This window comes from Pholis gunnellus (genome assembly GCF_910591455.1).
Source record: "Pholis gunnellus genome assembly, chromosome: 21".
NCBI lineage: Eukaryota > Metazoa > Chordata > Actinopteri > Perciformes > Pholidae > Pholis > Pholis gunnellus.
The window spans coordinates 16,468,621-16,529,658 of NC_136548.1; the positions used below are offsets into that span (position 1 = coordinate 16,468,621).

The 61,038-nt window shown below is 43.3% G+C and overlaps 3 protein-coding genes across 3 annotated transcripts; 2 read left to right on the forward strand and 1 right to left on the reverse strand.

Annotated features, from left to right (window-relative positions):
- Positions 1–643: 643 nt before the first annotated feature.
- Positions 644–24,593, forward strand: sema4gb (sema domain, immunoglobulin domain (Ig), transmembrane domain (TM) and short cytoplasmic domain, (semaphorin) 4Gb; the record flags this gene model as incomplete). The annotated part of the gene is made up of 14 exons (XM_079182808.1): positions 644–788; positions 11,681–11,829; positions 12,209–12,271; positions 12,519–12,617; positions 12,708–12,801; positions 13,398–13,511; positions 13,912–14,066; positions 16,637–16,812; positions 18,843–18,981; positions 19,084–19,306; positions 19,989–20,104; positions 20,803–20,957; positions 23,059–23,120; positions 23,626–24,593. 14 exons carry the CDS (start codon positions 644–646, stop codon positions 24,591–24,593), a joined length of 2,658 nt encoding a protein of 885 aa, XP_079038934.1.
- Positions 24,594–30,774: 6,181 nt separating this feature from the next.
- Positions 30,775–33,264, reverse strand: mrpl43 (mitochondrial ribosomal protein L43). Its single transcript, XM_079183237.1, has 3 exons — positions 32,989–33,264; positions 32,175–32,281; positions 30,775–31,369 (listed from the first exon to the last, which is right to left on the reverse strand). Exons 1-3 carry the CDS (start codon positions 33,117–33,119, stop codon positions 31,152–31,154), a joined length of 456 nt encoding a protein of 151 aa, XP_079039363.1. The 5' UTR covers positions 33,120–33,264; the 3' UTR covers positions 30,775–31,151.
- Positions 33,265–33,507: 243 nt separating this feature from the next.
- twnk (twinkle mtDNA helicase) lies at positions 33,508–37,814 on the forward strand. Its single transcript, XM_079183116.1, has 7 exons — positions 33,508–33,564; positions 33,808–34,459; positions 34,783–35,485; positions 35,716–35,956; positions 36,099–36,206; positions 36,334–36,475; positions 37,111–37,814. Exons 2-7 carry the CDS (start codon positions 33,833–33,835, stop codon positions 37,438–37,440), a joined length of 2,151 nt encoding a protein of 716 aa, XP_079039242.1. The 5' UTR covers positions 33,508–33,564; positions 33,808–33,832; the 3' UTR covers positions 37,441–37,814.
- Positions 37,815–61,038: the final 23,224 nt, after the last annotated feature.

Genomic DNA, 61,038 nt, shown 5'->3' on the forward strand with positions numbered 1-61,038 from the left:
AACTTTTTAAATGGTCTTTAATGTAACAGCACGGTACTTTACTCGTTCACTTTGGCTAATTGGTTGTAATAAGAGAGTGATGGTGCATATCGGCAACTCATTATCTGCTCACGCTGTCAAGAAGGGAAGAAAGTTCATACGGCTCTTCAGCAAAGTTCAATATTATTTAATTTAAGTAACTTTTAGACTTTCAAATTCTGCAATATGTCACAAAAAAGCTAAACTAATCTAAAAAACCTTAAATGTCATATAATAGTATATCCATACATGTATCAGTCACAGGGGCCATTTTAGTACTTTAGTACACTTTTTGATAATGCTGCTGTACTTTTACCTAAGTAGGATTTTGAAGGAAGGACTATTAATTGTACTTAAGTAAAGGATCTGAGTACTTTTTCCACCACTGACTTTAACACAACACGTCTGTATATCACTAATAATAGCAGTATCCTGGTTTCCTCTGCTGGATCACTTCTCTTTCAGTTATACGCCTTGTTTTTCTCTTTCTCAGCTGGACGATAATTAAAGAGTCTGCATCTGCTCGCTGCTGGGCCTGAAGATACACGTTTTCTCAGATTTTGCGTGTCCCAACAAATTGAGCAGCAAGTGAGGCAGTGCTTGGACCCAGGTCTGTGTGTTAAACATGGGAGACCAGAGATCCGTTCAGCCCCTCCTGCCCCTGCTGCTGCTCCTGACGCTCCTTGCCAGGCTGTCACAGCTGTGGGCCTTCCCCTTCAGCCCGTCCCTGGACCTGGACGTCACTCCCAGGACGACTGTCTTCTCCAAAGGTGAGGTGCAAAAGATACTGTGTGTTCGGTGAAGGAGAAACGTGTTCTAAAAACGAGAAATTAGTTATTAGCAGTGGAGCTGCTAACATGTCTTAGATTACTCTTTCTGAGGATATCATTATCTCCGATGTCCAACGTGAATTAACATCTTTAAATCCCCTCAGAAATTATGGAAAAGAAGATGATCCTTTCAGTCCCAGATCTCACTTAAGAATTCTCACGTTTTTTAAGTTTTCTTCAGTATTCAAGTATTGCAGTAATAGTTATCCGCACATTAATTGTTACATTGCAAACTGAAGCTGCTAACAGATAGTTCGTCATACTTCTAATGGTAGCAATTTGTGAAAATATACAAAAATATAAACAAATATCGGCTAAAACTAACGGGGCTCAACTTGTAGCTCACAGTGTAACTCTTTGAATCCGTGCCAACATTACACTTCCTGTTTACATCCCCCAAAGCATTATGGGAACTGCAGTTCCAAAACATGGCATCATGATTATCCCCCAAATAGAATGAAGACAAAGAATAATACGACGGACGGAATGCACTGATATTATTGTGACAGACTTTAAATACATTGTTCTAGATGCATCCATGCAAACACACGTGCACACGCCAACGAAACACTCACCTCACTGTCCTTATTAGAAGCCCCTCCTTCCTCCTTCCTCCTTCCTCCCTCCCCTCCTCGTTAAAGAAGTGGCACAGTTTTCAAAGTTGGCCCCGAAGACAGCTCCTTCATGCTCAGAGTTATTAATCGCCTCTCTCAAGCCCTGTCCTAGATCACACGGCTCAGCAAACACTTCTAATGAAACAATAGACAGGGAGCCCTCATAGAGCCACACCTGAGCACAGTGGACCTGATTAGTGTCCGCGCAGAAAATACTGCTGATGGAGGTGTATTTTTGGCACGGAGGTGGTGTTTACACACATCATCAGCACCTTCCTCCTTCTACCTCACCCCATCTCTCGCTTGCTACCGGTTCACCTTCCACCCCCCCCCTCTCTCCTCGCCCCTCATCACTGCGGCAGAGGCTACCACTGCAGCTGCAGCGAGGAGGGAACTCCGGCGCTGGCAGGCTGGTCGGGCGGTTGTTCTCTTGCCTCCACCCCTCTCCTCTTCAGTCCTCTGGGGACGAGTATTATTAGAGGACGGGTGGAGTGAACGGGACCCGGCTCTATTGCCAGCCGAGCTCTCCGGTGCAATGTCATAAGAGCTGCTGAGAGTGTTGCAGTGCGAGATGATGCGTTGGAGACGGGGAGGATGTGCTGCTTGACGGTCTGAATCACAATCACTCAGAGATGAGAATATCAAGGAGGAGGATTATTTTGCTGCTGCTTTTCTGTGCAAAAAAAAAAGTAGTTTACTGGAGAGAGAGAGAGAGAGAGAGAGAGAGAGAGGGAGGAAATCATGTGAATATTCCTCCTTCGAGGTCCAGGTTTTGCTTCACATGAACTGATTTGTTGTGCTGCAGAGACTCTTCAGTATATAAGCACTAAGAAATACACAAACACTTAACATGGAACTACTTTAAAAAGTACTGTTGTTTACTGCAACCGATGGGAGCAGTGAACTGATTACTAATATAATATCAGTGATGTTATTTATCAACCAAATGAAAACGGACACACTCAATTAACTCTGAAGAGTTCATTAGATGGGGCGGCACGTTCGATCCATTAAGCCTCATTAAGTACGTTTCTAAGTGCATCTTGGACAGAACTCATTGTCTGCTCTAGAAGTTCCCTCCCAACCATCCAGCCCCCTGGCTATTTGTTTACACATCTCTGCCTCCTCGGATTATACGTCATACATACTCGAGGCACTGCTTCTGTGCTGCAGCCAGAGTCTCTCATCGCAGATTTAATTTTCTCTCATTGCCCTCGTAGAAAGTTGTCCTTGACCCACTTTCTAATCATCGGGGAGGGGAAGAGGGGGGGGGGGGGGCATGTGAGAGTGCAGGATGTGCAAGTGTGTCAGCATGCGTGTCGTCAGTCTCCATGTATGATTGCATGTGTGTGTATGTGTGTGTGTGTGTGAGGGGAGAGGGCTATGTGGGCATGCATTCGATCTCTTCATGTAAATTCTGACACTTACACATGTTACTTAGGGGGTGGGGGGGGCTCCGCCTCATTAAGAAAATGTGTCTGCCTTGATATGCAGGACTGCATATGGTAATGATAGAGATGTTGTATGTGGGTGTCTCTACCTATGGGAGGCTCCGTGGGAGGATTTATATGATGTTTCACGGCCGGGGTGAGGAGGCGCTCATTAATTTACAGTGCGCCTTACAGATGGCCTGCGTGAGTGGGAGTGCAAGGACAAGCTGCTTCAGAGTGAGCTCAGACAAAAAAAGACACAAGATGACTTTTTGACACGATAACAGAGACGAATAAGAAAGTAATCAACATAGTGTAAAGGCCTGGTGTCGTTTCATAGATAAATATACTACTTTTCCATAGAGGTGGCAGTAAAGTATCCATTACGTAAAGCTGGACTAATCAATAGTTTTATATAAATAAAGGATGAAGTGACTGTGTGTAATGTTTAAGGAGTAGAGGAAACACATATTAGTGGATTTGGAGCTTGTCGTGGTTAAACTTTGTGCAATAGTGATACTTGTTACCCGGAGAGGTTGGAAGCAAATATATACGTTTCTACAAATACGTCACTTTTCACCACTGCAGATGAAATGTGTGTGGGATCCTTTCAGTATAATAAAAAGATTGAATATACGTAGCTTTAATAGCGCAATGCGACAGCATCTTGGATTGTGTTTGTACATTTACGAGACAGTGTTGTTGTTCTTTCTCCCAGAAGAGAGATTAATGCTCGACTGTGTTCTGAACTCTGCTGGTTGCCCATCGGGGGTTCCTTTCTCTGCCACCAGACCTGAAGTAATGCGCTTGTGAAATATTGATGCACTGTAAGTTGTCTGCTGCTGCTATGACAAGCCGAGGAGGCAAATAAGGTCTTGATAGTAAGTTTCCTTAGAGTTAGCACCATCATTGCTGCGGTGGTATAATAATGAAGAGTTTTCATCATCCAGTGTTATAATTTGTGTTCAGACTTTGCAAACAGCTGCAGAGAACATTGATGTTTTACTCCCATTATCAGCCGCGGCTGCTTTGACTGAAGTTGTTTAATCTCCGCGGGACAGCGCTGTTACCCCATTTGTTTTGTTTTTTCTCTCTGTGGCGACATTTCATGCTTTGGACTCTTAAATCCACTGAGACCTCCATGATGCTTTGATCTCACTCCGCTCCGGTATCGTGCTGATGAGTGAATCCGACAAGATCTTATTGGTGATTCACTGATAGCATCCAGCGAGACCTGAGATAACACGGGGACTATTTGTGTGTTGTATGTGGGGTTGGCTCTTTTTTTCTGAGAGATGAAAGTCTTGGCTGTCTTTCATCTCATTCTGCCGTCTCCCCGGTTCAACAAAGACCGACGAGTACAAAAGTTTCGGATCCGACACAAGCTCTGAGAAAAGTGTTGCGTTTGTGTGATCGTGAGATGATGCGGTAAACAGAACGCTGCCACTTTGACGTGACTCTTAACAAGCAACAGTGGCTGACATCTTTATTCACGAAGAACTGAGTACACACAAGGAACATCCGTTTTTTCCTTATAACCATGAGCTCCCTGAAAAATATTTGTTGATTTTCATATTAAGGTGAACTTTGAAGGCACGAGTTGAAGATAAATATTCATTTTAAAGGTTTGCTCACCCAAAATTTAACATAAATATGTTTGCATTTACCTCTAGTTGTATCTCTACATGTCAAAAGTGGTTTTATTGCCAAGACTTTGAGGTATACAATAATAAATAATGGTTTTATTGATAAACTAGTGACCGTTTTTCGATGGGATCACACCACATGCAACAGCAAATCAGGCCAGGGGAGTAAAGTGTGTGTGGGGGCCATTCCCCACTTCCTACACTGCTACTTCCGGCCCCTTTGCTCGGACCTCACTCATCTTCATGCTTGGCCTTCATTTTGATCTAAACTAAACTCCTGCAAAAGTTTCGTGACTGCCTCTTGCACGGTTGCGACACTATTGCGGTGACAAAATCTGCAAACAGATGGACATAGAAACACATGTCAAAGCATTCAGAACCAGCTTTAGTTGCTAGATGTCTCCAGGACCACATTTAGCCATGAAGACAAAAACAGACTCACATGGTGAAAACAGATTTTTTAAAATCCATAGCAAATGAATAACGATTCTTAGTTGTTTGATAAGTTGCATTTTTAAACTTCACATGCAACACAAACATTATTGGCAACATTTTCTTTTTGAGATTTTCATGCCAATAAAGTTACATTGAATTAAATTGAATTATTACATCATTTCTCTACTAAACATAATGTCCCTTTCCTCTTTGCCGATTGCATACAAATATATTCTAATATGAATAGTTTTGACCTAAATCTATTTATTACGGGATTCTACTTTTCAATATATGTTTTCATGTTGTCTCTAATGTTTTATGTCTAAATATTGTTTTATTCTGCTTCGGTTATGTTGAACATACATTTTCCCTACGGTGGCCAATAATATTGTGTTGTGCTGCAGGACGCCGTGGCGAGAGTGTTTTTATTGTTAAACCGACAACGAGCAAATATGATATAATCATAATAATACACTTAGAAATAATAGATTGCATAACAATGGAGGGAATAACGGAGGAAACACTCTCTGCTTTGCTTTCTTTGTCTCTGTTTTTCGTATATCAGTGCACTCAGTTGTGCATTATTTCTTACATAACATGTCGTCGTGTTGATTGCCTCTGGAGGCTGGAAAAGAAGTGAAGATGTGCTTATATAATGTGGACAGAGTTGACAACAACTGACACTTCTGAAGCTGTCCAAAGAAGTTAAGTCGGTCTTTCCTTCCAGCATTTGTTCCCAAATCTTTTTCTGTAAGCACGTGTGTGTGTGTGTGTGTGTCACTATCGTGAGTCTAGTGATCAGTGAGTCACACAGGAAGTCACACACACACTGGATTTACTATCATCTCGGATCCCACATGGAGGATTACAAATATGTCTGAGCATGAGGGCGCACATTCTGGACGCGCCACCTGTGACGGCTCAATGTTGAGACCCACAACACACACACACACACACACACACACACACACTCCTCAGATCTTCTGAGTCACTGACTGAAATGTCTTCACTTGTTTTCAGGAGGCAGATGAAGGGTGAAATAAGTGTGAAGGTTGTGTGTGTGTGTGTCCTGGAAAAACTGACAGATGTTTCCGAGGGGCAGTTGTTTTGACCTCAGAACATTCACACAAACAGGTTTTGACACACACACACACACACACACACACACACACACACACAAACACACACACACAAACACAAACAAGTGCATACAGGATGACAACAGTAAATAGAAACCAGCCAGCAGGCTGAGAGGCTTCTGGCACGCCTGAGCGCTCTGTTGACTTTCCTCATTGATTTTGCAGCAAAGCACAAGGTACAGTGTGTGTGTGTGTATGTGTGTGTATATGGATACATAACAATGGCCCCAGGGAACAATAGGTCATAAATATGGTTCTGTTGCTAATTTTATGGCCACGCTAGAGCTGATAAAACTGTTTAAATGTTATGTTTCTATCTTTAAAGCACCAATCAATATTATTACAGTAACAAGGGATCTAGTGTCTGTGTGTAATGTGAAAGATGTCGCTCTTCGAGACGAATCCGCTATAACAGTTCCCCCCTTTTACCGTCTTTTAGCTCATTGTCACGCGGACTGTGACAACAGTCACAACAAACACCCGCTGATGTCGAAATTTACTTCACGCTGATCGAAGAGGGCCTTGTTGTACTTGCTGATGCTGAAGCTTTGTCTTCAACTTAACCAAGTTATTTTTTGGGGCGTAAACCTAACTCAAACTTTAAGTAACATCAGAAAAATGTTTTGTTTTTGAAGCGTCAAAGTCGTCCTGTCGATAGCGTCAGATTAGAGGATGCTTATATGTGGTTTTGGAGAACATACTGTAAAGCAATGATGCACTTCGTCGTTTAATTTGGACGAATTTTGTAAAATTGAATTGAAATAAGCGTTTTTTACACAAGCGGCACATGGTTCTGTTTGTACTTTCTGCATGTGTGTGTGTAGTGTGTGTGTGTAGTGTGTGAGCTCCCTCCATATATCTGAGAGATTGGTTTTAGAGCACAGCTGTGATTGCAGCCCATTGTGTTTGGCTTCTGTGCTTCAGACTAACGTGAAAATTGTTTTTTTCTCTTTCATGCATCTGTGTTATCCCCAAAGATTGAGGGACGTCAGGTGTTTAAAATTGTGCCAACAAGTGCATAAAAAAACACACTCAGCCCGGCCCCCCGGCGGGTGTAAAGACCAAGGTCGCTGGGCCTCTGCCGCCTTGAGGCCGGGGACGTTTTGTACGTCACCGTAGTCCTTCTCTTCGGCACTGTGCTCGTTATATCAGTATTTTTATAAGATAGAAACCAAGGCTTTCGCTCACTCAGCGATGACTCACCAGCAGTGGGCTCTTTACGTTGCCTTGGGCTGCCATTGTGTTTGCATAACTCTCGCTCTTTAAAACGTGACCTCTGAGAGTATGCAGTAGTGGTTGTGCGAGTGTGTCACTCTCTCGTCTTTGTTGCTTATCAATACATTTCCTCTGCATAGATTCAGGATATGTTTTTGTTTGTGCATGCCTTTTGTGTGTGTGTGTGTGTGTGTGTGTGTGTGTGTGTGTGTGTGTGTGTGTGTTTGGCGGCCTGCTGCGTGACTCCTGCCCCCTCCCTTCCAGAGCCCCCCACCCTTCAGATGAAACTCCCCCCCGCGGCGTGTCCTGACCTTTGGCTGTGTCGGAGGAGCTGCTCATTGCTCACTCAAATCTGACTGGCTATGTATGAGAAATAAAAAAAGAATGGGTGACAAGTCACACAGTCTTATTTGATTTCATTAAGAGTTACATAAGGTTTCGCTACATTTACAAGACTACAAACTGAAACTTATGTCGTGGGATTAATCTGCAGGCAGGAAAACAGAGTAGGGCACAAACTCAGGCACACATGGGAAGCAGGAGGATGAATAAAGGTGATTTTGATAAAGAAAACGTTGGAACAAAACTTGCACAGGAGGTGACGCTGGTGAGTCCAGAAGCAATCAAAAAACCCACCTGTGAAACGATAAATAAAAAGCTATAAGCTGCCAAAATCCGAAAGTGATTAACAGAAAATTCAAGGTCTAGAAATGAGAGAAATGGCTAATAAAACTGGATCAGGTACACCGGGATGAGTAATAGAAAGGCACAAGGGATACGGCCAGGAAACATATAGCAGACGAATCGACAACCAACAGGCGAAAGACAGGACTATAAATACATGAGAAAATAATCAGACAGCCAGGTGGGCAGAGACAAGGGCAGGCTGAGAGCTGATTGGTGGGAAAAAAACAAGGCTGACGAGACTAATGCAACACAGGTGATCCACAGGAAAAAGGAGGAAAAACCACAAAAACAGGCAGTGAAACAAGAGGCAGGAAACTTAAAAGTAAAACAGCAAACAAACGAAACAAAAGCCAAGATCATGACTCTTGAAATAATGATCGAATCCCAATGATTGATTCTGGAATAGTATTTTTGCTTAAAATGCCCATCCATACTGCTTAGATAGAAGTCAGTCAATCAGACTCCCAGTTTAATAAGGAGAGATTAATTGGAAGTGTCAATCATTAAGCTTATGTGAAGATAGGAGAGAGGACAGGATCCTGCTGGTGGTGGACTGAAGCCAGCAGGTGATTTAACTCCAAATAAAGAAGATTAATTAAGCAAACTGGCTTTTTAACAACCTGTCTGGTCTGATCTTTAAGTTGCAATAGACTGAAATCATCCTTTAAAAAGGCTCTAATTAGCACAAAGTGATAAAACCTCCTTCAGTACTTCAGTCATTTCAAACCGATCGTCTGTGTGATTATCATGAGATGATTAACTGCCGTTCGCTTTGTTATATTCAAAGGTAACACAGCATTTCCTCTAAAACCCTGACGTTGTTCTGCGTTATACTGAAACATGTCAGGAATCATTTTTGAAAAGCTTCGCAAATGCCGTGTGGTTTAGTAATGATGTAATAATAACAATTTCTCTTTGCAAAGCGAGATGCAGAGGCGTGCACTGATGGCTCAGAATGAGCGTTTTGAAGATAGGATTCCTTCCCTGTTTATGTAACTTTTGGGTGTCCTCTACCAGTGTATGTCTTCCCAGCTGTCATGCATATAATCAGTGTGACGTGCACGACGGAGCCAGTATGATAATAACCTAGTTATTGACCCCCAGTGAGAGGAGGGCCTCTGTGGTTCTCTGGCTGGCAGTGAGGCTGGCAGGAAGGGAAGTGGGCGGTAAGAGGGACTGCAGTCTGACTCAGTCTCTGCCTGGTCTTGTGGAGAGTCGACGGACGCTCGCTCGCGGTCGTCACCCAGCGAGTCCATGTGACAGTCAAACAAGCAGCCAGTCATGTGGGGGAGGAAAAAACGTCCTCCACGTGATGTTGGGGAAACTCTAAACCGTTTTTCATTGTGTTGTGTTACGCAAGATCAAAACCAGACTGGCTGTCGTCTTCATCATCATCACGGTTGTTGTATGATGTGTTATATAGCAGTGCACGCTAGTATCTGAGATAGTAGAGGAGAGTCAAAGCCTGAAAACAGAAATTTTTGCCTCAAACTGTGCTGAATGTGTCTGATGAAACACAATCTGAGATAAAGTTCTGATTCGATGTGTGGACTTTTTACTCCTCATCTTTGCACTTCAGCATCTTTTGGGATAGTTCCTGATTTAAAGGGGAACTCCCACCAATTTCACGCATCATAATCAGTTTACTAGTCATGGGTAGTGTTACTCATCGTGTGTTTTGTGGTGCTGTGGAGTTGTGATGAATTATGCTGAGAGGCAGTGATCTTTCTAAAGGTCTCGTCTCAGAAACAGCCGCGTTTTTGTCTTCGTCTCAGACAAAGAGGACTCAGAGTATTAAGACCATTAAATGCTGGGATCAAATTCACCTCTGCAATGCCTTTTGATTATTTCATCAAGACATTTCTCATGGTACGCTCTTACAAACACACATATATAGTATATAAGGCAATAAAACAGGTGAATGAAGAGGAATCTTCATTTGTTTTTATGTGAATGTGGATCTTTCAGATCAGTTTGAGGAGTCTATGTGTGTTTGCATGTTCCACATTTGATCAAAAGTGTGTCATGCATTCAGGGACTCGCACTGGTCTGGTCCTGGTTTAGTCTCAACCGATCAATCTCCTGGTCTTGTCTCTGTCTCGATACACTCTGGTCTTTGTCGTGACTTTGCTGAGAGGTTTTTCATAATTTGGTATAAGTCACATCATTTCAATCACATCATGTTTCATTTGCCGTTGAGGTGGCACTAAGTGGACCCTGATCTAATTCCATAAGTTTAAGTGAAGTTTATGAAGTGTGCAATGTGAAATAATCCAAGACGCCAGCTTGAAGTGCCGGCTGATCGTGTGTGCACTCGCACCAGTTGATCCCCGGCCCTCCCAGCTGCACTCGACCCCTCTCGCTCCGTTACAATGAACAGGAGAGCAGATTGAGCGCGACAGGCGTGCAGGACCTCACACCGCAAGCAAAATCGATTGGCGGGGGACAAATATATACGTAGGTGTTCCTATTACTGGGAGCTGGGACTTGCTGTCAAAACGGAAGGAGAAAGAGGAAGACAGGCGATTAATATGCCCATCTGCTCTCTGCTGACTCACATTCCTCAGTGTAACACTGTCGATACCGCGTGGTTTTCTGCTTCATCCGTGTGTCAGATTTATTTAATCAGACGTGAATCTACACTTGCATCTAACACTCAGTGCAAATCAAAGCTCTGTTAACCTGCTTCTACTTCTCTGAAGGAGAAAAAGCAATGACCTCCTTTTTTTTTTTTTATTGTCTCGCAGCATGCGGAGCGACCTGCCCCCGTTTCTGAGGTGCTACAACCGGAGTGTGTTCAAATATTTAGTTTAGTGCACCAGGACAATTATTTTTGCCATGGATTAATAATCTGTTTGTCTGCTCACTCGTCCGTCATACACACACACACACACACACACACACACACACACACACACAGATGATGATGCTGTGGCAGTTACGACTGATGTGATTTGGCGTTACTGGGGCACCATTCCTGCTGAATGCCCTAAAATGTGGCCTCCCCTGTGCCCCCATCCCAACACTCTCCCACAGTCCACTCAGCAATCACTCCAGCGACCCCCCCCCCCCCCCCCCCCCCCCCCTCCCCTCCGTCTCCCAGATCTGCTGTCGAGCCTCGTGCAGACACGCTGAGCACGTTCACTTTGGGTGTGTGGACTCTGGGAATTCTCCACTGAGTGTGAAGTCAAGATAGAAAGCTTTAATACCAAACTACTCTCACTGTAGCATTGGAGCTGTTAATACGTGGCCCTCCATAGGGATGAAACAAACTTCAGTGTGAGAAATATTAAACATCTACAAAAAACATTTAGATTTGCATTTAACAAAATAAGACAAACTTCTCAAATGCGTCATTGTTTAATTCTTTCAAAACACAAGCAGCCGTACAATAAAGTACGATGAAATTAGCTAAATTATTTCTCATATAGGTACTGACTTAAAACTCATGAAGCACAGACCAACATATTGTGCCTTCTAGTCCCTACGATAGTTCAAGCTCCATTTATGCTCCATCCTCCAAAAGTACACCTTGTCCTCATACTTTTGGCCATACAGTGTTTATGTCACGATATAGGAACTTCAATGGAAGGAAACTATTGAAAGAACCAGATAAGAACAACTGTTTTTGGTTACAGTAACACGTGTCACATTTTTCTTTTGCAGGTCTGTTGGGCAGCTCCAGTTTCACCGGCTCCACCCAGAACTACAGCACCCTCCTGCTGGAGGAGGAGAGCGGGCTGCTGTACGTGGGAGGCAGAGGAGCCGTGCTCGCACTCAACACCTCCAACATCTCCACGCCAGCAAACCTCACGGTGAGCGCCGGCGATTGCCGCCACACTGCAAAACGCCGTTTCACAAGTTTCCCTCCCATTTCCTTCATGGAGGACAAACTAATATTAGCCTTAAGCAGATTGAGCAAATCCCATTGTGTCCCTTCCAATTTTATGGATATGGGATTAAAAGCACCAGGCGTTTATTCGAGGGTTACTGAGCAGAGTCAGACTTTAGTGACGCAGCTAGAAATAAACACAGTGAGCTGTCCTTCCCTTTTCTCTCGTCCTGTTTATCTCACACTCTTGTTTTCTTCTTTTCATCTGCCCCGTCTCTGTCCATAGATCTTATATATCTATGTTTCCCTCTCTGTTTACAGCGCTAACTGAGTCATTAACACCCCCTCCCTGTTGTTTGCAGATTGATTGGGATGCTTCCCCCGAACAGAAGAAGCAGTGTCTAAACAAAGGCAGAGACAATCAGGTATCAACTTTTATTATTATGATTATTATTCAGCATTGTGTTCTTTTGCTAAAGAGAGTCATTGTTAGAGATCATAAATGAAACACTGCTGCTTGGTGATGTGCAAAAAATATATACAAAATAGAATAAAGGAATCACACTGATTCATTGCATATTTGCATAAAAAAGCTCCAGTACATGAAGTGGATCTTGTACAATGTGCTCTCGTGGAGCCAGAAATAACCTGTTTTTCTCTGTTCCCCCGCAGACAGAGTGCTACAATCACATCCGCTTTCTGCAGCGATTCAATGAGACTCACCTGTACGTCTGTGGAACAAACGCCTTCAGACCTCTTTGTGCTTACATAGTAAGAGCTCGTGTGATTTCCTTTCAGGGCAACTATTAGTAGTACAGAATTTTAATTATTAATCGTCTTTTTTTTGTATCTGTCTGTAAGGACGCAGAGCGGTTCAGCTTCTCCTCCGGCTTTGAGGAGGGCAGAGACAGGTGTCCCTACGACCCAGCGAAGGGATTCACCGGCCTCCTCCTGGGTGCGTCTCCCAGATTTGCATTTATATTTTTTATTTTTCTTAAAGAAGCATTGAAACAAAACAAAACATAGTTGGTCACCTATGCATTCATACATATTGATGGAAACTCATACCAGTTCATATAACGGATCAGTCATCGTCTCATGAGGACACAAACACAATCCATTGTTCCTTCATTACAAGAATTTACTTTTTCTATGACGTTCACGTCTATAATGCATCATTTTAATACATTATAATATTCTAAAATGAACCTGTTAGTTTTAATTCCACCTTTTGGCCACGATGTCAAATTTGCTTCAAAGCCCGGCGCTCTTGATATTTGCTCATAAATTAAAGTGTTAGAGAAACTAAAGCTTTTCATTATAATTCAAATATAGACTCTGGAGAGACACTCAAACATTCTCTTGGTCCACTTTTAACAACTTAAGCATGCTGGGATCCGTGTTTGATTACCATTTAGACATATTATAACCACATTAGGTGGTAGGTCAGTTTGCCTACTCACTCTGCAGGATGCCAACTGCTTTCATTTACGTCCGATTTAACTGTTGTGTCCACGTTTCTTTCCTTGTCTTCATCTATCTGTTAATCAGACGGGGAGATGTTCACGGCCTCTCAGTACGAGTTTCGCAGCTCTCCGGACGTGCGCAGAAACTTCCCCTTCCCCACGCTCAGGACGGAGGAGGCCCCCACCCGGTGGCTTCTGGGTAAATACAACACATGGCAGCACAAGTCAAAGAAGAGAGCTAATCATCAAGAAAGTAATGAATCAATGTGTGCAAAAAACATTGCAGACACTAGTTCCTTCACTTCGCTTATAGTGAACTACTAAATGGACCAAACCTCGTCGCCATTTTTGTACATTTTTAGCTCATCGGAGGTTTTGCTGTTACTACAAAAACTGATTGACTTGGAGATTAAAAACCACATCAAAAAAAGAATTGCCCTGGACTGCAGCTCTAACTGGCTTAGTTGTGGCAATTCAATCATACTTAAAAGCTCCATCTTTGGTTTCCAAGGAGACACTTCCAAGGCTACTAATAGGTCTGTGTTTGGACATGTGGATCTGAGTGTGTGCGTCTTATTTGTGTGTGTGTGTACATACAGAGGCAGATTTTGTGGGCTCCGTGCTGCTGAAGGAGAGCGTCAACAGCTCCATCGGCGACGACGATAAGATTTACTTCTTCTTCACGGAGAGAAGCCAGGAGCAGATCGCCTACCCGAGCCAGACCAAGGTGTCCAGGGTGGCCCGAGTCTGCAAGGTCAGAGAGAGCGACTCAACCCAAATACTGTTAACCATAATCGTATTAATGCTTTCTCTGGGTTTTCGAAAGCCATTTCCAAATCGGACAAGACTCTCACACGCCTGCAAGGTCATGGAGAGAAAGGGTTGAAATGGAGGAGGAGAAAAAGTTATTCAAAGCGCAAAAAAATAGTGGGATTATTTAATGCTTTACGTCACTGACGCAGAGTGAAGTAAATGGATTTAAGGAGGCTTTCTGCCCTCGATTCTTCTCCCTCAGCTGCCGTTCTGCTCTTAAGGTTATTTCAGTGCTGAATGAGCCACCAATGGTTGGGGGTCTCTAATCTAGGTTTCTTCCCTGACGGCGGTTCTTTCTGTGCCACTGTTGCCAGGCAAACTACAAGTCCACCAACCGCCACCTCCAACGGCAAACCATCTCCGTCTCTTTATTGCCATCTCGCCCTCTTCCACCCCCCCCACCACCACCTCATTTCACTTGCGATCAGCATCTCCGGTCTAGACAGCATGCCCGGCAACTCTCTTTCTTCCTCCCCGTCGTTTCTTTTAGCCGTGCGCGCTGGTGTAATTACCATCACAGTGTGCTGTTGTGCTGAAATCACGGTTGCAGTTTTTCTGAGGGGATCAAAAAAAAGAAAAGTGTCCAAAAAAGACTCTGGTGAACGGCTGAAAACGATGTTCAGGAATAAACCCCTTTTGGGGAGAATGCGGAAATGATTTGCATCGACGTATGAGAGGAAAATTCATGTGAAAGCTGCATATTGAGTAACCACTTCAAACATCCAGCAAATTAATCACAACAACGATTTATTACTTCATTTCTTGATTTTTTTTTAGCTCTTTCTGGAGCTTTTTTCAACATAATGTAGAGCCCCTTTTGATATGAAATAATAGTAATTGATGCCCAATATTTGGCATCTGGAGCGCGAGAGGAAGTGGTGTTGAAAAGAAACATCAAGGAAAAAGATCTCGTCTCTCATGGGCTGCATAACGGATCGATTTTTTTTACTTTTTTTGCCGTAGAATCCTTAAAGACTACTGTTAGATATACACAGATATGTAGACGAGTAGATGTGTTTGCACATTCATAAATTATTTTCTTTATTTGGTTCCACATTTAAATGCTGTACTTCTCCTGCACATTTTCTCTCGGGAAGCTCACTAACAGGCGGTAAAATTATTTCTGAACTTCCTGAACTTTTTTTTTTTCACTCAAAAAGTTAATCTCCTCAAGATTCTCTCTGCATCCAAAATTAAATAATTTCTGGATATGAGGCCTGGACTCGTCGCCTCCGCTCTCTCTCTCTCCTCATCGGTTGCCGTGGAGTTGTCAGAGCGGTCGAGTGTGTAATAACTCAGTCTGAACTAGGCCAAGGCAGCACATGCAGATGTCGAGCCGGTCCCTAGCTCAGCCCCCCTGGCAGATCTGCAGATAGCGAAGGCCCTGGCAGTCGCCTCGGGCCTGAAGCCACTGAAGACTTGCCATTTTTGAACTGCGTAACCAGTTGTCCTCTTCTGTTTGTCACTTCCCATTCAGACTGCAGCTACTTCTTCTGCCATCGTGACCTATTTGTACAGAGAAGGGTGTAAATTACATGGAAAACAAGTTATTTTCAGAAACATAAAGAGCGGAAGTCAATACCATTCTGACGTTATTTAATATCGGCCATTTTGGAGCTCCATGTATCTAAAGCTATGAAAGAAATCTTCAGAAACCGACTTCACGTCTGGCTCAAACTGAGTCCATCATGTTTGAGCCAGACATGTTTGAGCCAGACATCGTTTTGGCTTGATTTCCCCCACAGGCGTGATGTTTACGCTGCTACGCTTGGACTCTTGGATTCTTGGATTTACGTCATGGCAGCTCGATGACCCGGACGGAGCTTTGATTGACATCGATTGTGATCTATCGGTGCATCCCTTTCCACAATAATAACCTGGTGTTCATCTCCATAAGAAAGTCAGTTGGATCCATCTTAACGTCTCCGCCAACACCAACTCTCCAGAGCTTTTATTCTATTATTATAGATTATTTTATATGTGAGGAGAAGCATTTGTCTGCAGTCCTTTCCCTCTCACTTATTGATGGAAGTTCTTAATGTGGCCATTTTTGTTTTTTGTGTGTGTGTGGGAGGCCGAGGCGCCATAATTCCCACGAACAAAGAGAAAAGTAGTCAGTTCTTTTGTTCCTCTCTACTAAATGAGGTGTGCTAAATTACTCTTTTAGGGAGAGATTTCTTGCAGCCTCGCCTCCCAGTGCTACCGAAATGCAATTAGTGCAAATGTGCTAAAGTAGGCACTAACATTCGGCTCCTGTTTCATAGGACTCTGCTCACTTCCTCCTCCATCTCTTTATGTGTGTATAGTGATGTGTGCATTATCATTTCCTGTCTGTTTGTAGATGATTACTGTTTCACTGCTATTGCAGTTACTGATTAGTGACCATTGATGTGCGTGTATGAGCATGAGAGTGTATTTGTGTCATTTGAAAGTGAATATGCCAGAATACATGAGTTCAAGTGACTTTATTTAATCCTCCATTCATTCGTGAGCCGTCTCCTCTGTGTGCAGAATGACTGGGGAGGCCAGAGGACCCTGCAGAGGAAGTGGACCTCCTTCCTCAAGGCCAGAATGGTGTGTTCAGTCCCAGAATACGAGCTGCACCTCAATATCCTGCGCAGTGTGTTCGTCCTGCAGGGTCGAGACGCTCAAAGCAGCATTTTCTATGGCGTCTTTGGCCTGGAATGGTAAGAAAAAACATCAACTTCTGCTTTTATTGTTACTAAATTTCCCCATTTAAGTAGCTTTAAGGTTGGAAATATCATATTATTCTTTTATATATTCTGTATCAGCATCATTTTATACACATTTCCCCAAAATCCAGCCTGGCAAATCTGGTATGTTGGGAAACTTTGTGATCTGGAGACGAGAAACATGAAATAATGAGGAGATTTTAGGCGAAGACCATTATAAGTGAATGTAATTCTCTTTCCTTGAACCTACTTCTTCTGTATCTCACAATAATGAGAGTGACACGATGAACTGCATCAACTTGTTTTGTGTGCAGCATGTGAGTACAGAATATCTCCATAATCAAACACAGACATGGTGACTGTTTGCAAAGTGCTTTTCTTTCACGCAAGTGAGCGAAAAAGGCTTCAGTCTGCACACATTTTTTATTTACTTTTTTGTTTCTCAACCAGTTGTTGAAGTTTGAAAGTCTAAACTTTTTCTGGACAGGGAGCACACTATAGCCAGGTTCAATTGATCAAAGATGAAAGTGAGGATACGCCATTCAAGTTCCTCATTTTTTAATTATCACAGCAAATACCTGTGTGCTTTAATTACAGTAAACTGCTGTATTCTTAGTAAATCACTCTTAATTTTACAATAGAAAGTTTTACAGTGTGTACGAGATGTTATTTAAATGGAAACTAATTGACTGAGCTTAAACAATGAAAACAGCCCCAGAACAAAAGAACAGAAGGTATGTGGAATAGAAACCAAAGCTTAATTTAACCTAAACTGAACAAAATGAACGTCACACGACAACAAATCAAAACAGTTAGTCAACGATGTCTCCATCAATCTACCTTTAGACTCCCTATTTAGTAATGTACATCATTTAAAGACATCATTAATCATAAAATAATTAATGCAAAAACTTTACTTTACTTGAATGAAACGAGCCATTTGTAGCCATCACCTAATTTTAGTCATTTAGTCAAATTATTTTACTAAACGACTAAACAGTTAATCCGAACAATATTCAGCACACTGACTGATAACTGAAGACAGAGAGTTGTTATCAAAACAGAAGCAGCCAGAGCTGACGTGACAATGTCAGAGGACGACGGCTGCCGTTGGAATATCTGGCGGCGGTGTGAGTGTGTGTTTATGCTGATATGCCGAGTCATGCTGCATGAAACTGTCCCGAGGGGGCTCTGTTTCTGATGGAGAGGATAGCGTTGCAACGGGAAAGTAACTCTATCTACTTCTCTCTCTGCTACACTTCCTTTTGTGGATATTCAATCTCAACCCCCGTCAGTCTGTCTCCTCATTCACTGCAGCAGCTGCCTTTCTTCCTTTTCTTCTCTCTTTCTTGTTTTCTTTTTTAAAACACACACACACACCTGTGTGAGTAGTAGTGGTGACTATGCGTTAGACTCAAGCGTGCAGCGGTGAGTATGCCCCTGAGCTAAATTGCTCACCCGTTTTGAAGACAGATTCAGGTTTCACTTCGATCTCCATTTCCTCACTTGAATGCTTTCGAAGGCACACAATGATTTAAGAATGTGACGCAGACCCCCCCCCCCCCCCCCCCCCCCCCCCCCCCCCATTACTAATCTCACCTGTAGGGTTTAAGATTAAGGGTCACCTGGCTGCCAGCTCATGCTGTCGACAAGCCCTTTTCTTTCAACAAAACCACAAATGGGGCTGCGTCACTCGTGACTCACAGGGAGTGGGGACTTGTGAGGGCTGTGAGTTTGGTGTTGAAAAACCTGCAAAAAAGAAATATTTTTTCAGCTACTGGAGATAAAGAGGGGAAAATTACACACCTGTCAGTGACGCCACTCCCACACGTCCATGAAAGACAAATTGATAAGATCCAGGGGGAAAATGTGAGCGTAAAAAACTCAACTTCCCGACACAAACACCCCCAGTTTTCACAGAATAAAGAAGAGAAATCTAGTTACCTCTTTGCCTTATGACCTGTGATAGTTTTACAATTCAATCTTGGTTGCAGTTGCACCTCAGATAATAACCTGTCTTTCAGGAAGAATATCAAAGCATCTGCTATCTGCCAGTACGCCTTCTCGGATGTGCAGAAGGTGTTCGAGGGGCCGTTCATGGAGGTGCAGGACTCAAAGTGGAGGGAGTACACGGGGAAAGTTCCAGAGCCAAGACCTGGATCTGTAAGCTTCACCTATTAAAACCCAAACTCGTACTACCATCATTATAGTCTTTCATGTCTTTTTCCTCTCTGATCATTTCTCTGCCTCTGATCTGCTCCGCAGTGCATAACAGATGCGCACAGGTCCCAGGGCATCAACTCATCTCGAGACCTCCCAGACAACGTCCTCACTTTCGCCAGAAGGCACCCGCTGATGGCCAGCCAGGTGCACCCGATAGGTGTGCGCCCACTCTTGTTCAAGAGGAGTGTCAACTATGTGAAGATAGTCGTGCACAAGGAGCCGGCGCTGGATGGGAACACGTATACTGTTCTGTTTTTGGGAACTGGTGAGTTTTACTTGCTGCGAAGACCGAAAGCAACAGAATAGGCTAGAGGGCCGAGTGCCACTAGACATGGGACAGTATGAAAAATGTATGTCACGATAAATGCTGGCCAAAATAACGGCGATTCACAATATTTTCCCGATGAGCTCTATGCTTAAAGATTGGGAGCATTTTATTGCCTCGGCTAATCCGGTGGCTAGCAGCTAACGATGCTAACAACTAATATTTGTATTGCATCAAAGAAAAGACACACATGTTTTTAGTGAAAAAAACAAACAATCCTTAATAAGATAATCATAAATCTTAAGGTTCCCCTGCATAAATAATAAATAAATAAATACAAATAGCAACACTGTGTGAGTCTGTTCTTTCTTACATGATAATTCCGGTCATTTCTCAAACTATTTTTCCCTTCTTCACCTTTTTAGTGAGCTAGACAGCTTTTGCAAGTTACTCTTTTTGTTTAGATCCACAATAAGATCCGACATTGTCCCACCCCTCAGTGCCACAGAGGTGAGAGAGTATTGAGAGATGGACTCACTTATTGTAGGTTGATGTTCTTTTAATGGGATTTGTTGACAGTGACAAAAACACAGAATAACACCATCCTTTACAGGAACTGGATTGTGTTCTCTGTATCGCCTCTGAAGTGTCTTGTTTGACAAGGTTGTATCTTTTCCCACAGACGACGGGTGGCTGCACAGAGCTGTCGACGTCGGTGGAGAAATGCACATCATAGAAGAGCTGCAGCTGTTTGATAAACCCCAGCCCATAGAGAGCATGGTCATATCCTCCGCTCTGGTACGTATTCGTGCATGTAGAGTTAAACGTTTACAACAGTGACTGATGCAAATGAAAACCTTTGATAGATCCTGTCCGGGCTAATTACATAATTAACTACACATAATTGGAGTGTAAAAAGGCCATTCACAGAGGATGTTTATTCATCAATCGGAGTTAGTAAATTACAACACATACAAGAATATTTCTGTGCCTACATTTTAGTTACTACATGGAACTTTTAACTGGATATGAAAGAGTCTCAATGTATTACTGATGTGTCTTTATGACCCACACAAGTAAAAAAGACCATCAGCAAGAAGATTCTTGTCATCGGGTTCCCTGTGAAATCAGACAAAATGATTTACACCAATCAGGTTCACCAGAAACTCCTTCAGCTCAGACTCCGGACTGTCAGGCCCTGCTGCAATAAAACGAGACATTTGCAGAAGGGACTCTGGTGCTCGTGAACACTACCGCTTTTGTCCACAGGGAGCGCCAAAATCAGTGCAAAATTAAAGTTTGTGGCAGCAGCTTTAAGTTTTGGGTGTGCAGCTATTCTGCAGCGACCAGGAAAAGGAAGGTCACGTCAGTAATTGATGATTAACCAACAAATACGCTTCTTACATCCCAGTGCATCGCAATGCTTGTGCTTTTAGGCTTTAAAAGTCAAAAGAGTAAAATAGATTAAAAACAGATTTCCCTTTTTTATTTTGCAGCGGAGCATCTACGTCGGCTCCCACTCCGGAGTCGTGCAGGTGCCGATGTCCGCCTGTCAGAGGTACACTTCCTGTTACGACTGCGTATTCGCCAGAGATCCGTTCTGTGGCTGGGATGGAAGGGCCTGTGTGGAACTATCTTCACATGCACAGAGGTGAGGGAACACACACACACACACACACACACGTACACTAACAAATGCACATTTCCAGCGAGGAGTCTTTATCTCCCAAAATCTCCTCTGTTTATTCTGCTTTCATTTCCTCTCTGACTGCTGCTGCATGCGATTAGATAAGAGCATAAAAAAACCCTTTCAAAACTTCTGTAAATTATCTTTGTTTATTGTATTTTTCGTTAACCTTCATTTAGATATAAGACTCAAATGCTGCTAAGAAAAAACAAGCGTCAACCCCTCCACATTATGAATATAACAGCGGTGAACAGCTCAGAGAAAATGATGCTGTGATGATTTTATATATCATTATATCATTATTGTTAGCCTCTCTTGAAATGAGTAATAAACCTACAAACACAGTGTACAATTTTTGCATTACATGACCTTTAATTCTTTCTTCTGGGCCTCGACAGCAATACCGGAGTCTAATTAATTATTCATACGGCTTATTTTCCCTTTTCACATAATTTCTATGAAGGCAGGTCTAAGACAATGTGGTCGACCTGGATTTCTCCCGTCAGCTCCGTTGAGCTCAGCGGGAGCTTCTTCTGTTTACAATTAACACAAAAAAACATTCAGATTTGAAAACGCACTCCTCTTGTAGCATTTAGGTCGAGTGTAACTGAGCATCTAAAACAGAAAATAAAAACAGATTTTACAGATTATTTTACAGATCTATAATTTACAAATCATTTTGGTAAAACTTGACTTTAAGTCCCCCTCTTTAGCATTATACGTAGTATACAAACATTTAATAAATTGTAGATAACACCCTATAATGTAGTTTTAAGCAGCTATATTCACTATGTTGTCATTCATCATTTATTTATTTCCTCAGGGGGAAACACAGTTGCTGACAAATAAATTACTAACATGCATATCTTCTTACTACTACATTATAATGTATTATAATAACAAAGGTTGAGTTAAAAAAGTAAAATGTATTGTATATTTATACATACATTATGTACATATGAGATAAATGACAGGCACATACGTGAACCAGCTCACATGAGCCCCTTCCAAACAAAACAGACACATGTACACAAACACATAAATATTCCTGTGGCTCACTCTTGCACTATTGTTTGCGCCTCTCTTCATTCACACTGCATGAGTGAGTAGCAGACGTCTTAATCTCCATTACGGCAGCAGACACATCAGCCTTTCCTGTGGATTTATTTGGGGGGGAAGCAGCCCGGAGAAAGCTGCAAAAGGAACTGAATGTTAATGGAAGAGAGCACTTCTCTGGTTCATACTGCACGATGTCCACTATTTATATTGATGGAGGTTGTTGAAATACAAAGATGGTGACAGAGAGGGGAAGACTATTCTTCACTGAACTGGGTAATAAAAACATTTATATATATACACAGTGTATATATATTCTGCTCTCTCTGCCGGGAACCTTCTGCAGATGTTTTGGGGTATTTTAGAATCTTGATTGTGTTAGCCTCATTAAGTTGTTGTTTTGGAAGCGTCTTAGTTATTTTAGACAGCTCTTCTTTTTAAGTGCCTTGTAGGTTGTTTTTGACCCTCATGATTTGAGCATTTGTGTTTTCTCCCTCCTATAATGTTTGTCTGTAGCTCATTGTAATGGCTGCATATCTTGGCCCCAATTTACTTGGAAAGGAGATTTGTAATCTCCATGAGGCTTTGCTGGTTTAAAGCTACGGCAGGCAACTTTAACTTTGTGTTGATTTTAGCGCTCCCTGTGGACAGAAGCGTTCGTGTTTCCGAGCGCCAGACTCGTTCTGGTTCTCCCGGGCCTCCCTTCTCTGCAGCGGGCCCAGCAACACGGCCTGGCAGCAAAGCCTGGATCTGGGTCCCGCTTATGTCTGAGCCGAAAGAGTTTTTGGTGAACCTGTATGAGCCATAAAGGTTCATGGGAATCTGACCCAAAGTCAAGCGTTAGATATAGAAATAGCCAATCTTCTCGCTGATGGTCTCGTTTACTCATTCAGGTCATATAGAGGCGAAAGTATTAAATTAAGACGGTTAAAAACAGTTCAAAGTTCCTCCAAGTAACTTTGAATTAAATAAAAAAATGCCAACTCAATTTGAATTCACTCTGTTGCAGGTCAAACCTAACCCAGGATATCCTGAAGGGGACCAGAGGCTGCAAGGAGAATTCAGGAAATGGTAACAACGCACACACATGCACACAAATGCACACAAATGCACATCTCTCTCTTTCACTTTTGAGAAAGCTTAGTACTTTATTTTACCTCCCACACACGCGCACAGATTATGAGGTGAAAGAAGTCCAGCACTTCTTTTCTCTCCCTGAAAACTCCAGCATTTAGCTGCTATGAAGGGGTTTCATTAGGTGTACGATTCCCACCCATCCCCCACGTCCCAGCCTTCACATTTTAATCATTCTCTCGTCTCGGCGGTCATGCCGGGCTCACTGCATTTAAAGAGGCTCATGAAATGAGATGGAAAGTGATGCCGAAAGGTTGCTCACTTTGGAAACGTAACCTTTGCGACCTGAGATCTACTTTTATATTCGTCTCCGCTGCACTTTTGTCGTGCTGCCTCTCTCTCACATCTTTCGACCTTTATCTTGCTCTCTCCACCTCATCCCAACTCTTTCTTTGCTCCGTCTCATGTCTCTCATGTCCCCCTCTTTCTGTCTGTCGCTCAGTGGTCCACCGGCGGCGTTCTGTGATGTCGGGTGACGACGTGCTCCTCCAGTGCGAGCTGCGCTCCAACCTGGCAGCACCACGCTGGACGCTGAACGGCAAAGAACTCCAGGGATACGGCCTCAATTCGGGCTACCGCATCGGCACAGATGGCCTCCTCATAATCGGAGCTCGCGCCCAGCAGAGTGGGTCTTATCGCTGCTTCGCCTTGGAGAACTCTGTCTCAGTCCTGATTTATCTTTACACAGTCAGGGTGCACATGGACGCGTACTTCCCCGTGGAGCCCACAGCCATGACGCACCCCACTACAGTTTCCAGCCCGACTGTTTTCTCCACCAGCAGCCCCACTGAGCAGCCTCTGCCCTCGCCCCCCGCCCCGCTGCCTCCGGGAGCGGAGTTCCAGACCTACAGACACATGGAGGCCGTGTACATTTCCCTGGTGGCGGTCCTCGGAGGGCTTTGCCTGGTGTTGACTGTGGTGCTGCTTTACATGAGCTTCTGCACCAGACGGGCGTCCCGGGACAGAAAGTTCTCCCAGCAGGGGCTGCAGATCCTGGGGGCCTCTGAGAGAAAGAGGAGCTCCCATCTCGAACTTAAAACCATTTCCAGCCACTACAATGGCCGCCAGGGTCGACGCTCCATCTCGGTGCCCACTTTCGGTGACATGGGTGACGGCTTCCTGCAGATAGTTCCAGGTGAGGGCCAGTTCTCTCCGTGCAAAACGCCCCCACCAGCCCCTCCTCTTCCTATGCCGCCTCCGCTGCCCAACATGGACTACGCCAACGGGCTGTCGGCCACTCTGCCCAGCGTGCTGAGGAAGATGAACGGGAACAGCTACGTGCTGCTGAGGCAGGTCGACCACGACGGCATATCGCCGCTCTACCACTCCTTCACGGAGGAGCTCAACAGGATCCTGGAGCAGAGGAAACACTCACAGCTGGACCTGCAGCCCGACGAGAGCTCCATCTAGGACGCCCCCCTCTCAGTCGTTGTTATTTATTTCTTAAAACCCAGAGGGTGACCCGTAGCTGAGGGGAGAACTGACTGTTCAAAGGCTGCTGTTATTCACCCAGTGTCACCGGCAGGTCGTGTCCTCACTTGATCTGAAATGTGCAGCCTGCACACGACAAACGGCCCATGATTTCAAGTCAACAATGGACTGCACTAACCAGAGACTGATATATTTAAAAAGTGTAGCTGTGTAAAAAAATTTGGCCACAGACTGCACTTTTACAAAATGACCACGAGCTAGCAAGACTCTCTGGAGGCTTGTGAAAGATGGCGGTCGGATGACACAGAAATGCGAAGGTGCAAACTGGGACACGAAAATAAAATCAGGCCAGGAGGCGATCACGTATTTATGAGGCTGTGGGAGTGTTTAGGAAGTGCCATGTAACGTTAGACCTCTATGGAGCTTAAAGGGATACTCCACCCAAAATCTTTTGTGCATCGCTACTGTTGGAAACTAGATAATTTCCCTGCCTGTTGCAACTTTGACATCAGGTTTGACTCACCTGTAGTCAGGATCATTCTGTATCACACACAATCCTTTTATGAGGCTGATGGTGATAGAAGCTGCTCCAGCTGGGAGCCCTTCTCTGGTTTTGGGCAGATGTTGGCTGTTCAGGGTTCATTTATGGGTAAAAAGAAAAGGATCTTTTTGGGATGAATTGGTTGGCATAGCACCTCCAGGTGTGGCGCATCAGTGACTAATAAGAAATACCCGCGTGACCCTCCCCACCCCCATGGGTGACATCAGAACCTGACCCTCCAGTCTCCTCCTACAAATGCACTGATCTACCAAACTGAAGGACTACGAAAAGACTTATTATAACAGTTTTTAAACAAGCTCAAACATTAGAATGGACAAGCAGAGAAGAAGATTGTTACAAGAATAGTTTCATGTCCAAACTAGAAAGGTTCACTCAATAAAGGGCAAAACATTCTGCAGTTTGCTGAATGTGAGATCAGTCGTGGACAGACACAAAGGTGCACACTCACTCACTCACTCACTCACTCACTCACTCACTCACTCACTCGCCCGATATTCCTAGCGGAGATAATAAGAATCCATAGTCGGGCTGCAACAATTAGTTTCATGATTAATTAATTATTTTTTCCATTTCATTTTTTAGTCTCTTAAAAAGACAGAAAATAGTAAAGAATTACAACCACAATTTGAAAACCCCAAAAATATCTAACTTAAATTATATTAAAAAAGTCAAAATCAGCAAATCCTTTGTGAAGCTGAAAGCACATAACCATCTCCTGTTCTCTATGAGGAAGCAAACCATAGATCTCATGTGGAGTATCACTTTAAGGAGCTGTTACAGCTCAGGCGGAAAGAAAAAATCACACATTTCAATGTATATTTTCAAACCACTCTTTCTTCATTTCCTTCTGTCCTCGTGTAGATTTCAGTCGGCTCATCGCCGGTAGCAGCTGGTAGCAGCAGTTTGTTGTGTCCGTGCCAGTGGAAACACCTGTAGCAAACCCGAGCATCTGTGTGAGTAAAGAGCTTGAGAGGTCTATTATTGACCATTAAAGGAGCAGCCAGTTTGTGGTCACATTGATTGAATTCACTGAACACCACAGACCGGCTCCATGGCCCAGCAGAGGAAAACCGCAACACACGCTGGAGACGGAACGGACCAGATGCTGTACAGAAGACGCTTATATTCTCTTTTATATTTATACAGATAAACTTACGTAAACGTTGCCTTTGTCAGACTGAAGCTGTTTTGTGTGTCGACACCTCGAAGATTCCTCCTGAGACATCCTGACAAATAGTTTCACGCCAACACCGGGTTCTTTTTGACAATGATGTTGCAAAGAGACAAAACTGTTTTTTTTTCATGTAGTTCTTTAAAAGCTGCTGGTGGTGAGATGTTGTTGAGTCAGAGTAGAGAAAACCTTCACACATGCCATCCTCAGTGTTTACCCTGACATCAGAGCAATGCCAAAACAACAGTATTTCCTCGACAAGGTGAACAGCGCTATCATTAAAAATAGCACACGCATAACTTAGAGGGACTGAAAGATGAATCTCGGAGTCGTTTGTAAACGTGTCAGTGGTGAATAAAGACCCGTCTTTCCTGCAAAGTGTTGAGTCAGCAGAAAGCCCTCGACTGTGACTCGCACGCGGCGCCCATCTGTCACAGCGTCGCTGACAGTAACGGCGGTGCTTGGCTCGCCTCCACGAGAGGAGAGAAGAAGGACGCTGGGCCTCTTGTCTGTTTGCATAGAGCGCTGTCGTCTCTGCAGGTAGAAGCAGACAGAAAACATTTGACCCGAGTGTCCCGTTCAGCCATGCGGGAAACGGATGATGATACGAGGGGGCAGCAGCTATTTTGCACTTGCAGGATTTCAATCGTCCTCTTTGTCAACCTTGCGAGCCACTTTGTTCTCTGAGAACTTGGTCCAGGAAAGGCACTCTATATGCAGAGTAAGACTAAAGGCCTCGGTATGATTCAAAGTGAGGGGCCGATCACACCGAGAGGCTTCAAAAAAACGCACACGTGATGAACCAACATCCTCACGCAACGGTTCGTATGATATGAAAAGTATGAAAGTTGCTCCTCATTTTATGGCGTTTTTCTACGAAAGCCAGCAACACGTGTCAATTTCCACTCAAAATAAACTTTCGTCTTCACAGGAAACTGCTTAGTTTGGTTCAGGCAACCAAAACTAGTTGGTTAGGTTGAGGAAAAACTTGAGGGATACTTAGTTAGGTTTAAGAGAAGATTGTCGTCTGGGTTATTATAACTACGGAAGTGCAGCTACTGAAGTACGTGAGTTACGTGACAAAGACATCAACCCGTCCACCTCCCCTCCCTCCATTAATGCTTGTGCTTTTGCGGTCCTTGTTCTTTATTGATCATGATTACATGAAACTATCACAACATGACATATGAATTTGACCTTGACTCTCACATACGTCGTAGCTCTCGCACAGCCCAACGGCTAACTAACTAGCCAGTTAGCACTACCACATCTATGGTTCATCAACAAGGAGTCAGTGCTAAAGTGGTAAAGCCTCTCGCGTGGTTTGATTGGTTGTCTGGGCCAAGTGTGACATTAAACGAGCGGTGCGAATTTGCGAATATTAAAATGTTTTATGCGCGTCCAAAAAAAACGCCAGAAAAATCGGATGTGCAACGCAAGAATGGAGCGCACACCAGGAGCATCGTAGCTAAACAAGGGTTCAGTGGGCGACACGTTTCTAGCCACGCGTCTCAGTGTGATCGGGGGGCCTTAGCGCTTGCGTACGTGGCTCTTTTTTCAATCTTTGCACAGCAAATTTTGGCAAATTTTGCATACACAGCTGAGTGCAACACCATTAATATCATCGAGGAGAGACGAGGAAAACCCATTGACTTTAAGACGAGGGAACAGGAAGTGCAAAAGTGCCGACTCATTTCCAGGACTCATTCCTGCAGCACACTAAATGGGCATTACTTGGGGTGAAACTAAACAAATAGCATATGTATTGAACACCCTTTCACATATGTGGCTATATATTGAACTTCTGTCCAAGTTAATTATGCATCCAAGACGTTACCACACCGTAACGTGTCATATCTGCCCCTCTGTTACACATTAAGGTGGCTTTTTCCCCCTCGCTGCTTATCTGGAAAAGTGTTCCAATATTGGATCTGACCTGTGTGTCCCTCCCAGCCAGAGAGCAGATGGACGTGTTGGCAGAAGCTACTTTGCACTTTGCATGTTGTCAACGTTCTTCTTGTCAGCCATGTTTCTTTTTTTTTTTTTAGCCCTTTCACTTGTTTTCACCCTCATCTTCATTCTTCCCGTCTCTCTCCTCACCGCTGCACGACAGCTTCATCTATTACTCTGTCTGCTCACATCCTCACTGCTGAGATTACAAATGGCCCCAAATCAATTAGAGCCTTCGAGTTTGTGTTTGTGGATCAATCCCATTTTCTGCATTAGTTGATAGATGCTGTCGATGCTTCTCTCACATTTCTGGCTCATGTTATTATTTGTAAGAGTTTCATTGCACGCAGAAAGCCTAAATATGAATCCTGTGTTCTAAAGGGACAGAAAGCCTGACATGGATCAAGTGAAGGTTTTCTGATCCACGCTGATCTATAGGCGTGTTTCGCATTTAATTTAATTTAAATCAAAATTGTAAAGAAATGTTCTTGTTTGGTTTTATTTTAGGGCAAGTTTAACGTTTGTTTTAACCATGTATTGTGTAAAAGTTGTAGACAATCCTCCACACGTTGAAAGCTTCTTCTGGATCTTCTGATCCGTTGCTGCTGCTTCATTCCCACTTAGAGGAACAATCTGTTTACAATAGGCACGGGCGCTGCGCTGTATAGCATAGTATGGACTTTAAAAATAGCTAACACATTGGCTTCCAGTTTTAAATCACCTTGTTTCTGTACTTAAAACTCACAGTGAAGCAAGTACATCCCGCTGCCTCAGTATGCAAGATACAGTATATTTTATGTAGAATATTTCTCTCGGATGTTGGCCAAAGAAAGTGCTGTAAAGAGTTCACAATTTGCACTGTTATTTTGTTAAAGTCATGTAATGTCTCGTAAACTGTGACACCTTCCATCGAGCTGGTTCCGTATGAGTTTTGATGCACGCTGAACTTATCGGTCTGGTTTTCTCAGAGTATGACTTGCTGCTTGTAACCACCTGAGCTTGCTGACAGAAAGGATTTACTTTTATCTCGTCTCTCGTGTCTTATTTATTTGACTTCATTCAATTTCCATTCGCTTTTGTGCAGATAACAACACTTATGCTCAGCTCGGGGAGTGTCAACAGCCCTGAGGGGGGGCAGTCAGGAAATGACATGCAAAACATGCTCACACAAAATCCTATTCTCAAGACACCGCAAAAACACTTTTGTTTTTAGCTCGTGGCAAGCAGCAAGGCCACCGTCCTCCACTGGGGATGGAGCCCACACATGATGCCAGAGTCATTTGCAAACGTGCACACACGACTCTGACAGAGCAGAGGTAGAGCATTCGCTCAGAGGGGGGATAGAAAATGACCATTTCCAAGGCAGTAACTTAGCAACAGCATCTTGATTTAGAGCCTTTAATGTCCTAGCGTGGGTCTAGCTGTACCAGCTCCCATTGGGGAGCGCGGGGTGTGATGAGAGCAAAGTGGCCCTGATAACTATAGATGAATTAAAATGCAGGAAGTGAGCACGAAACGACAGATGACATTTTCAGCCAGTCATGCTTTCAGTGCTTTGCATGCTTTAACAGGCTAATTTGTACCTAAATTGTGTGATATAAGTTAACAGATCATTTAGATCTCTTACTGGCTAAGAAGTACCAAAGGAACTGTAGTCTGTGTGTCGGTGGGTAATTTAAAAGGGAGAGGGCATCCACAACCTCATAAATAATGCAGCTATTTGGGGAGAAAATGAGTGAAATCAGCTGCAGAGCTCGGCTCCACTGTCTCTCACTCATCGAACCTCCATCTGCAGGCGTCTCACGCTCTTATTCTACATGAATCTTCTTAAGGTAGCCAGACCATCATTCCTGCATCCAGAGCTATTATATGGCAGCAGACTAGTATCCATCAACCAGCAGAAACAAGCAAGCGGCTCCTTGGGAGCGCCTTGCATGTTCACGCCATGCTTATTGGTATTCATCTGATGACTGGTACTTGGCTCTATTGATGTATTTTTGGTGAGAGGAACACTGAGGTCATTTGTGAAAGGAAACGAAAAGGTCAAGCGGCCTTTTGCGCTCAAAAATGATGAATTCGGGACGAGAATTTCAAATAAACGAAGCAGCAAGGAGTTCTGCCAACATCCCGCCTTGTTGAATTTGAACGAATCACCCACTGGAGGAGTTTCAGCTGATACAGTGGGCAGCTCTGTGCGGCTGAAGGTTGAGACTTGTCCCTCAAGCTATCACACAACCATCTGTCATGTTTGTTTAAGCTCTGGATCCTTTAAAGTCGTGCAGTGAGGAAACCCCTCAAACCTTCTCAGTATTGAACTGTAAAAACATGTACATTCCCTTGTGTATGAATACAAATAAATAATAAAAGGTGTACATCTGACGTGCGTCTGGTCTGTTAAGTAGTTTAAATGCAGTTAAAGCTGCAATCGGGTTTACTCTGCTGTCAAAATACAACACCAATGCCAGCATTTGCACAATCAAATTTATTTCATACAAAGTTCCATCTGCTCCGCGCCGCACTTCACCACAATGAATCTTCAAATAACCTTGACGTTAAAAAAAAACAGTTGTTTTTTAATATGCCAGCTGACAAGCCTCTGGTGGATTCATGTAAAGTCTAATCAACATTCAGAGCTGGTGATGTGTGTACTTTTCTGCACAGCTACAGAGGCTTCGCTGCCACCAACGGAAAGAACGGCATGGTGGGAAATGTTCTGCCAATCATTGGAAAATTGCTGCAAACGTACTTGACCTGTGATTTAATTCAGATCGTTCACTTGAACGGCTTCAAAGAGGGACATCTCGCAAGAATATTCTGCAATTAATGACCAATTGTAACTTCAAGACTCTGGTCCTTATTCAGCGTCCTGGTTCTGTGGTCTGATGGGGCCGATGGACGGGGGCCGGTTGGTGAACGGGTGCCACTGGCCCTGAATACTGGGGTTGTCTGTGTGGAAGGGCTTGCGGATGCGGATGATGTCCAGACCGGACTGATTGGTCAGCTTGGTCAAAAGCTCCGAAATCTGCGGGGACGTTTTGCTCGTGATGAGTTCTTCCCTCACGTTGCCGTTTACTGCAGGAAGGGGGAAAAAAAAGAGGAAATAAAAAGATATGAGTGACTTTAAAAAAGGTCACACAGAGAAACCCGCCCAGTGGGAAACGTAACAGTGTCAACAAGAAAGTACCTCGAGGTCTCATAAGAAACAGTGTTATACTGCCCCCTACAGCATCTAGTAGCAAACATAACTCATGTAACTTTACTGCACTTCACTTTTCTTGTTATTTATTTAAATTATAGAGAAACCACAGAGTTTAAACTTTTCACACGCTTTACCAGAAAGCTAGATTATAATCCTGAACCCGACCTTTCGACTGAAAAATACGCCTTTGAAGTAGCATTTTAATTTTATTTTAGCAAATCCAAGGTATGTTTCTATTAGAACAATTTGCTTCAGAAGTCTGCTTACATTTTAGATCATATCAACAATAATGAAAAAAAGAAAATATTTTGTAATTGCTTTGTTTTTTTTAACAGGTCCCACAAAGAGCTGATATGTGACTTTAAATTATTGTGTAATTAATACTTAATTTGGTGCTAATTATAAGGAAAATTGGGAAAGTGATCTACAGGCAACCACACTCAATATAATTGGAGAACACAATTACAAATGGATATTTATTTGAGTTTAAAGGATCTCTGTATGTTTTTCCAGTTAAGATTTAAGCATTTCTTTAGAAGATGTTTCTCAGGAAACTCATATAACTTTATATAACTAAATAAAAGCATTATTCTATAAATAAAAACATGTGCTATGACGAGGAAAGAAATTGAGGATTAGTCAGACATCCTATAAAAACACAAAGTCATGAGCACTTACAGTATTCTGCAACTATTTTGGGTATCCTGCATGACTGAGGAGACACGTACACGACGGTTGCAGGGTTCTTCTTGGCATAATCCACCACTCCCTCTTCAATGAAGTCCCTGAAGAAGAACGGAAGAAGGTAATGATGCTGTGGTCGCTCTGTGTCACTATACAGGAGCGTCTTTTCTAATCAGCCAAAGAACATCTGATGTTGCCTTTCATTACTGGTCAAGGTGTAATATAACCAAATCCACCTCATTTCAGAACAAAATACTGGAGTACATTTAAAAAGCAGCTAGTTACTTAGCAGATAAAGATCAATAAATACAATTACAGATTAAATTACCCAACAGTATATAAAGTGGTTACAAATAGGGCTTCAACTAACATTATATCCATAACGTTTTCATTATTAATTAATCACATGATTATTTTCTAGATTAATTGCTTAATTTTTGGTAAATAAAATGTCAGAAAATAGTGAAAAATGCCTTGTTTTGTCTAAACCCTAAATGTATTCAGTTAAAGAGGATGTCAAACAGAGAATAGAAGGACTGCAAAACATAATATTCACTCTGAGATGTAACGTTAACGTTACTGGAGTAGAAGTACAACGTGGCACGAGAGGAAAATACTCAAGTAAAGTAAAAATATCCTACCTCAAATGTGTACTTAGTACTTAGTAAATGTACTTATTTAACGTTACATTCCACCACTGATTATACAACACTAATACAGTGATTATTTGTTTACAGCAGGGCTTAACTTAACTTGTAAAGACTATTATACTATATATTAATATATATTCATGTTAATTGTTGTTTACCTGACTCCCAACGAGCTCTGTGCGTTTTTAGAGAAGATGATAGAGACTCTCTTCAGCTGGCAGACGTACCGACCGACACCGTTCTGCAGAACGCTGCTCAGGAAGCGACTCGCTGTCCCTCTGGATGTCATCGTGTGAAAGTTAATTAATATATATATTTATATATATATATATATATACTATATTTTATGTAAAGTATTCTAAAACAGCCGCTGGGCACACATAAACGTTAGCTAGCAACAACATGCACAGAGGACGACTTGACGGGCATGTATGGGCTTTGGTCCGTCGATGAAATGTTCCGGAGTGCAACACATACCTGACACCACCGTTGAAGAAAATACAAATTAAACTTCTTCGGTTAGCACATGAAAATGTTTAATTCTAAATAACTAAAAGACTCACTTCACACGCTTATATTTACGTATAAACTTTTTGAAATGTAAAATTAAAATGTTAGCGAAAACATATAAACGCAGTTTAGCATATGTTTCACACGGACTTGTTTTGATAACGCACCAAAAAGCCCGGGTTAGAGGAGCATGGAGGAAAATGAGGGCAGAGACATCAGAGCCAGTAAGCTGCACTTTGTGTGTTTGTTCTTTAATTAAACGTAATGTATTTCTAGATAAGGCTTTCGTGCACATGCAGGCTAATTTTCTTGAACAGTCAATGTCCGTTTGATAAAAAAATAAACAAGATAACGGTTTTCTGCCTCACTGTCTTTGACTAAAACTAGCATAGGTCATCCATGAATGAACTCTGTAGCGTTGCTGTGTGTTACTTGATGTTTCTTCCCTCTTGTCGTGCCCGTCGCAGGTTCAATGAACTCACCAGATAACTAATGTGGAGGAGCTCGCTGCTGAGGGGGACCACCTGCCTCTTGCAGGTGGCAGCCCCGAGGTTTCTCCACCAAAGACACGTCCCATCCCTCTGTGTGAGACCTCTCACTCAGGGGCTCCTGCACAGGCCTCCCCGTGGTTTGGAGCTCCGGGGTGCAGGCTACTTCCTGGCACACGGTGGGACCAGGGCTTATAAGAAAGATGCAAAGTCTACTGTGGAGTTCCCTGTGAGCCCCGTCACAGTCACAGACATCAAACAGTACCTGCGCTCCAAAGACATTCCCTTCCACGATGGCTACAGCTGCCTCCACACCCCGAGCATCTTCGTGGAAGAGTCCGCCAGGAAGGACAGCTTCTCCCTGTTCGTCGACAAAACCACCGGACAGTTTTTGTGCAAAGACACGCTGGTGGAAGGGAGCTGGGAGGATCTCCAGGACTGCCTGGAGGTGATGCAGAAGGAGGAGCAGGACTTCCTCAGCCCCCGTGTGCTGCTGGGATACCCGGAGAGTGTGGAGGAGCAGGAGGAGAGGGAGAGGGAGCTGAGGGAGGTGCAGAGGATCTGGTCCAGCTCCGTGCCCTTCTCTGACCTGCCCGAGGACGAGGCTCTGCTGGTTAAGACCATGTTCCAGGTAACGTTGAGTGATTTACATCATTTAAATGAATATATTGTGTCTCATCTTTTTATATTTAAGACTTTGCATCTGTATTTCACACACACATCGATACACATCGATACAATAAAACATACTGACAAATGGTTAAAAATGTAAATTACAATAATTTGGATTTGTTTTCAGTTGCTAGGAGGCCTTTAGTATTTATACCATGGAAGTGAGTTATATGTTTAATGAATGACAGGTTAATCAAAAAGGAGTTTAATCGCCGTAAAACAACAACATCTCAAGACTATTTCCCCCACAGGATGATGAGCTTTATCAACGTTTTGTTTCAGATCACAAAGGTCTCAAATGCAACACTCAAGAGGTTTGGCGTGCGGCTCTTCAAGCCTACCAAGAGTCTGGTTTTCCCCTGGTTTGGTGGACCCGACTGCTCCCTAAAGGGGGTGAAGCTGCTCTCCGCCCAAAGCACAGACACCGACAGAGTTACCTACAATGAAGCTACAGTCCCAAAGTCTAATTCGTACTACAGCCTGTTTGGCCTCCCCCTGGTGGGCCGCATGGACGCGGAGGTGGTGCTGACCGGACACGAGCTGGACACTCTGGCTGTGAGCCAGGCCACAGGGCTCCCCAGCGTGGCTCTCCCACGCGGGGTCAGCTGCCTCCCGCCGATCCTGCTGCCTTACCTGGAACAGTTCAAGCGGGTGACGCTGTGGCTGGGAGACGACATTCGCTCCTGGGAGGCGTCGAAGATCTTCTCGCGCAAGCTGGGCCTGAGGCGCTGCTCGCTGGTGCGGCCCGGGGAGTACCGGCCGTGTCCCGTGGAGGCGCTGGCCCAGGGGAAGAACTTCGGCCACATCATCAAATCCTCCATCCCAGCGGCCCACAAGTCCATCGTTTCCTTCAAGCAGCTCAGAGAGGACGTGTACGGGGAGCTGGTGAACACGGAGCAGGTGGCCGGAGTGAAGTGGGGGAGGTTTCCGGAGCTCAACAGGATCCTGAAGGGACACCGCAAGGGGGAGCTGACTGTTTTCACAGGTAGGAGGCATGATGTCAGTCATTATGTTTCTCACATAATCATAATTTAAAATATAGTCCTGATCTTGTTGTACATTTAAGAACCACAGATTAGAAAGAACAGGACCCACAACATCCGCGCACACAGCAAATCACGCCATTATCAGTGTTATCTCCTCTTCCTCACCCTGTACAGTTTACAAACACACATGTATAGTGTATCTTAACATGCGTGTCTCTTTGTGCACCAGGTCCTACCGGCAGTGGGAAGACCACCTTTATCAGTGAGGTTGCCCTGGACCTCTGCATGCAGGGCGTCAACACGCTGTGGGGCAGCTTCGAGATCAACAACGTGCGACTGGCGAAGATCATGCTGACGCAGTTTGCCATGCAGAGGCTGGAGGAGAACCTGGAGCAGTACGACTTCTGGGCAGACAAGTTCGAAGAGCTGCCGCTCTACTTCATGACCTTCCACGGGCAGCAGAACATCAAGTGAGTCTGACCAAAGTCTGCATCATGTAACTGCTTTTCAGTGATTGAACATTAAGTAAGTCAAATAAGTAATATATGATATAAAAGCAGCATTTGTTTTATGAATCATTTTGATCTGTCCCCTCTCCAACCTTCTCTAAAGGACGGTGCTGGACACGATGCAGCATGCTGTCTACCTTTACGACATCAACCATGTGATCATCGACAACCTGCAGTTCATGATGGGGCAAGAAAACCTCTCAGTCGACAAGTGAGTAAGAGTTTCATTACGACAAAACGATAAACTCTCTCTCTCTCCAATATCGGTTTCTTCAAGCACAACACTTTTAAAGTTTTCCGTCACAAATGGGGAAATAAAAGATGTTCCACGTGTCCAGGTTTGCAGTCCAGGACCACATTATCGGAGCGTTCAGGAAGTTTGCCACCAACAGCAGCTGCCACGTCACTCTGGTCATCCACCCCCGGAAGGAGGAGGATGACCGAGAGCTGCAAACCGCCTCCATCTTTGGTTCAGCAAAGGTAACGCCTCACTTTTCTCTTTTAAACTAAACTGAGATGCAAAGTGGACAGTTTACACTTCCAACAGTGACGGATTCCATTTTCAACTTTTTCTTTTGTCATGTTTTAGTCAGAACTGTGTAGTTCATGAATAGAAATTAACTTTTAAACAATTTTATTTACATTTGAATACGCTTAATGTTTTAAAGAGGACAAAGAGAGCGCGGAACAAAACAAATGACGGAACAAAAATGAACAAATGAAAACATGGAAATGTAAAATTTGTGTTTATTTATCAAATTATGCATCAAACAAAGCTGAAAATTAAATAAAAGGTTGTATAATATGAAGGCACGGCACAAAAAAAATAGAAAATATGATAATACATACTTTATTGTTTCCAAAATTACATTTTAAAACGATTCTATCTTAATCCTTAGAAAATGAGATGCACTGCTGCAAATCCAACCCGACCAAACCTGGGCATTCAAAATAATATTCACATATTCATCTATAACATATTGAAGTATTTTTATCCTTTTCATCTTTTTTTTTGGCCTCCATTTTATTGATTTGCTTGGGTCTTGCTGTTTTTGTAGCTGGAGTAGCAGATCTTAACAAACAACTAAAGCAGCTCCACCTTTAACCCCTCGTAGGCCAGCCAAGAAGCCGACAACGTCCTGATTCTGCAGGAGAAGAAGGTGGTGACGTGTGCCGGCCGCAGGTCCCTGCAGGTCACCAAGAACCGCTTCGACGGAGACGTGGGCATCTTCCCTCTGGATTTCCTCAAGTCTTCGCTCACGTTCGCCGCTCCCGTCAAAGGGAAGCACAAGCTGAGGAAGGTCGCCACCAAGCCGGAGGGCGAGGAGGGCGAGGTGGAGGTGGAGGTGAAGGTGAAGAAGGAAGAAGTTAAAAAAGAGAAAGCAGCCAAAACGACAAAGACTCCACGAAATGTTAAGAAAGGAAGTGAAAGCATGGAGAAGTAACTATAATATAGTGTAATGGATCACATTTACATGTTAGACAGTTTTATGTCCGTAAAAGGTTCAACTGAGCTGAACATTTAGTACGTTGGAGCGATGCCAAATGATGTAATTCACAATGAAACAAATGGTTAATAATGCAGAATGGTTTGAGGTTACTAAAGGTGTATTTCATTTTGGACTGAAGTGCGGATGTTTCAACCAGAATGTGAATGATGGTTTAAGTGTTGGTACATATTAAGCTTTTCAATGCAGATACTTCTGAATATTATGACTGTAATTATTACAAATACTGCTAAACAAAAGAATACTGTGACACCAAGCGCTATGTTCAGTATTTCATGTTAAAACTCTATCACACGCTCACATTGTGTGCTCTCTACTGACGTTTTGTACAAAGGTGTTTTATTAAATGAGCTGCTTTTTTCAAAAAAAAATAAAAAGTGCTTGTCATGCAGCTTTTTGTCTGTGTTTTCTTATCTGTTCAACAGGGGGCAGTGTGTGCTTTATACATGACGGATATGAATCAACCTCCACAGTAAACATCACGTCCTTATTTACATTTGGCTGCATGTGTGTGTATTTCATTTAGCGTAGTCTTTTTGTCCCAGTTGTCTGTTTGAGAGATAATAACAAATAACACTAGTTCCCCTGTGAGATTGCTTTTCATATAAATCGTTCTGTTTAATTGGACATTTATAAGTACATGAGAGATCCTTGGCCTCATTTTGACCTCCAGCTGTGAGTGTTTCTACCTTTTTAACATAATTAATGATGATTAAGTGGTGTCCGATTACACTTTATGTTAAAAGGGTTCTTTAGGTTTTTCCTGCACTGAGCCATCTCCAGTGTCACATTACACAATCTATTATTTAGACTGAGTGACTTTTAATAAAAGCAAATGTGTTTCCAAACATCTTCACATGAATATTTCATTGCCTTGGCTGCACCGGTGTGGGGTTACGTGAAGAATCAGCAGCTTTCAGACTCTGCATTGTGCTGCACGGTGATCCACTGCAGGATGTGTTGATGCTCAAAGTGTCGTATTTCATCAACAGTCACTGCAAAGCCAAATAAAATTCAGATTTATGATCCAAAGGGAACGGTTCAGTGTGGGAATATGGTGGTGCCAGTGTGTTTGATATCAGGGCATTCGGTGATTTACAACCTTGGCGTTCACACAGTAGATGTAGTCTCACCCTTGGTCAGAAAATTAGGGAACTTTGCTCTTTGGAAATCTCATTAAGACTCTCTTGGACTCCTCTTGTCATACACACCAATATTGTGTGTTTGTATGTACAGTAAACATTGTCAGCCTTGTGATGGACAGTTAAAAACCCCCAAAAGATCAAAGTTGATGCAGCAGAACCAGAGATTGTACTCTTTATTCCATGCAATCTGTCTTGCGAAAACCTGTCGCCTACATTACCCACAATGCAACTTGACCGCCTATAGTTGGGTCAGAGATTTAGGTGTGTTATGCCAGTAACGGGGCTGAAGCTAAGATGAAGACAGCGGTCTGGTAAACACTTCTTTGTAACTCAACACTCACAGATTTGTTTTCAAACTGTAGTCTCAGACCCGACATTGACTCAAGTGACATCACTTGAGGCCATTTTACAAAAAACAACGATCTTATCGTACGTTAAGAAGCTATCATACGAACTGTTGTATGAGGATACATAGAAAGTACTCCCCAAGACCTGTGAGCAGACTTTTAATAGTTGGAGTACCCCTTTAATATAGTTCTTCCATTGTGGGCCTCAGTCTAGAGTTCACAGAGATCGGGGCCTCTCTGTCTGCCTCTGAGATCTCTGCTGGCTCCAGACTCACTTCACACACGGCATGTGGACCCCTGAGCTCCTTAGAATAGCCGTAGATATTGTTGTAAGCTGTGGGAGTAATGCCTGTGTATGTTTGATGAACGCAAATCACCGTGGATGAGGCAGCAGGAGGGAGACAGTTCCTGCACAGATGTGGTGATCGACAGGTTTCTGTTCCATCCTTTCGCTCTCATTTCTCCTCCGAGACTTCCTTTGCTGGTAAATGTTTTTCCTGTGGATGTTTTACTGCTGTGTGAGTACACAGTGCTTTCCTTAATGACTCCAGGCTGTGTGTGCTTGATGGGTCCGGGTGTCCTCTTCACTGTGTGGGTGTGGGATACGCCTGCTGAGGACTCTGAATGGGGCTCTTTGTGTTTTGAGGCATTACTTCGCCCAGATGATGGCGGCTCTGTCGCCTGCCAGCTCCTCAAAAGAGGGAAAAACACATAAAAAACTGGAGTGAATGAGTCTGCAGATGCCTACGCATGCACAGAGCTGTCCCAAATACTTATGCTCTGCAGCTTTCAGTCATACTCTACAGCATCCCTAAGCTTCATCTAAGGAAGTTTACAAAGATAAGTTATTTCTTATCCCAGAACAAATACCGGAATCTCTGTGTACGTCAGGTTGTTGTCTTTGATCAGAGCTTTGCATGTCTATTCAAATAGCTGCCATCTGGAGAGCATCAAACAACTTGAGTTACGCAGCTCTTAATCATGAAGGAAACAAATTGTGCAGAGACCAAAAGAATTCCAATCAAAACGCTACAAGATATGAGAGGATGCGAATGAAACGGGGCCAAGAAAAGATGTTTCAGCTGCAGATAAACCCTGTCTTCTTGTGAAGAATTTGACCTAAAATCCACTGAAAACAGAGCAATCAGATCAGAGTATTATAACTAAATCTACTTCATAAACTGATTCCACATACAAGGAAAAAACCCTCAGACATTATAATAGTCAGAGAAAAATGCACTGGACGCTCCGGCTGCTCCCAGCACTGCTGATGATGGGACGCATGGATACGTGACATGCATGCATAGCTCTCCGCCCATTAGCTGCCCCTCCATTACGCAAACTATTTCACCAAGTCTGGAGGTAATTTCAGGACCTTCAATCAGAGTTAATCTGCTGCGAGCTTTGGCTCTGCAAAGGGACTTTTACTCAACATTCCAGACAGGATCATTTTCAGAGTGTTTGGTCATGGTAGTGTGCTTCCTCTTGGACATGGTGGCAAGACAGTGTTATATTGATTAGAAGAGTAGGAAAAGCATCTTTATTCTTTAATACATGTAAAAGAATAGTTTGACGTTTGTGAAATGTGCTTAAACGGTTTCCTTCTGAGCGTTAGATGAGAGGATCGATAACTCTCTCATGTATGTACGGTAAATATGAAGCTACAGCCAGCAGCTTAGCTTAGCTTAGCACAAAGGCTGGAAATAGGAAAATTGTTTGATTTATACAAAAACCAAAGCGTGAAAACAAAACAAAGTTCAGATTTTTTGGGTGTTAATGGTCGGGACCGTTCTTGGCCGGATGCAGTGACTTCCTGAAATCAGGCTAGCTGTTTCCCCCTGCTTCCAGTCTTTATGCTAAGCTAAGCTAACCATCAGCTGGCTGTATCTTCTTATTTAGAGTGATATTGATATTTGTGTCTAATTCTCAACAACAAAAGCAAATAAACATTTCTATCTTTGAAACAGATTTATTATTTATAAACAATTTCTGTCTGGAGAGAGACAGGAAATATTCAAATGACACATAAACAAATATCATAGTTTTTAGATGCTGTCCCAAATCACTACTGGATGGTTGAGAGTTGCTTGATAAAGCCCAGCAGCTTTAAGAGCGAGTGAGAACATTACTTGACCCAGACTGACGTTAAAATAGAAATTATGACAGAGCATGCTGGGAGAACATTGAGTGCAGTGGAGCGCTACATCGAGTATGTAGAGCAGGTTCATCACCGCACTGTGTCTGTCACTTTAGGGTTTCTTCCTTTGACTTTCCTTCTCCTTCAAAGTGGGAAACTGGGACCCAGTACTTCTATCAGGATGATAACCAGCCTCAAATGTTCATAGATACCAACATCCCTCCATGTACACAAAGTGCATATTTGTTTCTCTGTGTATTTGCAGCCAGAGCACGCTGGTGTCCCATGTCGCTTGCAGACAGACCAGAGGCCGTTTCAGACTCAAAGCTGATTCAAGATGCCCCGTCCCACCCCCCCACCCCGTCCCCTTAATGTCGGGACATGAGGGGAGGGGGCGGCTCTGCCTCACTTCCTCACGTGCACGTGCACTGTGCACGTTTGACCCACATTACCCAACAGTATGCCTGCCTCTATATTAATAACCGTGTGCACATCCTCCCCTCTCACCAGGAGGAAGCTTGTGTTTCAGCACATTTTGTGAAACTTAGAGGCTATCGCTGCGCTACATTTTCATTATTGCCAACAGATGTCGTGAAAAGACCAAAACATTTTTTATTTTGTTTTAATCCTCTGTGCCGTAGAGCTACATTGTTGTCTAAAAACTATTACGAACACATCAGTGGACCACACGGATGCACTGGGTGACATTTTTCTTCATTACACTGAACACACTCACACTGTAGTTTAAAGTCTAAAGTGTCTGTAATCAATTCAATAATCACTCAGTGTGTCATTTTTATACATGTGTGACTTAAAGGGCATTTAGTGGCTTTGAACTGTAAAGACCTTTGCGAGTGTCACAAAAGTGCAGCTGATTGTTCTCAGTGTGAGCTGGACTCCTCTGAGAATACCTGCAGTGCTTTAGGTCTCTGTGGTCGGCCGGTATGGTTCAATCATCTAAAGGTAAACCAGGATGTTTTGGCTTTTGGTGCACTCATATTGAGCTGCAGCTGCATCCTTGCAGCTGCCGTTTCTCTCCTGGTTAACGTGGCCGTATGAGTCCTCCTCAGTCACTCTGAGCCATGCGGAGGATACTGAACTGTCATGTAGCATTAGCAACGGGCCTTTAGCTGACCGTCCACCCCCCAGTGACAGAGTTTTAATCTAAAACACCTTCCGTGTCAGTGTGCTCTGCGTTCTGAACGCGACAGGGAAACCTTTTTGTGAGTGTCAGGAGCTTATGCAACCACGAGATCCGGCCAAAGAAAGCGCCGAGGGGCCTAATCTGCCCTGGCACCGTGGGTGTGGAGGCTGTTCAAGAGCCCCGAGGGGACCGGAGAGGGTGCACCGTCACACTCTGTTGTTCTGGATGCTGGAAAAATCCTAGAGGCTAAAAGAGGGGGCAGGTGTGGGTGACGATAAAGAGTCTGATTACAGCTGTAGGAGTGATGAGTGTGTGGTCAGGAAAGTGGAGACTGAGGTGGAGGGAGTAGTGGAGGAATCTGTCAAACGGGGCTTTGAGGGGGCAGCCACCTCTGTTTTTAATGAGTTGAGGGCCTCATTCCTCGTCAGCGAAGTGGTCAGAATTGGCGTCCTAAGCCGGGGAGAAGTGGGGCCCCTGGCAGGGCTCCAGCACCTCACACCAGACTTTCCTTTTAATTCACTCTGAAAGACAGAGAAAAGTGAGATGGAGACAGCTTTGCCCAGCCAGCCAGGCATACTCCACGGCCCTCGCCAAAGAAAATGCCCATTCAGTCTCAAATTAGCCGTCCGCATGGCCGCCTTCAAAGGAGGCCCCTCTCTGCCTAATCTCCTCAGACTGTGTGCACACACACTGACCGTCTGCTTCACGAGAGCAGAAAAAAAAAACAGAGCCAGTGGTCGCCCAGTGCAGCAGTTAATTAAAGCATTATCGGCACGAACATGGTCAGTTAAGCTGATTATCTAACGGCGATACACATAAGATAGAGCCAAGCACACGGCGCTGATGCTGAATGTGATCGTTTCAAGGCCGTTTTCTATCGGCTGTGAGACCGTGTGGGTCAACAAAAGAGCATGAAATTATTGCATATTTTAATTAAGCTCCTCGATTACAAAAAGGACAACGTTTTAAAAAAAAAAAAAATGGGGATCGAAGAGCTATTCAATAAATGACAAAAACAATTCCCCCTGGCACAGTGAACCCGATTAGATGGCTGAGGGAGTCTTTGGCACCTCGCAGCTCTGGACAATAACGAAAAAAGAAGCTGAATTATTGCAGAAAATACACAGTGCGAACATGGAGCCATGCCAGAAATGTTAATATTCATATCAAGTGACATTTTCTGTTTATAAATGTGAAGCTTTATTTAACCGAACCTGCAGAAATACTTCACTCATTCACATCCGTCTCTTAGTGAAGACAACAAGGGACACGTGTGGCCCGTTACTCCTTTGTTATTGCAACACATATGGAAATATGATTCATAATGATCGACTTGTTCTTGACGAGGAGAAGCTTAAATACCATATGCTCCGTTCAGCTGAGGGACAAACCCTTTAATGAGACAATATGGACTCTGCAGCTGCAATGGAAATACGGTTAATAGCTGCTGTTAATCAAAGCTATCATTGAATCACCTTTCAGACATTTCCTGTGCTCTCTCTTCCATGCTGTGTTATTTTTCAACAGTCTCATGATAATTCCACATAGATTATCCATCTGTTCTCAAAATATGTATAATAACAACAGCAGCAGCAGGTGTTCTTGAGTCAGAACATAGTCTGAGCTGATCTTTCTGTTCGTCTTCTTCTAAATTGTAACTTTAAAAAACTCTGTTGAACAACAAAATGATTGTCACTTCTATCACTCCACATAAAAGTATCTGTTTTTGTTTCGATACTTTATCTGCTGGTGTTCATATTGTTACAACCTTTTCATTTACTGCTGAGTCACGGAGCGTGGAGGCAGGTCAGAGAGCACCGAACACACGATGCAGCGTTTTTGTTTTTGTGCTCTCCCAGCAGCAGATCAGGGTAAACCAGTGCGTTTGGGTTCAGGTGTCAGCAGGTCATTCCCCCTGTTCCCCTGGTTGACACTCATGCAATTTGCTTTATTTAAAGGATTTATTTAAAGACATATTCCTCCTCTTACCTGTAGCGCTATTAATCATTCTACATTGTTGTGGTGTGAGTTGTCGAGTGTTGGAGATGACAGCCGTTGCAAGATATCTCCAAAATATAGGCAACTTACACTAAAACAATCTAGATTGATAGCAGCACCACAGGTAAGAGGAAGAATATGTATTTTAGATTTTGGGGTGAGATTTTCGGTGCGAGTGCCTGCTTGCATCAGTTTTATTGTTTTTCTAACTACAAGCATAAAAATGTTGAGAAAACACTGCTGAATAACTCAAGGAAAGAAGAGATCCGTGCACAAAGACACACAAGCTAAGGGAGCTTGGTGTGTAGCTCGCTCAACAGAAAATACTGCACATCGTATAACTCAACTGCAAAGTGCTCAAACGGGAATATCAGCAAAGTACATGATTCCCATCATAGTGCACCTGGGAAAACCTTAAAAAATGTGTTTTCCTGGCTTCCACTGCACGTGTCTAATGTATCATAATAACAGGAAGTATTTCAGTGTCACATTCAGGAAATAGACCCTCAAATAGAAGAGATTTATGAGTGAGCAGCACTGACCGACTACTTTTTCACCAATTATCTCCATCCGGCATGTTTATGAATAAAATGAGCTCACGGTGGACACGGAGGGGAAGGTCATTATCAGCCAATGCAACATAATTGCAGATACGCTGGCTGCTTTGGGCAACGATAGGCATCGTGGGGACGCTGAGCTCCGGCTCCAGCCAGGAGCAGCAGAGAACGAGAGGGAACACAACGTCTCCGCAACGTGCTCGACAGGCGAAGGGCAGACTCAGAGGTTTGGATTTGGGAGTCATTATCAACAGACACGCTACATTCATCCCACACACAATTATCAATTACTCTAACAATTCTTCTCATATTCTCTAGTGGCCGGATAAGTGCAGGACAATTTTCCCGCCGTTCCCATCAGGCCTGATTGCTGGAGCTCCACCAGCTTCACGAAGCCGCCCAGCTCACTAAATCCAATTTCCTCGCAAATGGAGTTCAGCTCTTTGGAAATTGAGGAAAACTTAGGAAATGTGGAAAAAAACACATGCAGGAATGTGTTTTTTGCTAGCGGCTGTTTTGCACGCAGTTTATTTCCTGGGTTTTTCAAGAGTCGGCATAGATTGACGTGTTAATCCATCTTTAGGCAACACTAACATTTTCCAGATGTTTTTCTCCTTTCTTTTTTTGTGTTCATTGCATTAATAAAACTTTTATTTACAATGACCCTAATCTTCTGAGTTTAAATGATGTGTTTTATTTGTTTAGACAGTTTGTTTTACAGCTGTGGCTTTTATTTTACTAGATTTCACTTTATGTGCTTTTAATCGCCTGTTTTTAGCCGCATGCTAGCGTCCTCGGCCCAGACTAAAACATCTCGACAAGTGTTAAATTGAATGGCCGGGACATTCTGTACACACATTCATGCTCCTCAGAGGATGAACTGTCAGAACTTTGATAACCCCATTCCCTCTCATTTCTCCAATAATTAGTTAATACCCAAATACCTAAAAGAACTATCACTATTTAGCAAAGGTTAGCACGATAGCACACTTAACTCAGATAGTGAACATTGTAAATATACTTGATTAACATCAGTAAGCCAGCATTGTCATTGTGGGATAGATTTAATAATAGCAAGTATGAAGGACCGGAGGGCCAACTCTAAGAATGCCGAGCAAACAGGGAATTTTATTAATTATTAGTACGCTTCTTATCTCATTTTCTTGCCCATGTGGAGAAAAAAAAAAGCATGCTGACACTCACCACAGATTAAAATCTCTCAGTGGGACTATGTTTAGCCTTGTTTTGATCCTCTGGAGCAGAAAGGCTTGCCTGAGAGGGTTGAGGTTAGTCAGGTATGACCTCTTTCTACATATTTAGAATACAGAGCAGAGAACTGGTTGTTCTGGGACCAGCTGGGAATCCAGGGTACTTTTATCTTCATCACACTCCGATGTAGTCTAGGCTGTAATCCCTTTACAACCTAACCACACGGGTTCTAAATGATTGTATAACCATTAGTGGACACTGATCAATAGAGTATATATATATAGATCTAATTGGTTACAGGTGATTTCACAGGTGCATTCTGGGTGCAGGTGATTGATAATTGAGCTTGAACTATAATAGTCCCTACTGTCTTTTGGCTTTAGGGCAGATTGTGAGCAAAAGTGTGCCACTAGTGTTTATAGGTTAAAGGCGTGTCTGTGTGTGTGTGTGTGTGAGAGAGAGAGAGAGAGAGAGAGAGAGAGAGAGAGAGAGAGAGAGAGAGAGAAAGAGAGAGAGAAGTCCAGGTGAGTCAAGCACATCCCACACAGGACAACACCGGAAATTATAACGTTGGCATTCAAAATAAAAGCATGCTATTTTGGGTCATCATGTTATCTTTGTTCAGCTTTGTTGCCGTTGCTTTTGATTGTATGTATATTTACTTCTCCATTTCTATTTCAACTGTGTGTTACATTGAGGGCAACAAAAAACCCAGAGTCAAATCTATTGTTTGTGCTCACATACTTTGCCAATGAAGCAGATTCTGACTCATACTTGAGGGAGGGGACAGTGAGGTTATCTTACTTTGAAATCCATAACCGGAAGTAGACGTTATTCCTCTCGGTAGCTTTGCCTCTGGTCGCTAAACACGAGCGCCTCTCCAGCTCCACCGCACAACAACAAACGCGCTTTCTGCGGCAGGAAGAGAAGCAACAGAGAGAAAGAAATACATTTTAAAACATGTCGTTTTGTTAAAAGCCACGTTGTTAAAGTCACGAGTTTGGGGATAAGACGGTTTTTAAAGAGGACGAAGAAGAAGAAGAAGAAGACGCATCCAGATTTGCTCTGCAGACTTTGTGGAGCAGGGACGTGAACGGTAAGTTACCAGGTTTATGTATTTATTGTTTTATTCATTTAAATGTATAATGTTAGGAGTTAAGGAAACGAGTTGTATCCTACACTTGTATCCTGTTGCATTTAGGTTCACGGACACCTGAAAGTAATAAATAAAACTCTGCACAGGGAAGGTTACATTAATCATTCAGGGATCTCCCTTTTAGATAAAAACACATTATCTGTAAATCACAGAGGCAATTACGAGTAGTCTTTAAGATCTGTAACCCCTTTAAAAAAATGGTTTCAAATGTACAAAGTCTCCTTGAGGTCTTTGTGGTCCTCTCTGGTCCCCTTGATAAGGTCTTTGTGGTCCTCTCTGGTCTCCTTGAGGTCTTTGTGGTCCTCTCTGGTCCCCTTGAGGTCTTTGTGGTCCCCTTGAGGTCTTTGTGGTCCTCTCTGGTCCCCATGTTATCAGCGTGTGCAGGTTGACCGGGTTCAGACATAACAAAGTAACTCTTACAAGTATACACACAGACACTCATTTCCTGCTCAGACTTCAGCTCCATTTCTGATCAAGAATCAACAATTTCCTTGTCATTGCACCCTGAATCCTATCTCCTTAAAACAAATCTCATTTATTTTATCTTCTTTATTAGAAGTAGAGGCCTGGACAATTCTCTTTGCTCCTCATGTTGTCCCATTTGTAAAGTCTATGGGACATTAGGAGACTAGATATTTGTATTATCAAAAGTATTTAATTTGTTTTTAACGACGTCTCTTTGCATTCACACTTAAAGTCCCCATATTCACTATTATTCTGCAGGTCTAGCACAGTTAGTTCAGAAATGGAAATCCTAAAACTCTTTTGGGACTTGAAAACTAGGTCTAAATACCAAAACAGGGTTTACATTGTAGCCATTTTGGCAAGTAAGACACAGCATTTAAACATCTCTGGGGTGCAAGAGCTCACCAAAATCCTCCGTCTTCAGATTTTACATCCCAGAGACGAACCCGAAAACAATCCGGGGTCTATTTCCTAGCTTGTGTGTAAGACAGAGTGGTTTACGAGTGTTGGCTGACCTGCCTTTGGGGCGCAGCAATAACAAATGTGAATTCTTAAAATGAATGGCATTCCCCCGTCTGTCTGCGGACACTTCTGGCTCCACACAGAGGAACTTCTCACGGTGACCACAACTCCACAGTTTGGGTTTTAACAAGAATATGATGATTCAGTTTCTTGCACACAAAAGTTTGCTTGTTGGTAAATTGGATTTCTCTAAAGAGGGCTTCATGGTCTGTAGTGTGTTCATACCATATATACAGTATATGTATGCTTATTTAAGTAATGAGAATAAAAAAAAGCACCTCGTCTGTTTATCGAGCACAGCTGCCTCATTTGTAAACAAACGAGATGATGACACGACGAAGAAGAACAAACAAACTGAAGAGCAGAGCGACTCTCCGAGCTCCGGCCTTCAATCCACTAAACTTCACAGGAGATATATATATATATATGTATATATGTATATATAAATATAAATGTTCCTCAGCATTAACACGCTCAGAGGTCCAGTGCTTACCTCAGCAGGCTTGAAGAAGGGGGATCAGACAGTTGGAGGCCACGGCTTTATTTGCATTGATAATGTCTCCAGTGATTTTTATAAGCTCGTGGCAACCTTCCCTCAAACATCCTCAGAGGAACTGCTCCGTCAGCGCATCGGGGCGTTAGCGTCTGTGTGGAGCTCTTCCAACTTCTGGATTTCTGCATGACAGGAATATGATGACTCTGCATATTTTAGGATCGGGTTTTTAAATCCAGTTTTTATTTATGAATGCAGCGTTCTTTGATCCCTTGTTGAATCTATTCATGTAGTTTGTTTGGGGAGGAGACAATTTCTTAGTTAAATACATATAGAGGTTTGGTCGTGAATCCAAAATGATGCAGTACTTTTTTCAATACCACAGTCTGTGAACATTGTTTTTAACTCTTTTATTCATTTGGCAAAATGTATCAAGTAAATAGATAACTTAAAACAATAGTCTCAAGAAGAGAAGAATTCGACAAAGCATCCGATGCAGCTTTAGATTCTCGACACTTTGTTATTTTTTAAGTCGTTATAATAAACTTATAATAATAAACGTAGTATTTAAAGGTCTCAGGAGACAGTGTTCAGTTTGTCTGTTCTGGGCTTCCGTAGAAACACGGTGGCCGGTTCTGCAAAAAAACCTGCTCCGTATCTAGATATAAACGTCTCACTCTAAACTAACAAAAACACATTCTTATTCTTACTTAATAATGGTATATTCCAAGACTGACATTTAAAGGACTCCAAGTATAATACTCTTTGTAAAACAGAGATAAATTATTCAAAAAGAGATTTGTTGAACTTCAAAAGTTACAGATTTCTAAACCACAACGGATTATGTGTTGGCTTTAAAGTATTACTCTGGTTTGGTGCAACCTCTTGAAGTTAGATGGATGATCTAATGATGGCCACATGGCTAAAGAGAAGTCAAACAGACAGGTTTCAAACCCCCCCCCCCCAGATTAACTCAACAAACAAAGGCGAATGGAGAAATTATGACCCAAACTGTCAGTTGTAAACATCCATCACCTGCCTGCTCTCACCTTTTACCTACTGCATAGTCCTGTTTGCACTCACGTTTCCTGTGCTCTACCTCCTAATACTATGCTTTAGATCATCTAATCAGATTTATTTGGCGAGTTTAGAACCTGTTTGATCATCCTAAAGTTCGTTGTTGCAAGGCTCCTAAATCTTGGCAGTTACCCTGCTGATAGAAATGATGGCCAAAACAGAAAACAAGTTTAAATTGTCTTTTAATACAGATGTTAATCTCTCCATCTTTGACCACCAGCTTCTTGCTCACTTCCTCTTTCTATATATTCCCGTTTGTGTTCCTTCATCAGCATCATAACCAGCTGTCTGCGTTGTTTTTCATGTCCACGCTGGCTGACATCAGAACGCTTCCTGTTGTAGAAGTGTGTGGCTTCTAATGCGAGGTGGCAGATCTGTTCACACCGCCCTGGCTTTGAGGAATAAATCTCTAATCATCAGAACATCCTCCGAGGTAGCAGCGCGTCACCTTTCATGTGATACCAAGAGGTTAACTATAGTGTGTTCATGGGTGTGTGGCCTTAATCTTTTAATTATTTATTCGTTGGAACACACCTTGTTGGTTTCTGGTTTGACTTTGTGAGATTAGGGAGACGTGGATGAGGTCTTTATTCGTCTAAACGCCTCTGTTTCATAATAATGTGTTTTTCTGTCGCGCTGCCCTTGAGCCGTTTAAACCGGAGGTGAAGTCCCTCCGTTCTTTGCGTTACGACAAACGGCCCCGCTGAAGAACAAATAGAAAGAGGGGAAACTTTAGAAGACAAGACAACAATGGGAACAAAGTGGGAGGTGTTCTGCTGTCGGGCAACATGAAGACTGTGTTGTGTTTCTGCTTTTCCTCGGGGACCGGCATGTCAAACCCAATGCTGCTTCAGTATCGTGTGGGTTTCTATGTTTACGTAGTTTTCTATTGTGTTGGATTTACTCTCCTGTCGCTGGTCGCTGGCCGCTGGCCGCTGGCTGTAATTAGTGATGTTGCACAGTTTCCCACACCGCAGTGTTTAAGGCTCCAATAATAACAACACTGTGACTCTCTGTGTGGCTTTTCAAACAATGAGCCGTGACACTAAATAGGCCTCGGGGTCATTATGTCTGCACAGGACAGAAGAAGGAATACATCACCACCGTATCTCTACATCTCATTCTGCTGAAGACTCGCTGTGTGTCTCGTGGTGTAGTTAAGGATCTGCTGCTACACTAAAACTCAGACAACATGCTGAATCCACAACATGCAGTATGTTGACAAAACAAAGCCAGCGCAGTTGGCCTTAACCGTCACTCCTTCACTCCGTCACTCCTTCATTCCTTCATTCCTTCATTCCTCCTCCTTCAGAGGAAATAGATTTTCATCTTTCATCTTTTCAGTTTCTTTTACCCTGTGTGTAAAACCACACCGGTTTTACTGTGGCAGGGTGATTCATATCAGTCACAGAAATCACTTTTGTAAACACTGTTTGACCCTGGTTGTGTGCGTGTGTGTGTGTGTGTGTGTGTGTGTGTGTGTGTGTGTGTGTGCGTGTGCGTGCGCGTGTGTGTGTGTGTGTGTGTAAATAGCATGCAGGCAAGTCATGTTTTCTTCCCTTGTCAACACAGATCATTGACAAAAAATCATTTTTTAAAAATATTTGTGTTTTACTTGCCAACTTTAAATCAAACTTGAATCATGAATTCATAATTTGTTTTTGTTTCCTGCTCTTTGTTCTAAAGCACACATCTTCACCACGTTAAGAAAGTGGTTTAAAGAAGCCACGTTGTTATGAATAGATATAGGGAATTGTATGCATTTCTTTTCACTTCAGATTTAACTTCTGGAATTATTTTGTCTCTGAGCTGAAACGCAGCCCGTCTGACCACAGAACAACAGCATTTAAAGGGGCCCTGCAGCGTTTTCTTAGACAAACATTGTTTCTCATCAAACACATGACGTGCACCCTTAAGGCCTAACCGAAAGCTAATTTATAGTCTATATGTTTGACCCATTACTGTCCATCGTCCAGCACACAGCCCATTTTAATCTATCTCCATCCTTTGTATTACTGCTCCCTGCTGTCAGTTCTGTACTCGTTCTTACACTAGAGCATGAGAAACAGGGTGATCTGCAACTGAAAATCGTTCCCACCTTCCAACCTCCTTTCCTCGTGACCTTATCTCATCTCCTGGATTGGTTTGGTATTCTTAGCTGGTGTTTTGTGCACAGCTGGACTGCACAGCTGTCTGAGGGCACCAGGAGGCTGGGGCCGAGGTTTCTGAGACCCACAATCCCTCAGTCTGGGAGCGCGTCATGCCTCCTCTTTATTTTACTTCTTCTTCTTCTTCCCTTTCTGTGTAATGAGTGTCTGTCCTGAACCGAGCAGGTGACATCTGTGATGATGAATATCTGAAGAATACAGCAGATAGAAAGTATTCAGAGGACTAAGCAACAGATTTATGACACACACACACACACACACACACACACACACACACACATTACCACTTAATTCTCTCTGCTCAGACCTCATGGGAGTTTTGCTTTGGCCCAATTTTCAGGTACAGAGCACAGCGGCCATTAATCTGTCGACATCCTTTACCTCCCAAATTGCCATATTTTGTCACTTCCTTTCCTGGAGCTTTGACTGATGGCCCCATTTCAATGCTAATGGACCATGGTATCAAAACAACCATATTTTACAACTTTTAACTTCCTTAAAATCAGTCCACAGTCTTGTGCTTCATCCGAAACTTTGGCCAAAAGTTACTCTTTTTCTGTAATTCATGCAGCTCCACCAGGACTTCCCCGACCTCTTTTAGTGTGCAATAGCCTGTCAGCCTCAGTAAAGAAACATGAACCTATTCTGCACAGCATCACAGTGCATTCATGGCGGAAATTGTTCATTTTAATGTGATTCCTAATATGGAGAACACAGTAGAGTTTAGCTTGTCTGCTAATAGGTCTTTTTTTGTCTCGTGTCACAGTTGGAAAAGCACCGGTTTTAGTGTACTGTAGAGTCTTGTTAAGTCAATGAAAGCAATTTGGCTTTGTATTACAAGACGAAAATCTATCAGCTAGCCTATAATGTAATTACCGGAATAAAACAGAATAATATGAATTTCCATTATCGGCCCGATGTATATCGTGCATTCCTATAATTTTCTGTTTTCTAATTGTTTTGATTCGGTTGTGAATTCATCGGTTTGTTTCTTTTCAGATTGATTATGTAATCTGCAGAAATTAACTTCATTTTACTAATTAATTTCTGCAGAATAATAGTTGATTTCTTGGAGTACCACAGTTCAGTCTCATCCACTTATCTCGGCTGAACTGGTCTCTTAAAATCCACCGACTATTCAGTGTATTAAGAAAATTCAAGGTTGTGTATCTGAACATGATGCAAAGTGAACATTATGCAACCAGTGCTGTTTTTTTACTCTTTAACAGTACGGTGTTCATCCTGTGAATACTGATGACTGTGGAATAACCGTCCTCTCTGCTCCACTACTGTACGCACATTAATTTTTAAAATCTCTCCCAAACGTTTTCTTCCCCTCGGGATTGAACCACGTCGCTGCTTCTTCTCCTGCAGCCACTCTGTGAATGGCTCCCAGAGAACCGCTGCAGCACTGATTAGATTTACAGTTTTGTAAACAGCCTAGATAAGATGTTCAGAGTCTGCTGCCCTCACAGCAAAGTCCCCATCATTGACATCTCTTAAGGACTGGGGGGGGGGGCAGTTCTTATTCAGAAGAACTTGAAAGTGGACTCTGAAGTCTTTGAATTACTTATTTAGCATCAGTTCTGGTATGAACTAGTGGGCAGTTTAGATTTGCAATGATTCGAGGATGGCTCCGTCGGTCGGTCGGTCCACCTCTTGACATGAACATTAAAAAAAAGAATAGTAGTAGAACGGACACCATGGTAAACGCATCATCTTTCATCATCATCGTGACGTCACCCATTGGTTTGTGGACTGCCGTTTTGACGTAGCATCTACACGTAGCATGAACACATAGCATGTACACGTAGCGCGCTGCATCCTCTGTCGTCACTTGTGGATGATTCTGCGAGCATGAAAAACAACCGTGTTCCCATGAGCGTCAGTGATCCGCGGAGGAGGCAGTTAGTGTGATCTTGACATTCACAGCTGCTGCAGGGAGGCCCATATGTGCTGACGTACAGGCCCCGGAGCCTCTCTTGACTCTCACCACCACCACCATCGTTTTCCCACTCACTTCACTCCTCAGCTGTGTCAACTGCCCGCTGTCCTGCTGTAATCCATCCCACACCTTCTGCTGGTGGTGAAGCCGACAGTCATTCTCCCAGACTGTGGTCAGGAACATGAGAATAAAAAAGGTCCGCAGTTAAAGATGGAGTCGTTTCATCAGAGTAAGAATTGTCCCCAACCAAGAAAAAACCCCCCACAAACAACCACATCTCCCTTTGTCCTGTCAATCAACCCCTGAAAATGTGGTGACATCGCTAAAAAGAAGTCAGATGGGGTGAGAAAAACAAAGCTTAAAGTAAAGAAACAAAAACAGTTTCACCAGTCTTCAAACACAACTGTCTCCATCCTTTTTGTTTAATTATCTTGCAGTTAGAGGTGCAGTGTGTAAGTGGGACGACGCCTCCCCGAGGCCGGTTGTTTTTGGTGTTTTTAAATACATTTCTCCTCCTCGTCTCTGTGTGACTTCTGCCCTGATTATAATCTCCTGCTGAGAGGCCATGAGATGGACGGCACATAAACACACACACACACACACACTGGATTGAACACGGGCACTGATGTGCACAAAAACAACATACAAGGCACGCAGTCCTGAAGGGAATGTTTTGACGTGGAGAGGCTGACCGTGTGGTGGGAGGCAGGCTGACTTGAGAGGTGAAGAGGTGTCGGGGAAGAACGAGGGTGCGGATCAGAAGCTACGTGGGCGGTGGGATGCACGGTCGGGCAGTCGCTGCGTCACAGCGTTGCATAAGAGCTTACGCAGGCAGAGGGGAGGCGGGTCTGCAGGAATCAGAGAGGCTGAGAGATGGGAGAGTATTTCAAACAATGCAGTTCATCTGTCCGTCACCGCTTAACAGAGCAGCCAAAGCAGCTTGTTGTTGACCTTGTTTCATTATGTGCTGTTTCATTTTTATATCTTTTTTTTAGTTGACAGATGAGCCATTATTACCTTCCTGTGCAGGCTTCCTTAGCACGTCCTTGACCAAAGAAATTCTTTGTCGATCAACAGTGACAAACAATTTCGTTGACCAATCAATTGAATCACACAAAAGCACCACTTTAAATCTTTTGTTTGCCAGAGATGCTCATATTTCTTGGACATATGACAACACGACCGATAAGTCGACTAAGCGGCGGCCGGCCTACTTCCTACACTGTAGATTAGAGCTGTGAAGATCTATTGATTAGTTGTGAACTATTGAATTAGTCTTAATGTCACGGGGACCCAAACGCAGACATGACCAGGGATGCAGAGTGAAAACAAAACGTTTTATTGCGAGGTGAACACAAAGGGAAACTTGACCGGGAACAACAGGTTATTGTTTATTAGATCACTTTGATTATTTTATCTGTGGTTTTTGCTGTATTTTGTGCCATATTGTGATATACAGTATAGCAGTATTGGAAAATATCCTTTTTAATATCCAACCAATAAGGTCAAGCCAATTATCCAACAATCTAGTTGCCCAATAATTACAAGGCTTTGGATACATTTGTTCCTGGAGATCGCCACTGACTCCTGGCTCTTCCTCCTCATCCTCAACCCCTCACCACTCTCACTGCAGTGGAAATGGAGTTTTCTCTCTGTAGGTTTCTAAAATGTGGGAGGATGTTTGAGGTCTGGCCTGGATGATCCTAGACGAGGATGTCTGAGAACATACAGAGGTCTTGTGGCTGTTTCAGATGGAATGTGATGCTTTGCATGCGGGCCATCTTTCACTGTCCAAACAACGCAGACATGCCAGTATTCCCAGCGGAGTCACTTCCCACCGTCTGCACATTACATTCTTTGAAATAAACAGCCGTTTAAACGTCCAATCTTCTCAATAAGTTGTTTTCCCCTCTACATTCATGCTGTTATGTTGTTGACCACGAGCAAGCAGCTGTAAAGTGAGAATGAATGTGCATCTGCTAGTGCATTCGTAGCATTGTCTCAGATATCCAGAGTACAGAACCGTCAACACATCTGCGTGTTTGATTTCCCCTTCATGCTGCACCACTTCCCTGTTTCCTGAGCGGCCTTTGTTTCAGGGTGTGCTGGTGTTTGTTAACTTGTCGGGAACCTTTGGCACACGGCTGAACATTACGATAATAAACCGTAAGTGCTGTGGGTGGCAGTGTTTGGAAAGGGAAGAAGTGGGCCGCCTCCCTGTTCCTTAATCGTCCACTGGCCGTGTGAGTGTGTGTGTGTGTGTGTGTGTGTGATTGTGTGCATGTGTGAGAGAGAAAGCCTGGCAACCACTGAACCTCATTTATTCTCATTTCTTCCTCTCTATTACACTGCTCTTCCCAATCGGTGCCTAAATGTATTGAGCAGTGAAGCTGTAGACTTACTGTATACTATGAGGCGCAAACACGTACAACTGCTCAAACTAATGTTGAATGTTTATGAATGTAATCAGCTAGTCGCTAATCTAATTGTGTTTATTATGTCCTGGCATCTCTGTGCGATAATGTTCTGCATGGTGTTGCAAAACAGAGCTGAAAGGAGAGTGAAAATTTATCTGGTGGACACAAACACAACTCCAAATGGATGCTGATGTTGCACAAAACACTGAAAAGAACTTGCAAAAACTATGACAAATCATGTGTTTCTAGAAGTGGATTTGACATTTTTAGGAGCTCCAACCATCAAATCTTTGTGAATATTAAAATGTGTTACTGCGCGTGGTGTCTTATAAAACCTCCAGTAATACGTCACGTATTACTCGTTACACTTGGTTATTAAAGTAAGCCAGCTGAGAGATTGTTGACTCTCCTATTAATCATGAATCTGTGATCTCTTTACTATTAATCATAAATCTGTGATCTCTATTCTCTTATCTGTCTATTAGCAGAGTCACATTTTAGGAGATATGAATGAGCTCTTGTAGAACCTTCCAGTAAATCTTATTTTCAGGTCAATATGGTATTTTAGAATGTGAACCCACATTTTTTTCCCCCATATGCATAATCGATAGATACTTAAGGAAAGAAATACTGTAAAGTACACTTGAAATGACACTTGGTTAGCTGCTCAATCAATCCCCAAATCACACAGCAGAGCCTCCATTCACTGCGGTTCACATATTATCTGCTTTGAATCGTCATGAAAGCAGTTCACGTCTCCTTTTGAAGGAACTTTCTCAAGAGGGTTCAACTCTCTCTGACTTTCTCTCGAATGTCTTTAGCCTCTGATTGAGGAGAACATGTTAACTTGTCATCTTATCTCCATTTCATCGATTGTTGATTTGATTTGTGGGTCGATTAAAAGGCCACGGTGAGGTTCAGCGGCGTTGAAGGCCGCGTTTGAAGGCGCCTGTCAGCAGATGAATAATGTAATGACATGGCGATCGACTCTCTCGTCATTCACTGCGTGCTCCTCTTTCCGTACGCCTCCCGTCTTCTTTTTCAGTTTGGAATAGCAGGTGAGGGGAGCGGCCCTCCTAAGTAAACATCTGCTTCTGGTCTGCGGTTCGATTGTCTGTCTTTTAAAACAAACAACTCTTACGGTTTTACTCCACAGAGTGTACACGACGGCTCTATCCCAGTGGAACATGTAGGAAGCCGTCCTAAAGCCATCTGGATTGAGCTGCATTACATGTGGGAAGCCACAGTGTCCTCAGCACTCCCATCTGTCTGTAACATATTTATCCAGCATGTGAGGCACAGATGGGAGAGCTGAAGGTCCGTTTATCTTTAAGTAAAGCCCAGTTTGCAGTTACCCCTGCAGGCAGTTGGTGATGGGAATTTTAGCAAACAACCCTGATCCTGCTGATAAAACATTAACCAGTTAGCTGCTGCTCCACTAACTGGTTCAGCTCCTTTAGTTCCTCAGTGCACCAGTCTCATGGAGTTTCCCTCGTTTTTGATATATTATAGAGTCGTATATTGTGTTTTTTGTTTGATTAGGTAAAACAAAAATCAAATGATATGCATAAGGGTTAGTTATTACAGAGAGAAAGTATTGGAAACAGAGGGAAACAGGATGATTCTACCTCATGTGTTTAACACGTAATAGACATAAAATAGAAATGTGACACTGTCGTTTTACTGCAGGACTATTTATTGATGTGGACTCTTTATAACCCCTAAACGTCAAACTGTTTTAGAGACATTCTGTTATCTAACAAACGAACGGGACCAAGAACACAAAGTAAGCTCCCTGGTAGAGGTAACAGCTGGAGCATATCAAGAAAAATAAAACATTTCTCTCCACATCACTGCACGTAAAGTATTTCCTTTGTCGAGCTGTCTCTCCATCTTTCACTGGCAATTCAGTAATTAAACAGGATTAAAGATGGGTCTGTTGGTTGTTGAACTTTGTGTAAACTGTTGTCAGTTTATAGACATTTAAAGTGCTTTAAGGTCCGTAAGAGATTCCTCATGTAATATGTTGTTTATTGCACAGCTCTAGTTCCAACACTGTAGCTGTGTGTTAGTCTCTGAACACGGTCTGAATAAATCATGTACAGTGTTGCTTGGAAATATGATCTCTTGAGGCACGACTGGTAATTAGTCCAACAGTTAGCTCCTGCATTTATTTATGAAATTCAATTTTACGTTGACACGAGGAGGGACAATTCACACCTCGAAAAACTGGCCTTTATTAAGTTGAGGGCATTGGTTTAAAACGCAGTAGATTTTGTCGAGTCACATTTGCAGCCACATTATTCTCGTGTCAGTTGTTCCTTCTAGAGACAACATATCCCCCTCTGAAGACATGATGGGGCCAAATGTAATTTGAAGAACAGCCAGTCTGAGATAATGTCTGTCTGGTCTACTCACCTCTGGCACTTTTCATCGTCTTTTCTCATGCTCCTCTAGTCCAAACTTAGATATTGCTTTACCACTAATACACCCGTTTAATGAAATACAGATGGACTGCCCTTCTTTACAGACGGCGACCGTGTGCTTCGTACCTTCTTTTGTCTTTTGCAGAATTAGATTTTATATCGTTAACAGGTATTTCTCCAGTTGGAAACCTTATTGGTCATAACTTTAAACCTCATATGATGATAGAAAGAACTTTGATAAAAGGATTACTGTACTCGGGGGATACTTGTTAAGTGAACACAGGGCTAGTTTTTGGTCTTCACTCTTGTTGACATGGAAAATCCCCTCAGTCTGGACTTTCCTCCATGCGAAGCCTTCATGACTCAGATTTTCCTCTTTCCCGCTGACTTCTATAAACACACTTGTCACGTTTCAGGTTTTAATAACTCTCCACAGTGGCTGAGGTCTCGCTGCTTCTCTTCAGCCGACTCAACAACATGCATTGTTCTTTTGTTTTTCATGCCCTCAGTGTTGGAGAAGAGCGAGACGGAGAGAGAGGACGAAGATCTGCTCACCGGTGTGAGCTCCTGGGATGCTCCACCGACCCGTCCGCCATGCTTTTCTAAGGCCTCCAGAAGCTAAAGACAGGGTGTCATTAACAGGTTAGTGGAGCCTTTTTGGACAAAATGTGGTTTCAATTTGAACAGAACCAAACTCTGAAGTTCTTGGTTTGTTTCTTTATGCAAGCGTTCTCGCATTACCGCTGACAAGTTGCTGCTTTAATTTGTGTTGAATCTCTGACGTCTGAAACTGAGAGTGCGACTTTATTGACGTAAAGAAGTGGCTGCAGCTTGCCGCACACATCGCAGCGCAGTGTGCACCTCGCTGTGTGTGCATGTTAACACGCTCCTGCTGTGTGGGAGTTAGCGGCGGATCTTAATCATGGATATGGGTTTTTGTTGTAATTCCAGAGCTGGAGGCGAAACCCTAATCTCTTTGGTACATTATACGGTAAATCGGAGTGCGGCTAAATCGGGTCACTGCCAACTCAATGCAGCCATCCCATTTCTGTGGATTTATGACAGGACTTACTAGGAGTAGATATTTCAATCTACAAAGCTCTCTCTTTCTCTCTCTCTTGTTTTAATTTGTGTCTGAAACTGATGAGCTCCCCCCCCCCCCTCTGCCAAGCGCTAAACCTCCGTACTAGTTTAATTTCGGAGGTGTTCCTCGATTGCTTTGCGCCATGGGGGGGAGGATTATTTTGGAAGTAAGCGGTCCAAAGGGCCGGCCGGTCGAGTTCAGTTTTAGCTGCCGCGTCCAGAGGGAGTGATGTCCTCACGCAGAGGCGGCGCGGACAGTGATGGATGGCCTCTAGCTTTCTGTCTCTTTCTGGTCCCAGACGTGAGGCGTTGTTAAGAAAATATAGAGGGAAGCAGGCTGACGGGTCGCAGAGAGAGAGACGGCAGCTCGGCCTATGATGGATGACCACCTGCTGGGCATCCGCCACAGATACAGATGAACTAGAATTGTGGCCTCTAAGGAGCCACTTTCAGTGTTCATAAGATACTGGCACTCCCAAATGTTTTTGTGTGTCATTGTTGGATAATAAACTTCATTTGACTTAGGGGAATAAACTATAAACCACCAGGCAGACTTACCCACAACATTACTGCAAAGCCACACTGGAATCATGTGTTGTAACTGGAATTTAACTTTAATTACCCCCATGTTTTTTTCTCCTTGGCTATCCTGCAGACAGGGCAGGAAGCCACAGCGTCGTCATTTCACTTTGCTGCTTCGGCCTGTAAATCAACTCCCTCGAAAAAGGGGCTGAGTCATGTTTGAGCCCCCCCCCCCCCCCCCTAGCCCATAAAGAGGTAGTGTTAATGGCGGCATTCACAGAAGTGATTTGCAGCCTTCCTCTTTATCCCAGCGCTGGTGGCCTTCGAGGCAGCTGATTGATGGTGTTTGTCGTCCAATCTCGGACTCTTGACTGAGAGTGGTTTCTGTAGCGTCGGCTGCAGCGGGACGGGGACTTTCACTGGTCCAGAGTTTTCCAGACCCCCCATTGAGACGAGACCGAGAAAGACCTTGAACTACCTCTCCTACGTCGCACTGCTTGAAGGACAAACTTTGTGCCAACCAGTGTGACCCAGTTATAGGAGCAGGGAGAGAGAGAGAGGTGTGTGTGTGTGAGGCGGTGCCAGGGCATAGCCTACTTCTCGTACCCTACTTTACCCCTCAGAGCTCCGACTGCAACATCTCCTCCTGTTGTTTCTCTTTTTTTCTTTTTTTTATTCATTCTGGCCAGATGGTGGATTACAGTTCAGGGCAAAGGCTGAGCGC

Excerpts from the sequence above, each read along its gene's own strand:
- mrpl43 (XM_079183237.1), bottom strand. The coding sequence starts at position 33,119 with ATGACATCCAGAGGGACAGCGAGTCGCTTCCTGAGCAGCGTTCTGCAG. Across the intron at positions 32,282-32,988 it reads CAGAGCTCGTTGGGAGTCAG|GGACTTCATTGAAGAGGGAG; the intron begins GTAAACAACAAT and ends GTTCTTCTTCAG. Across the intron at positions 31,370-32,174 it reads CAAAATAGTTGCAGAATACT|TAAACGGCAACGTGAGGGAA; the intron begins GTAAGTGCTCAT and ends CCCTTCCTGCAG.
- twnk (XM_079183116.1), top strand. The coding sequence starts at position 33,833 with ATGTGGAGGAGCTCGCTGCTGAGGGGGACCACCTGCCTCTTGCAGGTG. Across the intron at positions 34,460-34,782 it reads TGGTTAAGACCATGTTCCAG|ATCACAAAGGTCTCAAATGC; the intron begins GTAACGTTGAGT and ends GTTTTGTTTCAG. Across the intron at positions 36,207-36,333 it reads GAAAACCTCTCAGTCGACAA|GTTTGCAGTCCAGGACCACA; the intron begins GTGAGTAAGAGT and ends CCACGTGTCCAG.